Source organism: Pongo pygmaeus, chromosome 15 (assembly GCF_028885625.2).
Source record: "Pongo pygmaeus isolate AG05252 chromosome 15, NHGRI_mPonPyg2-v2.0_pri, whole genome shotgun sequence".
NCBI classification, from domain to species: domain Eukaryota; kingdom Metazoa; phylum Chordata; class Mammalia; order Primates; family Hominidae; genus Pongo; species Pongo pygmaeus.
Window position 1 is genome coordinate 48,589,033 of NC_072388.2, and position 72,089 is coordinate 48,661,121.

General features: G+C 43.4%; 1 protein-coding gene across 1 annotated transcript; it reads right to left on the reverse strand.

The window, feature by feature from the left end:
* Positions 1–18,342: 18,342 nt before the first annotated feature.
* LOC129012189 (uncharacterized) lies at positions 18,343–37,410 on the reverse strand. The gene is made up of 3 exons (XM_054447607.2): positions 36,849–37,410; positions 34,452–34,592; positions 18,343–18,590 (listed from the first exon to the last, which is right to left on the reverse strand). The coding sequence occupies exons 1-3, from the start codon at positions 37,189–37,191 to the stop codon at positions 18,472–18,474; spliced, it is 603 nt and encodes a 200-aa protein (XP_054303582.2). The 5' UTR covers positions 37,192–37,410; the 3' UTR covers positions 18,343–18,471.
* Between the last annotated feature and the right edge of the window lie 34,679 nt (positions 37,411–72,089).

The following is a 72,089-nucleotide window of genomic DNA, read 5'->3' on the forward strand; positions in this document are numbered from 1 at the left end:
AGGTAAACACAGATAGGTCTCTCAAGGTAAACACTGGCATATTATATAAAAAATTCTTGACCTTTTATGATTGATTGCTTATCTTTATGACTTGGACTCTTTTTATAAGATTGGATTGCATTTTTAATTCTCTCCAACTCATGAGTAATACTTGATTTATGACAGTAAATGCATTTTACACAAGAACATAATATTTAGAAACTTACTGAAGTATCTTAAATCCTATTTTTGTCATCAAGACAAACTTGAATTAAAGACTAAAACATTACATTTTTATTCTTTTTTTTGCTTAGTGTAATATGGTAGTGGTATCTTAGGGGAAATGTTTTAAATAAATACTAATATATATTTTTCTTTTATTATTTCTTGGGTATCTTGTTGAATACAGTATGGATTTTAGACTAGCATGACAACATTTCTAAATTGCCTTCTGGTCAAGAGTGGTGGTTCATACCTGTAATCCCAGTACTTTGGGAAGCCAAGATGGAAGGATTGCTTGAGGCCAAGAGTTTGAGACCCACCTGGGCAACATAGTGAGACCATGTCTGTTTTTTTTTTCTTTTTTTCAATAGAGATGAGGTTTTGCCATGTTGGCCAGGCTGGTCTCGAACTCCTGAGGCTCAAGTGAACCACCCACTTCGGCCTCCGAAAGCACTGGGATTATAGGTGTGAGCCACCACACCCAGCTAGACCACATCTCTTTTTAAACAATCAATCAATCAATCAATCAATATGGTTGGCAGGGCTATTGTTTCCATATGCTTAGACATCCTAGACATGTTAATTTTTCTCCTTTCAAACCTATGGTAATTTCTAGGTTCTTTTTCTTGCTGCATGTCCCAATCCAATAAAACCTGAAGTGTTACCTACTGATGTTACCTCAGAGTCCATGCTGCTTTGCTGAGCATCAAAATAGTGATTTAGGAAATTGTAATTTCTGGATTCTGGATTACAGTATTAGAAATACCCAAGAAATTAGGATCTGGAAACATCCTATGTATGATGCTATGAAGGCCATTCATTGAATGGAAAAAGGATTGAAGATGGAAGAGAACCTCCTTTCCTCATATGAGCCATGTATGATACTTATCTTTTTTTTTTGAGATGGAGTTTCACTCTGTCATCCAGGTTGGAGGGCAGTGGCAGGATCTTTGTGGCTCTCTGCAACTACTGCCTCCTGGGTTCAAGGGATTCTCCTGCCTTAGCCTCCTGAGTACCTTGGATTACGGGCGTGTGCCATCACACTTAGCTAAGTTTTGTATTTTTAGTAGAGACGGGGTTTTGCCATGTTCACCAGGCTGGTCTCGAACTCCTGACCTCAAGTGATCCACCTGCCTCGGCCTTCCAAAGCGCTGGGATTACAGGCATGAGCCATTGTGTCCAGCCCTTCCTACCTTTTTTTTTTTTTTTTTTTTTTTTTGCAAGTATTTTTAGTTTCGTTTCTGACAGGATTGATTTGGGGAAAGAACATTGAATTTTGAGTCAATAGTCTCAAATAGATAGACCTATGTTTGAATTCCAACCCTGACCTCAATAGCTAAGTGACACTGGAAAATCTATCTCTTTGTCTCAGTTTTCCTGCTAAAAATTGGGCTGGTAATGTTCACCCAGCAAGGTTTTATCACAAAAAGTGGTAACTTATGAGAAAGTCCCTACATGGCATGGTAAGCACTCAAGAGAAGTTAGTTCTATTTTCCTTCTTCCCTCTAGTTTAATAATTTAAAAAATTAAATCATGCAGCCATAAAAAAGAATGAAATTATGTCCTTTGCAGCAACAAGGATGCAGTTGGAGGCCATTATCCTAAGCGAATTAACACAGAAACAGAAAACCTAATACCACACATTCTCACTTATAAGTGGGAGCTAAACATTGGGTACACACAGACACAAAGATGGGAACAGTAGGCACTGGGGATTCAAAAAGGCAGAAGAGAGGAAGGGGGGCCAGGTTTGTTCACTACTTGGATGATGGGATAATTAGAGGCCTAAACCTCAGCATCATGCAATATACCCATGTAACAAACCTGTGCACGTACCCTCTGACTCTCGGATAAAAAAATAAAAGCAGGCCAGGAGCGGTGGCTCATCCCTGTAATCCCAGCACTTTGGGAGGCCGAGGCGGGCGGATCACTTGAGGTCAGGAGTTTGAGACCAGCCTGGCCAACATGATGAAACCCCATCTCTACTAAAAATACAAAAATTAGCTGGGCACAGTGGTGGGCGCTTGTACTCCCAGCTACTCGGGAGGCTGAGGCAGAAGAATCACCTGAACCTAGGAGGCCGATGTTGCAGTGAGCCAAGATTGCGCTGCTGCACTTCAGCCTGGGTGACAGAGTGAGACGCCATCTCTAAAAAAAAAAAAAAAAAAAAAAAATATATATATATATATATATATACACACACATACATATATTCAGTGAAAAAGATATTCTCAAGGTGATAAGAAACCAACTATTTGTTGTATTGTACCTTTTAATAGATAACAATTGAGAACAGGCATTATTGATTCAAGAATGGTGTTAGTTTTTTTCCTTTAACTACACAAAATGTGTAGTCATCAATTCTTTGACTAAGAGGAAGGAGTGTCAAGAGGGAAGCCTGAAAAAATCTTGAAGAAGTTTAAATGCTTTTGTCTAACTATCTGAGTCACTCCTCAGGGTGGAGTTTCTATGGCATGGCTCCCTGCCAGCATAATTTTGAGCTTTTAAGAGACGGCAGTTGGACCAACAAACACAGTAACCAAAATCACTACTCTGACACTGGAACCAGCTTTACATGCAAACATTTTCTCTATTATCTCAAATAATCATGGAAATATACAAGCATTTCCTCTTCTGAACCATATTAATTTTCTAAGAATGAATATATATTCAGCTACAAACATAACTGAAAATTCCAGAGAACAAACAAGTGTGGACCACTTACTCCTGGGGATGTGGCTGTTCTGCACAGCTTTGAGATGTAGGAGAAAAAAAGTATGACTCCCTTCTGTTTAATGATTGTTTAAGTGTGCTTTGATTACTGCAGAAAGCCTAAACCTACTTTTTAAAATTCCATGCAAATCTTGTTGAAATGAATTCCAGTGACTAATATATTTGAGAAATTTTCTTGGAAAAAAGAATTACCACTGATATATTTAAACAACTGGTATTCATAATATAGAAATATAATTAGACTAATGTGTTCAGTATTTCAATGAAGCTTGATGTTCTTGATCATTAAAGACTTACTTGTCGGCCGGGTGTGGTGGCTGGCGCCTGTAATCCCAGCACTTTGGGAGGTCGAGGAGGGCGGATCACGAGGTCGGGAGATAGAGATCATCCTGCCTAACACGGTGAAACCCCGTCTCTACTAAAAATACAAAAAATTAGCCGGGCGTGGTGGCGGGCGCCTGTAGTTCCAGCTACTCGGGAGGCTGAGGCAGGAGAATGGCGTGGACCCGGGAGGCGGAGCTCGCAGTGAGCTGAGATAGCGCTACGGAGTGAGACTCTGTCTCAAAAAAAAAAAAAAAAAAAAAAAGACAAAAAAAGACTTATTTTTCTTTGGGAGGCCGAGGCAAGCGGACTGCTTGAGCCCAAGAATTCAAGACCAGCTTGGGCAACATAGTGAAACCGCATTTCTACAAAAAAAAAACAAATTTGCCGGGTATGGTGGTGCACGCCTTGTAGTCCCAGCTACTCGGGAGGCTGAGACGGGAGCATCTCCCAAGCCGAGGTTAAGCCAAGATAGTGCCACTGCACTCCAGCCTGGGCAACAGGGTGAGACCGTATCTCAAAAAAAAAACAAACAAAAAACAAAATAGACTGGGCGCAGTGACTCACACCTGTAATTCCAGCATTTTGGGAGGCTGAGGCAGGCAGATCACTTGAGGTCAGGAGTTTGAGACCAGCCTGGCCAACATGGCGAAACCCCGTCTCTGCTAAAAGTATAAAAATTAGCCGGGCATGGTGGCGGAGCTGTAATCCCAGCTACTTGGGAGCCTGAGGCATGAGAATCGCTTGAACCTGGGAGGCGGATGTTGCAGTGAGCCGAGATCGCGCCACTGCACTCCAGTCTGGGCGACAGAGCAAGACTGTCTCCAAAAATAAATAAATAAATAATGAATAAAAATAAAAAATAGGCTGGGCGCAGTGGCTCACTCCTGTAATCCCAGCACTTTGGGAGGCCGAGGCAGGCAGATCACCTGAGGTCAGGAATTCAAGACCAGCCTGGCCAACATGGCAAATCCCCGTCTCTAGCTAAAAATGCAAAAATTAGCCTGGTGCGGTGGTGTGCGCCTGTAATCCCAGCTACTTGGGAGGCTGAGGCAGGCTAATTGCTTGGGCCACGGAGGCGGAGGTTGCAGTGAGCTGAGAGCCTGGGCGACATAGCAACACTCTGTCTCAAATAAATAAATAAATAAGACTTAATTTTATTTATTTATTTTTGAGACTGAGTTTCACTCTTGTTGCCCAGGCTGGAGTGCAATGGTGTGATCTCGGCTCACTGCAACCTCCACCTCCTGGGTTCAAGTGATTCTCCTGCCTCAGCCTCCTGAGTAGCTGGGATTACAGGCCCACGCCACCACGCCCGGCTAATTTTTTGTATTTTTTAATACAGACTGTAGAGACGGGGTTTCACCGTGTTAGCCAGGATGGTCTTGATCTCCTGACTTCGTGATCCACCTGCCTCGGCCTCCTAAAGTGCTGGGATTACAGGCGTGAGCTGAACCACTGTGCCCAGCCTATTTATTTATTTTTAAAATTTATTTTAATTTTTTACATCTGGGAAGCTGTGAAAAACTTTTTTTTTTTTTTTTTTTTTTCTGAGATGGAGTCTCACTCTGTCACCAGGCTGGAGTGTAGTGGCACCATCTCGGCTCACTGAAACCTCCGCTTCCCGGGTTTAAGGGATTCTCCTGCCTCAACCTCCCTAGCAGCTGGGACTACAGGCCTGCACCACCATGCCCAGCTAATTTTTTTTTGTATTTTTAGTAGAGACAGGGTTTCACCATTTTGGCCAGGATGGTCTCGATCTCTTGACTTCGTGATCTGCCCACCTGGTGATCCACCCGCATCGGCCTCCCAAATACTTTTTTTTTTTTTTTTTTTTGAGAGGGAGTTTTGCTCTTGTTGCCTAGGCTGGAGTGCAATGGGGCGATCTCAGCCCACTGCAACCTCCGCCTCCCAGGTTCAAGCGATTCTCCTGCCTCAGTCTCCTGAGTAGCTGGGATTACAGGCATGAGCCACCATGCCCAGCTGATTTTGTATTTTTAGTAGAGACGGGGTTTCGCCATGTTGGTCAGGCTGGTCTCGAAGTCCTGACCTCAGGTGATCCACCCGCCTCGGCCTCCCAAAGTGCTGGGATTACAGGCGTGAGCCACCGCGCCCGGCTAGAAAGATTTATTTTTAAAGAACACAATTAGGCCAGTTCAGTGGCTCATGTCTGTAATCCCTTCGGGAGGCTGAGGCAGGCGGATCACCTGAGGTTGAGGCCAGGAGTTTGAGATCAGCCTTGCCAACATGGTGAAACTTCATCTCTGCTAAAATAGTCCCAGCTACTCAGGAGGCTGAGGCATGAGAGTTGCTTGAACCCAGGAGGTAGGTGGAGGTTGCAGTGAGCCAAGATCCTGCCACTGCCCTCCAGCCTAGGTGACAGAGTAAGGCTCCATTTCAAAAAATAAATAAATAAATAAACAAACAAACAAAAAACAAACAAAAAACTTTGGGCAAAGATTGCATAGGATATAATTATACTAAAAGATTATTAGTTATTAAACCTGAAATTTAAATTTAATGAACTGTCCTGTATTTTATTTGATAATTCTACCACATGGATTAAATGAGAAAAGTCTTCATAAGTACTTAGAACAGTGGTGGTACAAGTAGTGCTCAATAAATGGTAGTCTTTATTTTTTCTTTTTCTTCTGCCCACATGATCTGCAGGAATTATTTTTGAAACTAAAAATGATAACTAATACTTTACAAATCATGGAAAACTCAGGTTAAATAATTTGCATTTGGTTCCATAGATAAAAAGTAGTTCATCTGGATTGTAAAATGCTGCAGCCACTTTAGAAAAACAGTTTAGCAGTTCTTCAGAATGATAAACATAGAGTTACCACATGACCTGGCAATTAAGTCCACCCACACTTCAGGGTAGGGGATTAAACAGAGAAGTAGATACCATGTGGAGATTATGGAGGGCTACCTTAGAAGCTGCCTCCCATAGCATGGGATGGTTATCTGTCCAAACTGGGACTGAGGGTACTTCTGTATGCCACTCTGATAGTTTGCTCAGCTTTTTTTAGATGGGAAAGCAAAAGGTTAATATATGTCAGTAAAGTCCAGTCTCTCCATACCTTGGAGGATGGAGGCCATTTTTTTTAAACCAGTGGAAGAACAGGGATTTGAGTATGAAAATGCTGTAGGAGAGTGACTTTAAAATTGCTTTATCTTCCTTATTAAGGTAAGGGACTTGCCTTCCTTATTCCATTTTAACTTCAAATTTTTTTCTTTTCTTTTTTTATACAAGTGTGGCACAGATTGTCTAGCAATTCACAGAATTCATTTCCTTTCCTTCTTTTGTGTACTAATAGACTACATTTCCCACCCTGCCTCGCAGTTAGATGCAGCCTCACAACTGAGTTCTAGCCAGTGGAATGTGAATGAAAGTGATATATATTGATTCCTGGTTTCATCCATAAAATCCTCTCAAGCTCTCTTCCATGGTACTTTCCTTTCTTCTGACTTTATACAGAATATCACAGCTTATTTGAGGATGGAGGAGCCCTAAGATATAAGGAACAGGTTTTCTAGACGGATCTTTGTAGAAGGGCTGATCAGGAACTCATTTTGGACTAACTATGGGCAAGAAATAAACTTTTCTGGTTAAAAAATTTAGAACTTGGCACTCCCTATTCTAGTTTCCGTAAAGGAGAATAACTTAACCATATCACTACTGAAGAATTGGAATTCTCCCTTTAACTAAGAGAAGTACTTTGTTATTGTTTGTTTTTGAGACAGGGTCTTGCTCTGTCGCCCAGACTAGAGTGCAGTGGCATGATCATAGCTCACTGTAACCTTGAAATCCCGGGCTCAAACAATCCTCCCACCTTGGCCTCCCAAAGTGCTGGGATTACAAGCATGAGCCACCACGCTTGGCCTATACTTTTTATTTTTCAATAAACTGTTACCTTAGACTCTGTGAACCTCAGAGAGAATAGCTGCTGCAAAAAGCCGTAATTGGTGGAATGTTTGTGTGCCTATACATTCTAGCTTGCTTCGAAAAACAGTTTGTCATTAGATACATGTTTGAATTATCAAGTGAGTTTTTTTTTCTGAGATGGAGTCTTGTTCTGTCACCTAGGCTGGAGTGCAGTGGCGTGATCTTGGCTCACTGCAACTTCTGTCTCTCGGGTTCAAGTGATTCTCCTGCCTTAGCCTCCCATTAGCTGAGATTACAGGCCCACACCACCATGCCCAGCTAATTTTGTGTGTGTGTATTTTTAGTAGAGAAGGGGTTTCACCATGTTGGCCAGGCTGGTCTCAAACTCCTACCTCAGGCGATCTGTCTGCCTTGGCCTCCCAAAGTGCTGGGATTACAGGCGTAAGCCACCAGGCCTGGCTCTTTTTTTTTTTTTTTTTTAAATAGAGACAAGGTCTCCCTATGTTGCCCAGGCTGGTCTCGAACTCCTGGGCTCAAGGGATCCTCCCGCTTCAGCCTCCCAAAGTGCTAGGATTATGGTAAGAGCCACATGCACAGCCACTATCAAGTGAATATTAATCTTTGTGTCATAAAGACTGTCATGAATCTGTTTGCTATAGGGTGTGCTATTCCTTGAAAAAAAAAATATATATACATATATAAATTTGGAATGTTTTCTGCAGCAAAACCAAAGAGAAAAAAAAGATAGGCAACTGTAGCCTAAACAATTAGGGACTTATTTCCTGACATAGTAAATCCAAGAAATAGGCAGTCCTGGCCTGGTGTGGCTCAGGGATTTGGTCAAGAACCCCAAAATTTGTGTTTTACCACTCTGTAATCCTTAGTGTGCTGGTTTGTGGATTTATGATTCCAAGATATCTGCTGCAGCTCTAAGTACTTGTGCCTGTTTTCAAGGCAGGAAGGAAAAGGAGGCAGAACCATTGGCTGGAATTCATCACATGGTCTTTCCTAACTACAAAGGAGTCTCAGAAAAGAAGCACTTACCTTCTATCCTCTCTAGTGGAAGAGGACAGGATGAAAGGGATTGATAATGGATTTTGAGTTAGCTTTATCAGAGAGAATCATGGTCAAAAAGCTGGTTGGGCATGGTGGCTCACGCCTGTAATCCCAGCACTTTGGGAGGCTGAGATGGGGGCCAATCACGAGGTCACAAGACCATCCTGGCCAACATGGTGAAACCCTGTCTCTACCAAGGATACAAAAATTAGCTGGGTGCGGTGTAGCACGCCTGTAGTCCCAGCTACTCGAGAGTCTGCGGCAGGGGAATCGCTTGAACCTGGGAGGCGGAGATCATGCCACTGCACTCCAGCCTGGCACAGAGCGAGACTCCGTCTCAAAAAAAAAAAAAAAAAAAAAAAGAAAAGCTGAGAGACAGTTGTAAAAGTTCTTTTAGACCGGATTTAGATAAACCAAGAGTAGGAAATTCCAGGTAATGGGTCAGCATGAGCTAAGAATGGAATGAACATTGTGGGTTGGTTCACAGGACATTGATGAGCCCAGCCCTATTAGGCGGAGAATAATGTTGAGAAGCAATGGAAAGTGAGGGTGGGGCTTAGCTTGACTGTAGTAATTAATAGGGCAACTCTAAAGGGTTTTGGACAGGGGAGTAAGATGTGAAGAAAGGGTTTGGAGAAACATTTGGCAATATGAATTATAAGAAGATGAGCTAGGAGGTAAGGAATCCAGGACACTGCTGTGATAATACAGATGTGAAATGCTAATTATTAATGTTGAAACATTGTATAATTCCAATATTCAACCATTTTTTACCTATAATATCATTAGATTCATTCATATTTGAGGTGATGGTAGGATGTCCAAATGGAAAATCTAATAAGTAGATGACAATACAGGACTCAGTTTTTGAGAGTAGAATATTGGAGGAAATTTTGAATTTCTTGATGAAAGTAGATACTTTCCATCCTATATTATCCAGATTTCATTTCCTTTCAACATTGAAGCTGTCACTTTGTGATGGCTTTAGCGCACACATTTCTTTCTTTCTTTTTTTTTTGAGACGGAGTCTTGCTGTCTCCCAGGCTGGAGTGCAGTGATGCAATCTCGGCTCAGTGCAACCTCTGCCTCCTGGGTTCAAGTGATTCTCGTGCCTCAGCCTCCTGAGTAGCTGGGATTACAGGCGCCGGCCACCACTCCCAGCTAATTTTTGTATTTTTAGTAGAGACGGGGTTTCACTGTGTTTGGCCAGGCTGGTCTTGATCTCCTGACCTCGTGATCCACCCACCTCGGCCTCTCAAAGTGCTGGGATTACAGGCGTGAGCCACCGTGCCCGGCCTTGACCCACACTTATTTCCAAGCTCCATACTCTTATATTCAACTGCTCACAAGGCATCTGCTCTTGGATATCTCAATGGACTCTTCAAACTCAACATATCTGAAAAAGATATTTTCTTCCTTCCCCTTGCCTCATCCCTCTCATTCTTGTCTCATATTCTTTTTTTTTTTTTATTTATTGGTATCAATGTCCAACTAGCTGACTATACTCAAAACTTTGGACTTTGATTGTTCCCTCTTTTTACCTCCTACATTCTTTTGCTCATAGATCTGATAAATTCTGCCTCTTGAATCTATCTTTCCTCTTCGTCTCCTACTGCCACTCTCTTAGTTTAGGCTCCTATCACTTCTCACCTGGATTATTGAAATGCATCTTACCTGCTTAAATCTTAGCGGGGAAATATCCACACGGTTACCAAAGGGGTCATTTTAAAATACAAACATGGGGCCGGGCGCGGTGGCTCACGCCTGTAATCCCAGCGCTTTGGGAGGCCAAGGCGGGCGGATTATGAGGTCAGGAGATCGGCCATCCTGGCTAACACTGTGAAACCCCGTCTCTACTAAAAATACAAAAAATTAGCTGGGCGTGGTGGCAGGCGCCTGTAGTCCCAGCTACTCGGGAGGCTGAGACAGGAGAATGGCGGGAACCCGGGAGGCGGAGCTTGCAGTGAGCTGAGATTGAGCTACTGCACTCCAGCCTGGGCGACAGAGCAGGACTCCTTCTCAGAAAAAAAAAAAAAAAAAAAAAATACAAATATGGGCCGGGCGTGGTGGCTCATGCCCGTAATCCCAGCACTTTGGGAGGCCGAGGCGGGCAGATCACGAGGTCAGGAGATTGAGACCGTTCTGGCCAACACGGTGAAACCCCGTTTCTACTAAAAATAGAAAAATTAGTTGGGCGTAGTGGTGCGTGCCTGTAACGCCAGCTACTAGGGAGCCTGAGGCAGGAGAATCCCTTCAACCAGGGAGTCGGAGGTTGCAGTGAGCGGAGATTGTGCCACTGCACTCCAGCCTGGTGACAGAGTGAGACTCCGCCTCAAAAAAAAAAAAAAAAAGAAAGAAAGAAAAACATAAATAAAATACAAATATGATCATGTCTCTTTCTTGCTTAACCCCTTTCAATGGCTTTCAATGCATAGTGAATAAAGTTGAAACTCATTAGCAGGGCTTAGAAGACTTTCCACAGCACCCACTTTATCTCCAGCTGTGTATCTTTGCATCTCCTTGCACTCCCCTAATTGCTCCACACCAAACTTCTTGTCCTTTTCTAGACATGCTATGCTGTGTCGTAATTACATGCCTTTGCATCAATTGTTCCCTTTGCCTGAAATTGTCATTTTCACCTTTGAACATTTTGGTCATCCTTTAGCAATGTACTTTTATGAAGACTTCTCAGATGTGTCATTCCCTTCTTTCTGCTTTCCTGGTAATTCACATTAATCTTTAGTAGAACACTTACCACAATATATTGTTGTTATGCAAGTGTTTCTTCTCTGCATCATGAACAATGTGTTCTTGGTGTGTCCTGGTGCCTGGTTCATAGTTGGTGCTCAACATATATTTCTTCAGTACATTGCCATGAATGTGGATAAGTTGTCCCCTGAAGAAAGAATAGGACAGGGTGACAAGGACTACTCAAAGGAATGCTTATAATTAGAGGATGGAGAAAAACCAACAACCAGAGGATCAGTCAGACAAGAATAATTCATTTCCCATGTTATGGAGCCCCATACTGGGTATAAGGAAGTATACTGGCATGCTAAGCTAATGGTAAGTTTGTTTGGGCTTTGCTTCGTCTCCAGGTTACAATCAGTACAGATATCTAAGGCAGAACTTTTCTGTTACCTTGATTTGTAATTTCAAAAACAACTCTTATAAGTAGTTTCTTTTCTTTTCTTTTTTCTTTTTCTTTTGAGACAGTCTTGCTCTGTCGCCCAGGCTGGAGCGCAGTGGCATGATCTCGGCTCACTGCAAGCTCTGCCTTCCGGGTTCATGCCATTTTCCTGCCTTAGCCTCCCGAGTAGCTGGCACTACAGGCGGCCACCACCACGCCTGGCTAATTTTTTGTATTTTTAGTAGAGACAGGGTTTCACCATGTTAGCCAGGATGGTCTCGATCTACTGACTTTGTGATCCACCCACCTTGGCCTCCCAAAGTGTTGGGATTACAGGCGTGAGCCACTGCACCCGGCCTCATTTCTTAAAGGTACTCAACCATTCAGTTTTTGTACTGAAGTACAAATTAATTTTAATTTGGTGAGGAGACACATGTTAAGGGAAAACACCTTAATCTAGAAAGCCCAGAGGGAAGGAAGTTCCCTTCTAGAGCCTCAGCAAGTTGACACAGCCCCTTTATTGTATTTTGAAATCACACATACTTGCTGGGGATGTTATTGGCCATGCTCACTGTTGGTCTCCTGACTACTCAGCTCCCAGAAAGTGAAAGTGAGTGCCAGACATGGCGTTCAGTCCCCTCTTACGCTTATGCTTACTGACCACAGAAGTGACATTATTATATTAATTCTAACCAGAGGCAAAAATGAACATTATGCTCCAATATTAATTTCCAATTATGTATAACCTAGTGCTTATATTCCATTCCATGTAAAAAAAAACACTCCTTGATTTTTTGTGGTTTCATGGTCTAGTGATTAACTCCAACATGTAACGTGTGTTATCCAATGCCTATATAGAGTATTTATACTAATCTTCCTATTCTAGCTGTTATTTAGGTGATCACTATGTACATATATTCTGTTGAATATTTTATTTTTTACTTCCCTTTGGTCTTGATTTCTAGGACTCTATAAACTCTATTCCTCTTGGGTTTGTGCCATATATGTTTGCTTATTTCCTAATCCAATTTTCCAAGTCATAGCCTCACCAACTGCCTCTCCTTTCACTAACCTATCTTACTGCCAACATCTTTTTCTGACCAACCCCCAAGATACCCTCCGTAGACTCTGGGCTTAGTTAGCCTACCTATAGTCATCCTCTTTAACTTTTTTCCTTAATTTTTTTTATTCTCTTGAATTTTCCTGTCTGAATTTTAACTTCTCTAACTAACCTCACATTAAGCCTTTACAATTATAAAAGTGAGCCATGGTCTTTATGAAAAATTGGAAAATATAAAAACAACTGGAGTGGAGAAGAAAATAATCTCTAGATTCACTACCCAATGAAAACTACTAGTATAGATATTTTTATTCTTTTTCAATTTTCTCTTAGCATGAAAATGTATTTCCCTATGTTATAAACTCTTTAGAAATGTAACTTGTAATGATACTATATGTTCCACCTTTAAGATTACAATACCATTCTTTTGTATTATGATATTGACTTTAAAAAGACTGTTGATAGCCGGGTGCAGTGGCTGATTCCTGTAATCCCAGCACTTTGGGAAGCTGAGGCAGGAGGATCACTTGAGCTCAGGAGTTTCAGACCAGCCTGGGCCACATAGTGAGACCCCATCTCAAGAAAGCATCAAAGAATTATCCTGACTGGGCACGGTGGCTCACGCCTGTAACCCCAGCACTTTGGGAGGCCGAAGCGGGTGGATCACTTGAGGTCAGGAGTTCAAGACCAGCTTGACCAACATAGTGAAACCTCATCTCTACTAAAAATACAAAATTAGCCAGGTGTGGTGGCACATGCCCATAATCCCAGCTACTTGAGAGGCTGAGGCAGGAGAATCGCTTGAACCCAGGAGGCGGAGGTCGCAGTGAGCCGAGATCATGCCATTGCACTCTAGCCTAGGCAACAAGAGCAAAACTCCATCTCAAAAAAAAAAAAATTATCTGGGTGGGGGGCATGTGTCTGTGCCTGTAGTCTCAGCTGTCCAGGAGGCTGAGGTGGCAGGCTTGCTTGAGCCTGGGAGGTCGAGGCTGCAGTGAGCCATGATTGTGCCACTGCACCCCAGCATGGACAACACAGTGACACCCTGTCTCAAAAAAAAAAAAAGAAAAAGAAAAAGAAAAAAGACTGTTGACATAATACCAAATTGCTTTCTGCGGGGATTAAATCAGTTTATGTTCCAACATCAGTGTGTGAGTGCCAGTCTCCTTGCATTTTTTCCAGTATTGAGTATTATTATGCTAATTTTATAGGCAAAATTTTCTCTTTAAACATTATCAAGAGCCCTGAAAAATAGCACCAATGATGTCATAGCTCTTAGGGTCAGAATTTAGGAGTTAAAGGGAGCTATAGAAATCATCTAGTCTAGTTCTCTCATCATTCAAATGAAAAAAAAAAAATGATCTGCAGCAAGTTGATTTGCCAAGTGTCACAGGCAAATAATGATAGAGCTAAGGCTAGAGTTTAGGTTTCATGAGATGTGATTTATTTTTTCCCATTCTGCTTCTTAACTTAGTATAGAAATTAAACCTCATTTTGTATTAGATATTGCCTTAGCTACAGTTTTTAAGATGGATCAAAAGACAGATTTTTTTTTTAAAGAACTCCTTTAGTCACATAAAATTTTTATAGCTTTTTTTTTTTTTTTTTTCCCCAAATTTCCAGAGTAGTTTATCAGTTAGGATTGTGTGGCTGCGAATAAAAAATTACCCAACACTGGTGTAAACTCATATAACAAAAATTCTGATATATTTATAATCTAATGCCCAAAATGTCATGGCTTAAATGATAATAATTTCTTCTCTCTCATGTTTTCTGCAGTTCAAGAATTCAGGAGCATCTTGGCTGGGTAATTCTGTCTTGGAGTCTTTGCTGAGCTTGCTATCAGCTGTCAGGGCTGTAGTCATCCAAAGGCTTCACTGGGGCTGGAGGATCCACTTCCACAATGGCTGACCTCCCCCGCTCCCTCCCTTCTTCCCTTCCTCCCTTCCTTCCTTTCTTTTTCTTTCTTTTTTCTTTCTGTCATCTAAAGGCCTGACTGTGGCTGGAGGATCCACTTCCACAGTGTGGCTTCTTTCTCTTCCTTCCCTTCCTTCCCTTCCTTCCCTTCCTCCCTTCCTCCCTTCCTTTTTCTTTTCTTTTCTTTTTTCTTTTTCTTTTTCTTTTCTTTTTTCTTTCTTCTTTCTTTTCTTTCTCTCTCTCTCTTTTTTTGAGGCAGGGTCTCACTCTGTAGCCCAGGCTGGAGTGCAGTGTTGCGATCACGGTTCACTGCAACCTCCACCTCCCAGGCTCAGGTGATCTGCCCACCTCAGCCTCCTGAGTAGATGGGACTACTGGTACATACCAGACAGTGGCTCACTTTCATGATTAGCAGGTTGCTGCTGACAGGATGCCTGTTTTTCTCCACATGGGCCTCTGTACAGAACTGCTTGACTGTCCTCACAGGATGGCTGCTAGCTTTCCTCAGAGTGAGCAAGCCAAGAGAGCGCAGCATTAGCTGCAATGCCTTTCATAATCCAGCATCAGAAGTCACACACCCTTGGCCAAGCATGGTAGCTCATGCCTGCAATCTCAGCACTTTGGAAGGCCGAGGCAGGAGGATTGCTTGAGCCCAGGAGTTCAAGACCTGGGCAACATAGGGAGACTCCGTCTCTCCAAAATTCAAAAATTAGCCAGTTGTGGTGGCACAAGCCTGTGGTCCTAGCTACTTGGGAGGCTAGGGTGGGAGGGTCACTTGGGCCTGAAAGGTCAAGGCTGCAGTGAGTTGAGATCATGCCACTGCACTCCAGCCTGGTCAACAGAGCAGCACCGTGTCTCAAAAAAAAAAAAAAAAAAAAAAAAGGCACATGCCCTCATTCCTGTTCTGTTCTGTTGATCATACAGACCAGCACTGATTTGTTTTGGGAGGGGGCTACTGAAAGGTGTGAAGGTGTGAATATCAGCAGTTGAGGGTCACAGGGGACCATCTAGATGCTGGCCACCGTAGTAGGAAATCCACAGCTTGTAATGACTCAGGTATGCTATCATGGACCCAGGCTCTTTCTAATCTTGCTATTCTCCCATCCCTAGTTATAAGCCTTTGTCCTACCTATGGTTGCAATATGGCTGTGGCATCTTCAGGTTTTTTTTGTTTTTTTTTTTTTTTTTTTTTTTAGATACAGTCTTGCTCTGTCACCCAGACTGGAGTGTAATGGTGTGATCACAGCTCACTGCAGCCTCAACCTCCAGGGCTCAAGCAATTCTCCTGAGCAGCTGGGACTACAGTTGTGTGCCACCACATCCTGCTCATTTTAAAATATTTTTGTAGAGACAAGGTCTTGCAATATTGCCCAGGCTGGTCTAGAACTCTTGGACTCAAGTGACCCTCCTACCTTGGTCTCCCAAAGTAATGGGATTACAGGCATGAGCCACTGTGCCCAGCAGGTGTCTTGCATTTAGGTGTCAGGCTGGAAGATGGGGGAAGTGAAATAAGGGGTACTAGTCAACTTCCACTTGTAGCCCATTGGCCAAGACTGTCAAGTGACCTCCCTAAGCCATACAGGCATCTAGGAGATTGAGTTTCTAACTTTGATAACTTCTTCAGTAGAGTCAGCCAAGGGAGAAGGGTGTTAGAAATGTAGACTGGTCAGTTAGCACACAGTGTCTGCCACAACCACAGGTAGCTTTTGTTACCCTAGTGAGGTGCTGGTAATATAATACTTAATAATGAATGGGTACCCATTCAATATTATACTTTTTTTTTTTTAAGCAAAGTCTCGCTCTGTCGCCCAGGCTGGAGTGCAGTGGCACCATCTCGGCTCACTGCAACCTCCGCTACCCAGTTCCAGTTATTCTCCTGCCTCAGCCTCCCAAGTAGCTGGATTACAGGCTCCTACCACCACACCCAGCTAATTTTTGTATTTTTAGTAGAGACAGGGTTTCACCATGTTGGCCAGGCTGGTCTTGAACTCCTGACCTCAGGCTATCCACCCGCATCAGCCTCCCAAAGTGCTAGGATTACAGTTGTGAGCCACCACGCTGGCCTCAATATTATACATTCTTGTAGGTAATTATGGAAGAATTTTTAAAATAATAAAACAGACTTTCCCTCTTAGAATTTTTAAGAGAAAGAAGTGATTAAAGACCCAATTTAAGAAGAACCAAAAAGATAATTGGATATGCAAAATAATGATTTATAGATGGTTTTATGTGTACGTGTCTGCTATAACAGATTTAGGGTGTTCTACATGTATTTAAGTGGTATCCTAAGGCTGGTGTGGTGGCGCACACCTGTAGTACCAGCTACTGAGAGGCTAAGAAGACTGCTTGAGCCAAGGAGTTTAAGGCAGCAATGAGCTTTGATCGAGCCACTGTACTCCAGCCTGGGTGACAGAGTGAGACACCGTTCTCTTAAAGAAAAAAAAAGTGGTACCTTAGCATCATAAAAACGTGAGTTCTATTTTTCTTTTTTCTTGAGGCAGAGTCTTGCTCTGTCGCCCAGGCTGGAGTGCAGTGGCGCAATCTCGGCTCACTGCAAGCTCCGCCTCCCGGGTTCACGCCATTCTCCTGCCTCAGCCGCCTGAGTAGCTGGAACTACAGGCGCCCGCCACCGCGCCCGCCACCGCGCCCGCCACCGCGCCCGCCACCACGCCCGGCTAGTTTTTTGTATTTTGTAGTAGAGACAGGGTTTCACCGTGTTAGCCAAGATGGTCTTGATCTCCTGACCTCGTGATCCGCCCTCCTCGGCCTCCCAAAGTGCTGGGATTACAGGCTTGAGCCACCACACCCGGCCCTATTTTTCTATTTTAATGTGAATGTTATGCTACCCATGATAGTATCACAGCGCTTATGTTTATGTCATATTTTCTTCTCTACCATCAATTTCTTAGTTAACATTTATTATTGACTGAAATATATAAATTGTCATTGCCCTTGAGGAGTTTATAGTTAGGGAGGTAATATATACAGAAAGTTTGCGATCGCTTGTAAGAACACGTAACAAAAGAAATGCTATACAATTTGGGGGGAGAAAGTAGAAAATAATGTTTCAATAAATATAAACAATTTGAATTTAATACAACTAAATTCTTCAAATTAAAGGGATCAACTCGGATAAGGCAGAGATTCAGGCAGAGAAAAAACTAGAAAAGGTGATTTGTATGCTCTTAGCTCCATTATGCGAGGTGATGTTTGTATTTCCTGCCGTACTTCATCCCTTGGGGTTGTTCTGGAGTCATAAGGCCTTATATACCTTTGGATTGTATTGAGGGATGTTATATTTAAAAAGGTAATTTGATACTCAGTGTTGTATTTATCATGGTATTATGAGAGTTCGGGCTACAGTATTACTCAGTGTCTTCTATAGGAGAACCAACAGTCCCAGTGTCAGAGTCCTTAAGGTAAAAACATATTAGCTGTTGTCCTGACACGGATTATTGGTTCTCCTACAGAAGACACTGAGTAATACTGTAGCCCAACAACAGCTGTACCTTAAGGACAGCATACATCCTGTAACTAGTCATGTTTCCCTCTTTGTTTAGGGCACTAAGAAGCTCAGAGTCTAATTAAGTGAAGCACCTTTAATAATCATGAACCCCTTATCTCATGCATTCATTTCTCTCTACTAATGCTTCCTGGCTTCATCATACTTATGGGCCCTTGTTCTTTCTTCACTTCGATTTTCATGGTCTTTTTGTTTTTTTCATCTTATGTGAATTTTTTCTTTTTTTTTTTTGAGATGGAGTCTCACTCTGTCACCCAGGCTGGAATGCAATGGCGTGGTCTTGGCTCACTGCAACCTCAGCCTCCTGAGTAGCTGGGACTACAGGCACCTGCCACCATGCCCGGCTAATTTTTATATTTTTAGTAGAGATGGGCCTTGTGATCCACCCGCCTCGGCCTCCCAAAGTGCTGGGATTACAGGCGTAAGCCACCATGCCTGGCCATCTTGTGTGAATTTTTATAATCTGCAAACACTTTTTAGAATTAGGAAAAAAAATTTTTTCTTTTTTTGGCTGAGCATAGGGGACTTTATTGATGGTAGATGACAAGGTGGGGCTTCCAAGGCTCTTCCCTTTTCAGGGGGTCTGCATGGAAATTGCAGGGAGGGGAGATTCTCAGTGTGGTAGGGAACTGGACGCGTCAGGGACTCCCCAGCAGCCGAGGGCCTCTCTCTTCCTCTAGTGTTTTTGCTGGGGCTGGTGGTCCGGGGGTCTTATTCCTTAGAGGCCGTGGGGGCCATGAGGTCCACCATCCTGTTGCTGTAGCCAAGAATAAGGAAGAATATTTTAACTGAAAAATAAAACTGCTTATACACCTACCAAAGTGGCTAAAACTAAAAAGACAACACCAAACATTGGCAGTGAGGTAGGGCAATTGGAACCCTCAAATATTGTGGTGGGAATGTGAAATGTATGACTTTTTTGGGAAAAGGTCTGGCAGTTTCTTATAAAATTAAATATACCTACTCGTGACCCAGAAAAATGACCACATGTTAATAAAAAGACTTACACAAAATGTTCACAGCAGCTTTATTCATAATAGCCCCAAACTGGAAATAGTCAATGTGTCCATCAGTATGAGAATGGTATATTTATACATGTGGTGTATTTATACAGCAGACCACAACTCAGCAGTAAAAAGTGACTACTGACACATAAAACAACATGAATCTCAAAAACATTACGCTGGCAAAATAAACCATACACAAAAGAGTATGTATTCTATGATTCCATTTATATGGCATTCTTGAACAAACAAAGCTAATCTATGGTAGAAAAAAATCAGATGGTGACAGTGTGCATGTGAGGGCATGAAGTGTGGACTAACTGGGAAGAGGGATGGGGGAACTTTTGGGGTAATGATAATGTTCTATATTTTGCCAGTGGTTGGGTTATACATGTGTATGCATTTGTCCAAACTCAGCAAATATACATTTAGAGTGTACATTTCATTGTATATAAATCTTACATAAAACTATAAACAAATATTAAATTCTGTTTAATAATATGCATCCCAAAGTACTTAAGGAAAAATGTAGTGATGTCTAATTTTCTTTGAAATGCATCAAAAAATAAGATGAATTAATGGTGAATAGAGGGATGATAGAATGATATGGGAAGCAAAACAAAATGGTAATGCTTGAATCTAGGGAGTGGGTACATAGGTATTTACTATAAACTTATTTCAGCTGCTCTTTAAGATTTTTCATAATAAAATATTGGGGGAAAATGCCCTTAACCTTCCTTTAGTGTGCTCTGGCTGGATATAACTTTTTCTATTAATATCTCACATAAGTGTTAAAGCCTTTCTCCTCAGGGGGAATTTATGTCACACTTTTCAGAATTTACATAATATCTAATTTAAGCTGTTTTAAAGTAATCAATTAATGGCCTTTAATCTAGATATAACTTTATTTATTTGTTTTTTTTGAGACGGAGTTTTGCTCTGTTGCCCAGGTTGGAGTACAGTGGCATCATCTCAGCTCACTGCAACCTCCGCCTTGTGGGTTCAAGTGATTCTCCTGCCTCAGCCTTCGAAGTAGCTGGGACTACAGGCGTGTGCCACCACACCCGGCTAATTTTTGTACTTTTAGTAGAGTTTGGGTTTCACCATGTTGACCAGGCTGGTCTCGAACTCCTGGGTTCAAGTGATCCTACCACTTTGGCCTCCCAAAGTGCTGGGATTATAGGCATGAGCCACTGCGCCCAGCTCTTTTTAACTTTTAAAATATTTAATTGACAAATATTGTATATATTCAAAGTGTACAACATGGTGATTTGGTTTGCATATACATTGTGTAATGATTTTATTTTTTCTTTTTCATTCACTTCTTCCTGAACTCCGGCAGCTTATGTTTTACATCCTTTGGTCATCTCACCTTCTCTTCTTCGAGATATTACTTCTGTTGTATGCTTGTTTTGTGGAAACAATTGCTTCATTACATTTTTAAAAAAATTTACAGCAAGAGACCGGGTGTGGTGGCTCATGCCTGTAATCCCAGCACTTTGGGAGGCTGAGGAGGGCGGATCACCTGAGGTCAGGAGTTCGAGACCAGCCTCACCAACATGATGAAATCCCATTGCTACTAAAAATACAAAAATTAGCTGTGGCGCATGCCTGTAATCCCAGCTACTTGGGAGGCTGAGGCAGGAGAATTGCTTGGACCTGAGAGGCAGAGGTTGCAGTGAGCCGAAATTGTGCCATTGCACCTCAGCCTGGGGAACATGAGCGAAACTCCATCTCCAAAAAAAAAAAAAAAAAAAAAATTGCAGCAAAATGTTCAAAATTGTAATCTGCTCTGAGGTAATGTTTTCTTTTCTTTTTTCTTTTTTCTTTTTTTTTTTTGAGACGCAGTCTCATTCTGTCACCCAGGCTGGTGTGTCGTGGTGTGATCTCAGGTTACTGCAACCTCTGCCTCCTGGGCTCAAGTGATTCTCGTGCCTTAGCTTCCCAAGTACCTGGGATTACAGGTGTGTGCCACCACACCTGCTAATTTTTGTATTTTTAGTAGAGACAGGGTTTCATCATGTTGCCCAGGCTGGTCTCGAATTCCTAACCTCAGGTGATCCCCCTTCCTCAGCCTCCCAAAGTGCTGGGATTACAGGCGTGAGCCACTGCGCCTGGCCTGAGGTAATGTTTTCATGGTGATTATTCATCAGCATTTGTTTTTCTGTTTCTTTTTCATTTCCTTTTTTTTTTTTTTTTTGAAGCAGAGTCTCGCTCTGTCACCCAGGTTGGAGTGCAGTGGCGCCATCTCAGCTCACTGCAATCTCCACCTCCCAGGTTCAAGTGATTCTCCTGCCTCAGCCTTCCAAGCAGCTGGGATTACTGGCACGCACCACCATGCCCAGCTACTTTTTGTATTTTTAGTAGAGACAGGATTTCGCCATGTTGGTCAGGCTGGTCTTGAACTCCTGACCTCAGGTGATCTGCCCACCTTGGCCTCTCAATGTGCTGGGATTACAGGCGTGAGCCACTGCGCCCGGCCTAATTTTTGTTTTTTTAGTAGAGACAAGGTTTCACCATGTTGACCAGACTGGTCTCAAACTCCTCACCTCAAGTGATCTGCCTGCCTCGGCCTCCCAAAGTGCTGGGATTACAGGCGTAAGCCACAGCGCCCAGCCTCTTTTTCGTTTTCTTCCTTAAATCTTTGTTGGTTCTTTTTTGATTGTTCATCTTTGAATGAAGTGAATTTTCTTAGCTCAACTATTTACAGGAGATTTGTGTTGTGAAGGGGTCAGGGACATCTTCTGTATCAGTGGGAATTTTCCTTTTGATCCAGGGTTTTGCATATGAGATACTTTAGCCTTTTCTTCTTCACAGGCAATGAAGACAGGCAGCTGCACAGCTGTGCACAGTAGGATCTCTTCTCACTTCTCATGAACATATGGCTTCCTGTGAATATGACTTGTGTATGGAGTTCTAGTTTAGTCCCAATTTCTCTGCTACTCAAAATCAAAATGGGTCCGGAGAAACTGGTGCTATCAGCCTACCCACCTGTGTTAGTCAGTTGGAACTGCCGTAACAAAATACAACAAACTCAGTGGCTTAAAACATCAGAAATTTATTTTCTCACAGTTCTGAAGGCTGGAAGTGTGAAATCAAGGGGTCCGAGGGTTGGTCCTTCTTGAGACTCTGAAGGAGAGTGAGCTCCATGCCTCTCTCCTCGCGTCTGGTGGTTGCCCTGGTATTCCTTGGTTTGTAGACGCATCACTACAATCTCTGTCTCCGTCTTTGCATGCTGGTCTCCTTTCTATGTCTGTGTGTACATTTTCCTCTTTTTTTTTTTTTTTTTTTTGAGACAGTGTCTTACTCTGTCACCCAGGCTGGAGTGCAGTGGCACAATCTCGGCTCACTGCAACCTCCACCTCCTGGGTTCAAGTGATTCTCCAGCCTCCGCCTCCCAAGTAGCTGAGATTACAGGTGTGTACCACCAGGCCAGGCTAATTTTTTTGTATTTTTAGTAGAGATGGGGTTTCACAATGTTGGCCAGGCTGGTCTTGAACTCCTGACCTCAAACAATCTGCCTGCCTCGGCCTCCCAAAGTGCTGGGATTGCAGGTGTGAGCCACTGAACCCTGCCATTCTCCTCTTCTTATAAGGACACCAATCGTTGTATTAGGACCCATCCTAATCTAGTATAACCTCACCCTAAGAATTACATCTACAGAGACCCTATTTCCAAATATGGTCACATTCACAGGTACCAGGGGTTAGGACTTTCACATATCTTCTGGGTGGGGGGTCACAAATCCATAACACTGCCTTCTTCCCATTGTTGCACAAATGGGGCTATTACTTTTTTTTTTAACTTTAGTGTACGCATCTCACTGGGTGAGCTATTAAGCTCTTACTGAGCTCTTCTGGTGCCCACTCTCAGCCTCCTGTTGTGCTTTTCCTCACAAGCCTTTGCTTTGGGTACCCCTTACACTTATTTTGTAGTTATTTTGTTTTACCTGTCTTAATTTTTTTTTAAATTGAGATAGGATTTTCATTCTGGTCTCTTGTGTCCTTTGTTTTGGGAGATGATTTCTGAGAGATGATGGAATTACCAACTTTATGTGACATCTTCAAGCAGGAAATGCCTTGGGTCTTTCTCATTCTTTAGGGGTCACTAACACACTGAACTGAATAAGAAAGGAAGATACTACCGGGGCGCGATGGCTCACGCCTATAATCCCAGCACTTTGGGAGGCCGAGGCAGGCGGATCACGAGGTCGGGAGTTCGAGAACAGCCTGGCCAACATGATGAAACCCTGTCTCTACTAAAAATACAAAAATTAGCTGGGCATGGTGGTAGGCACCTGTAATCCCAGTTACTCAGGAGGCTGAGGCAGGAGAATTGCTTGAACCAGGAGGCAGAGGTTGTGGTGAGCCGAGATTGTGCCATTGCTCTCCAGCAGTCGAGCAACAAAGGCAAAACTCCATCTCAAAAAAAAAAAAAAAAGATAAAGAAAAAAAGGAAGATATTATTTTTAGTGCTTATTTCAGTAAGATGGTCTTCTAGTTTCTTAGTCTCAGCCTACCATGCCAGTTCTACCAACACTGTGTCATAGGTAGGAATTAATAGAATTTGCTTATATGGAGACTTAAAAAAAAATCTTGCATATCGATTATATTGAGCTAGAATGCAATTTGAATTATTTTAAACTTTTCTATTATGGTAACAAAAACATAAAATTTAGCTTCTTTTTTTTTTTTTTTTTTGAGACACAGTTTTGCTCTGTTGCCCAGGCTGAAGTGCAGGGGTCTGATCTCAGCTCACTGCAACCTCTGCCTCCCAGGTTCAAGTGATTCTCCTGCCTCAGCCTCCCAAGTAGCTGGGACTACAGGCATGCACCACCATGCCTGGCTCATTTTTTTGTATTTTTAGTAGAGACTGGGTTTCACCATGTTGGCCAGACTGGTCTCAAACTCCTGACCTCAAGTGATCCACCCGCCTCAGCCTCCCAAAGTGCTGGGATTACAGGTGTGAGCCACCATGCCTGGCCAGAATTTACCATCTTAACTATTTTTAGGTTTATAGTTTGTTAGTGTTAAGGATATTTACATCGTTGTAAAACAGATCTCCAGAACATTTTCACCTTGCAAATATGGAATTTTATGCCCATTAAACAGCAACTCCCCTTTAATCCCTTCCCACAGTCCCTGGTAACCAATATTCTATGTTTGTTTCTATAAATTTTATGACTTTAGACACTTCATGTAAGTGGAACCATACAGTGTTTATCTTTTGTGACTGGCCGATTTCACTTAGGATAATGTCCTCAAGGTTTGTTCATGTTATAGTATGTGACAGAATGTCCTTCCTTTTTAAGGCTGTATAATACTCCATTGTATACATATAACACGTTTAAAAAATTCATTCATCCATTGATGGAGATTTGGGTTGCTTTCACCTCTTGGCTGTTGTGAAAAGTATTGCTAAGAACATGGGTGCATTAGTTATGGTTCTCCAGAGAAATGGAACCAATAAAATATATAGAAAGAGATATAAAAAGACATTTCTTATAAGGAATTGACTTATGTGTTTATGGAGGCTGAGAAGTCCCATGATCTGCTGTCTGCAAGCTGAAGGCCCAGGAAAACCGGTGATGTCATTCTAGACCTGAGAACCAGGGGAGGCAATGGTATAATTCCTAGTCCAAGTCTGAAGGCCTGAGAACCAGGAGCTCTGATTGAGGGCAGGAGAAGATGGATGTCCCAGCTCAAACAGAGGGCAAATTCACCCTTTCTCTCTTTTTGTTTGCTTCAGGCCCTCAAAAGATTGGATAATACTGTTTTACCAGCTATCTGGACGTCCTTTAGCCCAGTCATTTTTTTTTTGAGACAGAGTCTCACTGTTGCCCAGGCTAAAGTGCAGTGGTGCAATCTTGGCTCACTGCCTCCTCCACCTCCCAGACTCAAATGATCCTCCTGTCTCAGCCTCCCAAGTAGCTAGGACTACAGGCGCGTGCCTGATTTTTGTATTTTTTTGTGTTGATGGGGTTTCACCATGTTACCCATGCTGGTCTCAAACTCCTAGGCTCAAGTGATCCTCCTGCCTCAGCCTCCCAAAGTGCTGGCATTACAGGGGTGAGCCACTGCGTCCAGCCCTAGCCCAGTCATTTGACACATAAACTACTGGATCATATGGTAATTCTATTTTTAATTCTTTGAGGAATCTCCATACTGTTTTCCATAGCAGCTGTTCCATTTTACATTCCCATCAACAGTGCACAGGGGTTCCAGTTTCTCTACATCCTCGTCAACAATTGTGATTTTTCAGTTTTTGATAGTAGCCATCCTAACGGGTATGAGGCATATTCTTTACTTTTATATAACAACCATTGTCATACTGCTTTAATGTATGACAATTATAAATTTAATATTTATTTTTCTCAGTACATAGCAAGTCTGTTCGGGTTGTGTCTTTATCACTATCATGTATTGAGAAAAGTTTTTGATAGCCCTGGGTGTACATTTTTAAAAAACAGACATTAAAAAAACTTTAAACCTATTTTGTCAACTTAAGGGACTCATTTCCAGGCATAGCCATTACTTCTTATATAGAATACAGTATTTTAAAAATTCTCAGTCCTAAAATGTTCCTGGAATCTGCTGATTTATTGAGATTTATTCTTGCAATACTTACTACTATGGTCTACTAAATACTTGACTCCACTGAATGCTAGTAACAGGTCTGGCTTTTCAAGTCTCTCCAACCTTGTGAATTTTCAATTACTACCACTTCAACTTCAATGTGATTCTTCTGAACTGCAGAGTCAGCAGTTACAATTCTGCTGAGTAATGAATGCAAACTGCTCAGAATTACAGAACACTTAAAGCATCTCATTTTAACTATGTTTTTTTTTCACTGAAGATTGTGAGAGGTAACTGTAGCTACATAAATGATTTTTGGCAGGGTTGGCATTTAGAGGGAACCATTTATTTGCTTTTTGAACAACATTCCTGGGCCACTATTAACCTAAACATGTGAGAGACAATATAGCACAGTGTTTAAGAACATGAGCTTTAAAGCCCAACTGCCGGGGTTCAATTCTTCACTCTAAAAGCAGTGCTGGGGACAGGCAGGCGTGGTAGCTCAGGCTTGTAATCCCAGCACTTCGGGAGGTCAAAGCGGGAGGATCACTTGAGGTCAGGAGTTCAAGACCAGTCTGGCCAACATGGTGAAACCCCATCTCTACTAAAAATACAAAAATTAGCTGGGCATGGTGGCAGGCATCTGTAGTCCCAGCTACTCAGGAGGCTGAAGCAGGAGAATCTCTTGAACCTGGGAGGTGGAGGTTGCTGTGAGCCAAGATTGCGCCACTGCACTCCAGCCTGGGTAACACGGCAAGACTCCATCTCACACACACACACACAAAAAGAAAAAGAAAAAGACAGTTTGAGGTTAGGCAAGTTTCTTAACCTCTCTGTGCCTCAGTTTCTCCATCTGTAAAATGAGGATGGCTGTTAGATTTTTTTTTTCTTATTTTTTTAGATAGAGATGGAATCTCACTACGTTGCAGGCTGGTCTCAAATTCATGGCCTCAAGTGATCCTCCCGCCTCAGCCTCCCAAAATTTTGGGATTACAAGTGTGAGCCACCGTGCCCGGCTGGGCTGTTAGATTAAATGAGTCACTGTATGTAAAGCACTTTGAACTGGGTCTGGCCTACAGTAGGCACTCTGTGAGGTTAGCTATCATGACAAGCATTATTGATTATCTTCATTGATTTCCTGGACCTAGCCAAACCAGCAAAGTGGCTGTTGACCAACTATGCTGATAATTATTAGTCTAGTTGGTGTTCAAAACTACTGCTATAGGCTGGGTGTGGTGGCACACACCTGTAATCCCAGCACTTTGGGAGGCTGAGGTGGGTGGATCATCTGAGGTCAGGAGTTCATGACTAGCCTGATTAACATGATGAAACACCCCTCTACTAAAAAAAAAAAAAAGTCAGGCGTGGTGGTGCATGCCTATAATCTGAACTACTTGGGAGGCTGAGACAAGAGAATTGCTTGTACCTGGGAGGCAGAGGTTGCAGTGAGCCAAGATGGCGCCATTGTACTCCAGCCTGGGCAACAAGTGCGAAAACTCCGTCTCGAAAAACAAAACAAAACAAAAAACAACTACTCCTGGGGCCAGGTACAATGGCTCATGCCTATAATCCCAGCAGCACTTTGGGAGGCCTAGGTGGGCAGATCACTTGAGGTCAGGAGTTTGAGACCAGTCTGGCTAACATGGTGATATGGTTTGGCTGTGTCCCCACCCATATCTCATCTTGAATTCCCACAACTTGTGGGAGGGACCCGGTGGGAGATAATTGAATCATAGGGGAAAGTCTTTCCTGTGCTGTTCTCATGATAATGAGTAAGTCTCATGAGATCTGATGGTTTTTTAAAAAAGAGGAGTTCCCCTGCACAAGTTCTCTCTTTGCCTGCCACCATCCATGTAAGATGTGACTCCCTCTTCCTTGCCTTCCGCCATGATTGTGAGGCTTTCCCGGCCACATGGAACTGTGAGTCCAGTTAAACCTCTTTCTTTTGTAAATTGCACAGTCTCAGGTATGTCTTTATCAGCAGCATGAAAATGGACTAATATAGTAAATTGGTAACAGTAGAGTGGGGCACTGCTGAAAAGTTACCTGAAAATGTGGAAGCAACTTTGGAACTGGGTAATAGGCAGAAGTTGGTACCGTTTGGAGAGCTCAGAAGAAGACCGGAAAATGTGGGAAAGTTTGGAACTTCCTAGAGAGATGTTGAATGGCTTTGACAAAAATGCTGATAGTGATATGAACAATAAGGTCCAGGCTGAAATGGTCTCAGATGGAGATGAAGAACTGGTTGGGAATTGGAGCAAAGGTGACTCTTGTTATGTTTTAGCAAAGAGACTGGCAGCATTTTGTCCCTGCCCTAGAGATTTGTGGAACTTTGAACTTGAGAGAGCTGACTTAGTGTATCTGATGGAAGAAATTTCTAAACAGCAAAGGATTCAAGAGGTGACTTGGGTGCTGTTAAAGGCATTCAGTTTTAGAAGGGAAGCAGAGCATAAACGTTTGGAAAATTTGCGACCTGACAATGCGATAGAAAAGAAAATCCCATTTTTCTGAGGAGAAATTCAATCCAGCTGCAGAAATTTGCATAAGTAACAAGAAGATTAACAATGTTAATCCCCAAGACAATGGGGAAAATGTCTCCAGGGCATGTCAGAGGCCTTCACAGCAACCCTCCCATCACAGGCCTGGAGGCCTAAGAGGAAAAAATGATTTCGTGGGCCAGCCCCAGGGTCCCCATGCTGTGTGCAGCCTACGGACCTGGTGTCCTGCATCCCAGCCATTCCAGCCATGGCTGAAAGGGGCCAATGTAGAGCCCAGACATGGCTTCAGAGGGTGCAAGCCTCAAACCTAGGCAGCTTCCACTTGGTGTTGAAAAGTCAAGAATTGAGGTTTGGGAACCGCTGCCTAGATTTCAGAAGATATACGGAAACACCTGGCTGTCCAGGCAGAAGTTTGCTGCAGGGGCGGGGCTCTCATGGAGAACCTCTGCTAGGGCAGTGCAGAAGGGAAATGTGGGGTCAGAGCCCCCACACAGAGTTTGTACTGGGGCACCATGTAGTGGAGCTGTGAAAAGAGGGCCACCATCCTCCAAACACCAGAATGGTAGATCCACTGACAGCTTGCACCGTGCATCTGGAAAATCCACGTATGCTCAATGCCAGTCCATGAAAGCAGCCAGGAGGGAGGCTGTACCCTGCAAAGCCACAGAGGTGGAGCTTTCCAAGACCATGGAACTCACCTCTTGCATCAGCATGACCTGGATGTGAGCCATGAAGTCAAAGGAGATCATTTTGGAACTTTAAGATTTGACTGCCCTGCTGGATTTTGGACTTGCATAGGGCCTGTAGCCCCTTTGTTTTGGAAAATTTCTCCCATTTGGAATGGCTGTATTTACCTAATGCCCATACCCCCATTGTACCTAGGAAGTAACTAACCTGGTTTTGATTTTACAGGCTCATAGGTGGAAGGGATTTGCCTTGTCTCAGATGAGACTTTGGACGGTGGACTTTTTTTTGAGACAGTGTCTTGCTCTGTCACCCAGGCTGGAGTGCAATGGCCTATTCTCAGCTCACTGCAACCTCTGCCTCCTAGGTCCAAGCTGTTCTGCTGCCTCAGCCTCCTGATTAGCTGGGATTACAGGCATGTGCCACCATGCTTAGCTAATTTTTGTATTTTTAGTAGAGATGGGGTTTCACCATGTTGGCCAGGATGGTCTCGACCTCCTGACCTCAGGTGATCCACATGCCTCAGCCTCCCAAAGTGCTGGGATTACACATGTGAGCCACCATGCCTGGCCTGGACTGTGGACTTTTGAGTCAATGCTGAAGTAAGACTTTGGGGGACTGTTGAAAATGCATGATTGGTTTTGAAATGTAAGGACATAAGATCTGGGAGGGGCCAGGGGCAGAATGATATGGTTTGGCTATGTCCCCACCCAAATGTCATCTTGAATTCCCATGTGTTGGGGAAGGGACCCAGTGGGAGTTAATTGAATCATGGGGCAAATCTTTCCTGTGCTGTTCTGATGACAGTGAATAAGTCTTATGAGATCTGATAGTTTGTTTGTTTGTTTGTTTGTCTGTTTTTTGAGACGGAGTCTCACTCTGTCACCCAGGCTGAAGTGCAGTGGCGCCGTCTTGGCTCACTGCAAGCTCCGCCTCCTGGGTTCAAGCCATTCTCTTCCCTCAGCCTCCCAAGTAGCTGGGACTACAGGTGCCTGCCACCATGCCTGGCTAATTCTAGTAGAGACAGGGTTTCACCATGTTAGCCAGGATGATCTCGATCTCCTGACCTCGTGATCTGTCCACCTTGGCCTCCCAAAGTGCTGGGATTACAGGCGTGAGCCACCACGCCTGGCCAAGATCTGATAGTTTTAAAAAGACGAGTTCCATGGCTGGGCTTGGTGGCTCAGGCCTGTAATCCCAATAGTTTGGGAGGCCGAGGTGGGCAGATCACTTGAGGTCAGGAGTTTGAGACCAGCCTGGCCAACATGACGAAACCCCGTCTCTACTAAAAATACAAAAATTAGCCAGGCATGGTGGCAGTTGCCTGTAATCCCAGCTACTTTGGGGGGCTGAGGCATGAGAATCGCTTGAACCTGGGAGGTGGAGGTTGCAGTGAGCTGAGATCACACCACTGTACTCCAGCTTGGGCGACAAGAGTAAAACTCTGTCTCGAAGGAAAAAAAAAAAAAAGAGGCGTTCCCCCACACAAGTTTTCTCTCTTTGCCTGCTGCCATCCATGTAAGACATGACTTGCTCCTCCTTGCCTTCTGCCATGATTGTGAGGCTTCACCAGCCACATGGAACTCTAAGTCCAATTAAACCTCTTTCTTTTGTAAATTGCCCAGTCTCGGGTATGTCTTTATCAGTAGTTTGAAAGACTAATACATGTGATGATACCCCATCTCTACTAAAAATACAAAAATTAGCCAGACATGGTGGCGTGCTCCTGTAATCCCAGCTACTCAGGAGGCTGAAGCATGAGAATTGCTTGAACCTGGGAGGCGGAAGCTGCAGTGAGCCGAGATGGCACCATTAGACTCCAGCCTGGGCAATACAGTGAGATTATATCTCAAAAAAAAAAAAAAGAGAGAAAAGAAAAAACCGTTAAAATAAATCACTGACTGGATAACTTGGGTGTAAAGGAGGAACTCCAAGCTTGAACTTCAGTATCTACCAAACAGGAGCTTCCATTCAAGAGATAAGGTACCTGAAGTCTCCAAGCATTGTGTCTGATACATGGGTGCTCTGTGACCACCAGTTGAATCTGAACAGCTAATGATACCCTTTCAGAGTAAGAATGTTTAAACCCCCCATTCCAGCTATGGAGAAGGAAGGGTAACGTACTGAGCACCAAGAAGCAAAAAGGTTTTGTTAGGAATAAGTTGACTGGTGACTCTGTAAGTGAATAAAAATTGCTGGCCCAGGAAATAAGCCTTCAGAAGGAAATGAACAAGATTAAATAATAGGATAAAGTTACTCTATCTGGTGTGGTACGTTCCATGAATATTTTAGCTCTTGTGAATGAGTAAAACTTTTCACTAGGAAGAAGATATGACTTCTAACAAAAGTTCTGGGCAAAGTGCTTGGTTTCTACCTCTGCCTGTAACACAGAGGCTGAGGTCCAGCAGCCATGTCAGTCATTCCCTTCGTATTCCCAACCCCTTCCCACACACCTCAGCCAGTCACCTGTGAAGAGATATTTCCATTTCCTTGTGAGAGAACAAAGATATGTAAAGCTATTTTTGTGTGGGTAAGAGGAGGCCTGGGAAATCAAATGGAAAGTAAGAGCCCTGTTTAATAAATAGGATGGTGCTGTGAGAAGAAAAAAGGCTTTGGAGTTATAGACCGAGCTTCCAATCCAGGTTCTAAGACTTAGGAGGTAGGTGATCGTAGAAAAGTGACTTAACCTCTCTGAAGCTCATTTTCTCCATTTGTAAAATGGGGATAATATTACCTTCAAGGCTGTTGTGAGGATTAAATCTATGTAAAATCTTAGATACAAAGTAGACCCTCAACTAATCTTAGTTTTTCTCATGATTAGCTGAAGACAGGGATCTGACCTAATTCTATTTTAGCTAGCTTGGTATTTCCTGCCTCCAGCAATGAGGTGAAAACTAGAAATACTGAGATTTTAAAAAATGAATATAGATTCTGTTCAGGGGCTCTAGGGATCACAGAATAATGGAGGATTTAAGTTTTTAGAAAATCATCAATTATATCAAATTATTTTTAAAATGGCCACTTACAATAAAACAAATGAGTTTTGATGTTAGCTGAGTAGCAGTATAAAATATGATTTACATTTTAAGGGTGGAAACTATCTTCTTTAGGATTCCCGGAAACAGCTGCTCTGGTGTGGTGAACACAGGAAGTACTGAAAAATGCTTGTTAAGTATTTTACAAAAGCTCAATTAATACATATTTATATGTACATGCATTTTTATAGCTGTTGTTTCTGTATCTTTGAGAATGAATCTTTAGAGAAAAAATGTAGTCAAGGAACTTTTGCTAGGATTGCCAAGGCTAGGTTTGACCACTGATTCATTCTTCAACATTGTCAAGAACTCCTAGTACTTACAAAACAAGTGTGCCTGGGGAGGCAAAAAGATGAGAAGGAAGTAAATAACAATGTGAACTGAAGTTCTGTTAGTTTTTTGCTTTTTATAACTTATGCTTTTGGAAAAGGGTTTTATTTTATTTTTTCCTACTTCTGTTTTAATTTTCCTTAATAAACATATTAGCTTTATACTTTTAAACCCTAATCTCTTCCCTCCAATGCATGGACATACAAGCATGTATGTATACCGTCAACACACATATAACCTTTACAAGATGCATTCTGGGCTAGGCTGAAGCAAACCTAAAACATTACATATAGGACTGACAGACTGAATGAGAAAGTCCTCATTTCATTGTCCTCTTTGGACTTAAGCAACTGTGTGTTAGAACAAGATCTGAAGAAGTTTGGTTCTTGCATCCTATTGTTATACAAACTAGTCTTATGACTCATCATCTTGTCCATAGTCTTGAATTTTGATATTGGTTAAAGATTCCAGAAACTATGTGAAAATATTTTTATATATATATATATATATATTTTTTTTTTTTTTTTGGAGACAGGGTCTCACTCTGTCACCCAGGCTGAAGTGCAGTGGCGCTATCTCAGCTCACTGCAAGCTCTACCTCCTGGGTTCAAGCGATTCTCCCACCTCAGCCTCCCAAGTAGCTGGTATTACACGTTTGGCACCATATCTGGCTTTTTTTTTTTTTTTTTGTATTTTTTGTAGAGAAAGGGTTTCACCACATTGGCCAGGCTGGTTTCGAACTCCTGGCCTCAAGTGATTCACCCACCTTGGCCTCCCAAAGTGCTGGGATTGCAGGTGTAAGCCACCATGTCCAGCCAATGATGAATATTTGTTATCTCATAGTTTGTGGGTCAGGAATTTGGGGCAATCTTAGGTGGTTTGGGGCTCCCTCAGGGTCTTTCATGAAGTTGCAGTCAAGATGTTGGCCAGGGTTGCAGACATCTGAAGGCTTGACTGGAACTGAAGGATCCAGTTCCTAAGTGGTTCACTCTCACTGTTGGTAAGTTGCTGCTGGATGTTGGCAGGAGGCCTCAGTTCCTCACCATGTGGGCCTCTTCATGGGGTTGCTTGTGTGTCTTCATGACATACCAACTGGCTTCCCTCAGATCAAATGATCCAAGATAGATCCAAGGGCAGAAACTGCAATGTCTTTTATGAACTAGCCTTGGAAGTCACACTTCATCATTTCCACAATATCCTATCAGTTACACAGGTCAGGCCTATTTCCTGTGGGAGGGGTCTACACAAGAGCATGAAGGCCACCAGACAAGAGTCATCTTAGGGGCCCTCCTGGAGGCTGGCTGCAACACTTCTACAAAGTTTGATCCAAAAATATCACCCTTTCACTCCTGTGGAGTAGAAATGGAGGGGGGCAATATGGGGAGATTTCCTTCTCTTCTGAGAAATGTTTTCAACTTTCACCTGCTTCTTTTGGTATGCCTACTTTTGATATAGATTTTTCTCTCTCCTTCACTTTTTCTCACCTCTTGCCCAAGTCAGTGTGCCTGTTTCAAAAATGCTGTCCCTATTCTTATTCAAATTCTAACCTGCTTGGATTTGTGCATAAATAAAAGTATCAGATTCTGATGAAGAGTCTGTGATACCCTTCTACAAATAAAATATTTTCATTTCAGGGAATGATTTCTCTGGTGTAATACCTAAAACAAAACATTTACAAACTAGACAGTGTTTAAAATAAGGATATGCAATTGGTTCATCACAGAAAGAGCTAAAATGTATTATTTATGTAATAAAAACATTTGCGCATCAGCTGGTTAAATGGTTTGGCTGTGTCCTCACCCAAATCTCATCTTGAATTCCCATGTGTTGTGGGGGGACCAAGTGGGAGATAACTGAATCATGGGGGCAAGCCTTTCCTGTGCTGTTCCTGTGATAGTGAATACGTCTCATGAGATCTCATAGTTTTATAAAGAGGAGTTCCCGAGCACAAGTTCTCTTTCTTTGCCTGCTGCCATCCATGTAAGATGTGACTTGCTCCTCCTTGTCTTCCTCCATGATTATGAGGCCTCCCCAGCCACGTGGAACTGTAAGTCCAATAAACCTCTTTCTTTTGTAAATTTCCCAGTCTCAGGTATGTCTTTATCAGCAGTGTGAAAATAGACTAACACAGCTGGGCGCAGTGGCTAGTGCCTGTAATCCCATCTACTTGGGAGGCTGAGGTGGGAGGATCACTTGAGCCCAGGCATTCAAGGGTACAGTGAGCTATGGTCGACCCCCGCATTCCAGCTCAGCCTGGGTGACAGAGTGAAGACACTGTCTCTTAACAACAACAACAACAACAACAACAAACCCAAAAAAACAGGACATTTGCATTTGAGCATCAAGTGCTACTTAACACATTATGAAGTCCTATTTATTAGACATGATTTACTAGTCAGATTTATTAGCTACCACCTGGGGAAGAGCCAGAATGAATGTAGATATTTGTAAAGACAGTTTGATGATGGAATATTAATAAAAAGAATACCTACTTGATCTCCATGTCAATCTTCTAGTAGATTCACGTTTGCCAACTCTATCGGGCTGCATGCTGCTCCCAGTACTCTGAAGGACCCGCCTGGTGATGATGCTGCCCAGAATCCACAGAAGCAGGGCTGCTTGCTCTGAGGGCTCTTTGTGAATCAGGCAGTGAAGGAAGGGTCATGAGATGGGTGAACTTGGGCATGTCTCGAGTTCCCACATCTTGCTTTAACAGATTTTCAGGCTCCTTCTAACTCTACTAGTCATTTATTACTGTTTTCTAGGGACAGCCCCCATCTCACTGTCACTTCTAAGTTTTTATTACCTTAGAATTGCTGTGAACCAGGCAACAAAATAACCAAGCACATTTCATTTATGTCTAAAATGGATATTAGTCCAGGCACGGTGGCTCAGGCCTGTTATTCCAGCACTTTGGGAGGTCGAGGCAAGTGGATCACCTGAGGTCCGGAGTTCAAGACCAGCCTGGCCAACATGGTGAAACCCTGTCTCTACTAAAAATACAAAAATTAGCCAGGTGTGGTGGCACCCGACTGAGGCACAGGAATCCTTTGAACCCGGGAGGCGGAGGTTGCCGTGAGCCAAGATTGAGCCACTGCACTCTAGCCTGGGCGACAAAGTGAGACTCTATCTCAATAAATAAATAAATAAATAAATAAAAAGGATATTAATACTATTAATAAAATGACTAATTTAATACTGAAATGGCAGTGTTCAATGAATGCAGACACTGGGACCACCTGGGATCCATCCAGCTGCTGGGTAGAGGGAGTCCTATGCTGGGTGGGTCATGGTAGACAAGTGATAGTTAACCCAGTTAAAACGCTGACCTGCTAGTACTGAGTTTCATATGCAGGGGTAACTCCAAGGAAAGCCTCACTGGGTGTTCCAAGGCCACTGCCTGGTCTGTGGGTGGGAGTGGGGGATGGTAAGAGTGGCCTCTGGACTCAGTCCAGCTCCTGCATTTACCAGCTGTGTGACCTTGAGCAGATTCCATAAACATTGAAAGCCTTAGTATTTGTTTTTTTTGTTGTTGCTGTTTTTTAATTTAGAATAATGGTACCTAGCACAGAGGTTGGAAAGATTAATGAAAAAATGTGGCTGGGTGCAGTGGCTCACGCCTGTAATCCCAGCACTTTGGGCGGATCACTTGAGGTCAGGAGTTCGAGGCCAGCCTGGCCAACATGGTGAAACCCCGTTTCTATTAAAATACGAAAATTAGCCGAGCGTTGTGGTGGGTGCCTGTAATCCCAGCTACTTGAGAGGCTGAAGCAGAAGAATCGCTGGAACCCAGGAGGCAGAAATTGCAGTGAGCCAAGATCGTGCCACTGCACTCCAGCCTGGGCGACAGAACAAGACTTGTCTCAAAAAAAAAAATGTGCATAAGGTGCTTAGCACACTGCCTGGCACACAATAAGCATCCAAATGCATACTGCCATTTGTTAAAAAAACACATACACACATCTTGGATCTTTGCTGTATCTCACATTGAGTGCACCCCTTTTTCTTTTTTAAGTCAGTAAGACACTTTAAAATGAGAATTCTCACTTCTTTCAGCAACGATTTTTTTCTTTCTTTTTTTTTTTTTTTTTTTGCCTTTTGGTTACAGAACAGCAGGAATGAGACTAGACTAAGGAATAGCGCTTAGCATATGATTATGAGAATGTATTCGTATGTACACACATTGAAGACTCTAGGACTTTGGAAGCTGTGGGTTAATATGAGAAGTGTCCCTTTAAGAGTTAAACTTTGACCTGAGTTTAAAGGGCTGGAGGGGTCAGGAATGACTGGGAGGACATGGAGAATTTTAGGCAAAAACCACACAAGGAAGGAAGATAATCATCTAAATAACTTGGATAACAACTAGGGAGGGGATGAGGTTAGGTGTTTATTAGTGGGGGGAAACTTTCAGAGAAAGAACCACATCCTCTGTAGCTTAAGCAAAAATGGGACTTGCTTAGCTCACGTAAGTGAAATTCAGGCTAATCTTGGCTCCGGGTAAGGCTGGATTCAGGACTCAGATGGTGTGGTCAGGGAAGCCCTCCTTTCCCTGCCCCCTTTCTCCTGGTACGTTCTCTCAAGTAGTGAGCAAGACTCAGTGACCAGGGAGAAAGCTTTTTCTGAGAACCCCAGTAGCTTTCAGAGAGGTGTCTGGCCTAATCTGGGTCACGGTCCAACCATCTCCCAGTAACTGTGGCCTTGGTGGGATTGGGGTGCACTGGGCAGGATCAGCTAGCTAAATCACATGGGATTGGCTCGCCACCACCCAGAGGAGTTCTGCTCCCAAAGACAGGGCAGAGGGTGCTGAGCAGGAGCAAGGACATATCCACAGCAGGTAATGCTCTGCCTAACTTCCCAACCATCTCCCAACACCCCATGGGCAAACGTACCTTCTGCTTGGGCTTGACACCAGCCCCCCTGAGCCAGCCAACAAGACCCCTTGAAGTGACTGCAGAGTCTCATGATCACATGAGTTCCTGGAAACTTCATCTTATAGTAGGTAGTTGTCAAGAGAACTAAACGTAGAGAGTTCCTTTGTACCAAGAGGTTTGGAGCTAGGGCAGAATTCACAGCATACAGGGTCAGCAGAGTGAAGAGTGGAGCGGGAGTATTGCTCAGGCTGTATTCAATGAATGCAGCCACTGGGACCACCTGGGATCCGGCTGCAGGTTGATGAGAGTCTCGTGCTAGGTAGTTGGTGGTAGGATGGTTGTGAATTAACCTAGTTAACATGCTGATTTACTGGTACTGAGTTATGTATGGAGCTTTATTTCCAGCGTCCTTCCCCTGTATCATATGTGGTCTTCAGTTCAGTGGAATATTATTCTTTTTCCCTAGTACAAAAATCTCATGAATATTTTTAGAGACTTGCTTGTTTACAGTAGGAAGAAGCACACATCCTGTGCTTGACATGCGTCCTTCAAAGACTTCTGAGTGAGGAGGCCTGTGGGGCTGGGGCATGAAACAGTGGAGAGAAATAGCACAGATTACTAGAATGCTTTAGAAATCCTTTTCTGCTTCAGATAAGTGGCTAATTAAATTTGGGGTTGGTTATTGGAAAAGTGCCAATTATGGAAACGAGCATCTGTTGATCACACTTTGCTTCAGATGCTCGGCTCCTTGCTAGAGCCGTGTTGCAAAGAAAGCGGGGAACTGCTGCTAGCACCAAGACAAGCAGGCGTGGTGGGAAGAGTGATTCATTATGTTTACTTTCAGGTTTCCGTCTTGTAAAAAGATTAATTCAGTAGAACTCAAATTCCAGAGAAAAATGGACCATTTATTGTGTTCGATTCAGGCTTAGGCACAGCAGGTGGATTTTCCAAATTGCCTCATCTGACATTTCCTAGAAATGTAAGCTAACATTATTCCAATTTTTGGCAACTGGAAAATTGTATTTGAATATTCTACAAGTCAGTTGGCAGGACTGGAGATTTCAAACATTTAGCCATCTCTCTTGAGCTTGATTTTGTCAAGTGATTTTTAACTGTGAGACAGTCCTTTTTTAGACCTGGAAATAGTCTCAGAAAACTTAAGTCATTTGCCAAAGATCAGTGAATAATACATACATTAGAGCCAGGAACTGCAGAATACTGATTAGAATTCAGTTATCTTCTATCTTGGAGTCATTTGTAGAAAATGACCATTATTTGTGATGTGTGTGATTTTGTTTAGCACATGAAATGAGTGAAGGTTCTTTTTAAAAAAAATAATTTACCTTTTTTTTGTGGAATAGAGATCAGGTCTTGCTATGTTGCCCAGGCTGATCTCAAACTCCTGGGCTCAAGCAATCCTCTTGCCTTGACCTCCCAAAGTGTTGGGATTACAGGTGTGAGCCACCGTGCCCGGCCACGTGAAGCTTCTTAACAAACGTCTTGTCCTGGCTTTTTTTGCTGGTACCTCTAGCGCTTGCTTACTGTGGTGTCTGCCTTTGGTAAGGCCCTTTCCGTAAGTGAGCATGGAAAGCTGCAAATCACATGTTCTCTTCTGGATGTACACTTTCCTGCTATGTTGGGCAGATCCAACAGGCAAATCCACTTTTCAACAATAATACCATATTCAAGGTAATGACATCCTTTGATCTTTTCAATTGGAAATGGTAAACCTAAGCAAATTAAATCCAAGCAAATACCATCAGTTAATTATTTCTTAATTGTTAGGCATGTCTGGTCTTCACCAGTTGTCTCTAAGATACCATTTTACTTCCCTATTATAACATGTTTTTCTCTACTTCTTTGGAGTTTCTCTAGTAAATAATCTTTAGGTTATTCTTGAGTGTTTTTGCTTGTTTGCTTTCATGGGTATCATAGATTTTCCCTGTATTACTCTGTATCTGTGGGGTTATTTACTGTAACTGCAGTCTTTTTGTGATTATAGAATTTCTGATATTTGAAAATAACTTTTAGGTAGATAAAATGCAGGCATTTTCTAGGGATGGGGAGTGAGGGGTTAGAGATGAGACAAGACAGTGGATGAGTCTGGATTTAGACTTCTTTATTTAGGGGGCCTCTGGGACACCCAGGTGGATATGACCAAAATGCACTTGGAGATGGTCCGGGACTCAGAAGACAGTTCAGGGCTAGAGATAAATATTTGGAATTACCAGCTTATAAGTAATATGTGAAACTGTGAGAATAGATGTAACATCCAAAGGAGGAAGCATAAGTTGAAAAAGGTTGATATTAAGGGCTGGGTAGAGAAAGATGATGTGAGTGCTCATAGAATCAGGAGATCTGGGGAAGAGTGCTGTTTTGGAAGTCAAGGCCAAGGTTGAGTTAAGAGTCTGGCCATCAAGCAGTCACTGGCCTCAAAAAAGCAATTTTGCGAGGCTGGGTGTGGTGGCTCACGCCTGTAATTCCAGCACTTTGATAGTCTGAGGCAGGCAGATCATTTGAAGTCAGGAGTTCGAGACCAGCCGAGCCAACATGGTAAAACAACATCTTTATTAAAAATATAAAAATTATTGGGGCAAGGTGATGGGCGCTTGTAATCCTAGCTACTCGGGAGGCTGAGGCGGGAGAATCACTTGAACCTGGGAGGTGGAGGTTTCAGTGAGCCGAGATCGCGTCACTGCACTCCAGCTTGGGTGACCCAGCGAGACTCCATCTCAAAAAAAAAAAAAAAAAAACAATTTTGTGGAGTGGAGCAACTGAAAGCCACATTCCAGTGGGTTGAGGCACGAATAGCTGCTCAGGGAGATTGACATGAGAAGGTGAGTAGACTGAGCAGTTTTTCATGATGGAGTGTTGACCATGTTTCTTAGGGAGAAAAGGAAGAGGGAGATTTGTAACAAGGGAAAGAGCAAAGAAAGAAGAGAGTGGGGCCTATTGATGGCTTGAGGTTTCAGGGACGTGGGGATAGCATCAGGAGAGCAGTGGTGAGTCTAGGAGGAGGGTACACATTCCTTCAGCTGGAACAAAGAATGCAAGCGAAAATATAAGCTGTGCTGGGCGCGGTGGCTCACGCCTGTAATCCCAGCACTTTGGGAGGCCTGGGCGGGTGGATCAACCTGAGGTCAGGAGTTTGAGACCAGCCTGACCAAGATGGTGAAACCCTGTCTCTACTAAAAATACAACAATTAGCTGTGCGGGGTGGCAGGCGCCTGTAATCCCAGTTACTTGGGAGGCTGAGGCAGGAGAATTGCTTGAACTCGGGAGGCAGAGGTTGCAGTGAGCTGAGATCGTGCCATTGCACTCCAGCCTGGGCGACAGAGCGAGACTCCATCTCAAAAAAAAAAAAATTAGCTGGGTGTGGTGGCGCATGCCTGTAGTCCCAGCTATCTGGGAAGCTGACATGGGAGGGTCGCTTGAGCCCAGGAGGTTGAGGCTGCAGTGAGCCAAGATTGCGCCACTGAACTCCAGAGTGATGAGACTCTGTCTCATAAAAAAAAAATAAATAAATAAAAAATGGAAAAAGAAAAAATGTAAGTTGGGAGGTAGAAAAAGGGTGAGAGAGTTATCCTGATGCCCTCTTCTTTCTCAATGAAGCAAAAGGCTGGGTCACTGCCTGAGTGTGAAAGGAGTTTGCGAGCATCTTTAGAAATTAAAATATATGATACCCCTAGCTTTTGTGGACCCCATATATTACATTTCTTTCTTTTTTTTTTTTTTTTTAGAGTCTTGCTCTGTTACCCAGGCTGGAGTGCAGTGACACAATCTCGGCTCACTGCAACCTTGCCTCCCGGGTTCAAGCAATTCTAGTGTTTCAGCCTCCTGAGTAGCTGGGGTAACAGGCACCCACCACCATGCCCAGCTAATTTTTGTATTTTTTAGTAGAGACGGGGTTTCACCATGTTGGCCAGGCTGGTCTTGAATCTTGACCTCAGGTGATCCGCCGGCCTCGGCCTCCCAAAATGTTGGGATACATTTCCATTTTGGAATCTAAGTCATTTTTCACTTTCTTCTGAACCCAAAAAACATCACGTGTAAGAACCAACAGCTTATACCAAAAGTCATGCAAATGCTAAGGTCTCAGTCCTGCTTGGAAAACTCACCCTGGGAATTTCTGACCAGCTGAGGGTTTGCCTTCAGATGTGCCTCTTGGTCTAATATAGTAAATCTACACCAACCTATGCAGGTTTTATTGGTGTGAAGATTGATGGCTGAGTAATTTATACCTTAACTAACCTGATAAGTTGACTCACTCTTTGAGAATGTTGTATCTTCTATGGAGAGAGAGTGAGAACTCCTTGGGGTAGGGAGGTCCCCTGAGAACTGTTAGTGTTCCTGATGTAATAATACGTCTGAAAGCCTTTTATTATGGAGTGAGTGTAACAGTTAAGAAACGGAAAGAAAGAAATGTGAGTCACACAAAATCCCCATTCCAAGTTCTGTAGCCATTGTCAATCATATTCAGGAAAATGTTGTAAGGAACTTAAATATTATATACTTTATTTATATTTTATATAATATTTATAAATGCTATATACTTTAGCTTCACCTCTGATGGAAAAAGAGACATATATGTAGTTTCACTTTCCTCTTCTATTTTATTATGCTTGCACTAAATGAGGCAGAAACACCTTAGCAGAGTGATTGGCCATGAGGGAGGGGACAGGGGAGGGGATGTCGGCTTCTGCGGTGCAGAGGAGCCCTCAGAATTTAAAATTTTGCTCTATTTTCCTTTGAGATGTCTTACCTTTGCCCCAGGTTTCCCATTTCAGAGCATAACGTGGAGCAGGCTCAGAGCAGGCTCATCCCACATAGGTACAGAATTCTGCAGGAGCTTGCCTGTTCTTGTCCTGGCTCCATACCACTCCTCAGGGTTGGGTACAAAGTATCTTTCCAAACCTCAGGTATGACTAGCCAGAACCTGTTTATTGCTGGCCACTGGCCAACTTTGAGGGCACTGGTACTGTGGCTCCCAAGATCCTGCTAATGGGCATGTTCAGTTACACACAGGCTGGGGATAGCCAACAGTAGTACAGCCTGGAGGATTTTGCACTTCCTTTGGCTGAACTAACAACACAAGACCCTTAAATACAGATCAAGCTAAGTGAAAAAGTTAAGGAAAATTAAAACAAGAAGCATTGGAAAGATTTTGCCCTTACTTAAAATTCCCCAACATTTTCCTTTTAAAAGAAAATTAGCTAATCAGCTTTTAGTGATCATTTATGGCTTATAAATACTTTCTAAGACTTTGTGGCACTTCCTGTTGCACAAATGGCAGGTTGGAATGTGCCCTTAGCTCTCATCTACTATTTCCCTTTCCAGAGCATCTGTCTTCTCTATCATTCCTGGATCCTGATAAACCCCTAGAAAAAAGGAGACGCTTTCGTGAGACACAGATCCCAAGGCTCCCCCTACTCCAGTGCTACCAGATGTAAGAGAAGATCCCTTTCCTGCCTGGACCTATGCCACAGGCTGTATCTGTTCACCACACTCATCACCTAAAGCTGGAGAAGCAGCAAGGAGCAATCACAGATGTGGGGTGATGTGTCCCCACAATTGTCATGATCCTTTGGACGTATCTTCCTCCTGTACACTTGAGCAGATTTGGAGACAGTCTATGAACATCTTTTTTTCCCCTGTTTTTATCAAGTGTTCTCTGTTTTCTACTGAATCTTCAAACACAGCTTGTGTCTTATTTTCTGTTGGATGTATCGAGAATAGTATTTTCCCACTTCTGAAGAGCTTAAAAAATAGGCCATACTTCTGTTTTTCTGAGAATGTAGTTCTGCCTATAAGTAGAGAGATGAAAATAGCCTTCTAAATCTGTGGTCCTTAAGTTTATCTTCCCTCTTAACTTCACCAGGAAGCCAACAGCACCCATGTGCCTCAGGGTGGAGGTAAGAGTGAGAGATGAAGTACAAAAGGTTGTTCAAACTTAGGTGCCTGGCGAGTCTTTTGGTCCCTGAGCCTGGGGAATTGCTATAGAAATCTAATCAGAGAAAGCAATCCAGGGCCAATGGGCAGGGCCAAGTACTGGGCAGGAATCAGGGTCATGGGTTACAAATTCATTTGAGAGTGAAATTATGAGCTTGCATAAAACTTTTATAGGGCTCGATCCTGGGAAATAGGTGAGTACTTTTACAAGGTAGTTAACTGAAAGCTGGAGTTTTCAAGACTTTAACGCTTTTTTCTTCTCCTTAAGTGGTTGGGAATGTGGTGGACATTTGTTAAGTGTGTTTATTTTTTGTTCAGCTTCCCTTCTTCCAATCATAGTTTTGGGGTGACACAGTATTCTACATTGTGTTCACGGCCAACACCCTCCCTCTATTCAGGGACCTCCAGGGAATGGTGCAGGACTCAAGCTCAGCCAGTCAGAGCCTCCTTTCTGGACCTTGAATATCAAGGGAAGAAGCAGAGGGTGAAAAATAGTTCAGAGGCCGCTAGTGGTGGCAGTGTTATCTGTGGGCAGCAGTGAGGTGCTGGCAGGGGCAGACTGTCCTGTGGAATTACCTGGGCCATGCTCCTCTGTGCCCATTCTCTCTTGGTTTCCAGCCCTTTTCCTGATCCTTGTTCTCTAGCCTTCCCATCCATCTTGTGAACTATTCAGTATCCTTCTAATACATTCCAGCTTAAATCAGATTAGCCAGGGCTGGCTTCTGCGGCTTGCAACCAAGAATTATATTGGGCCATCTGATGTTCCTGTCCTCAAATCTAAAGAGATGTTTCCAGTGTTGCTAGTTGGAGTCTACTTAGAATGGTCCGGCAGCAAGCATGGTATGTCCCTCTATGTGAAAGGAGCTGTACTTGGAGATTTTAAGACCAATCTAGAGTCCAGGGTCTCCAGCATTTTTCCCAAGTGGACCCAACTAATTTGATGTAGAGAGAAATTCCACAGAGTATGGACTCCAAATAGTCAATGTTTGTAGGTATGAAGCCCAAGCCACAAACCTAGGTGGCAAGAGATAGTGAGTTTCTTCATGTATTTAAATCAACTTAATTTCAACTTTACTTTTTCCTACCTAGCAAGAAGGAAATATATTCCCAGGCACACTTGACGTCCCCCAGAGCCTCCTCATCCCAAAAGTTGTTTGGAAACCCAGTGTCTCTAGTGCCAGCATGTGGGGAGGCCCTCTGGGCATCAGTCACCAGACTGGATTGGTGGCTGCTGAAACATCCATTGTCCTGGCCAGTGTGGTGCCTTCAAACCTAGTGGCCCTGTTTCTCCCCCTGCAGTGTTTGAAGCATGGGAATCTCTAGCAAGGCTGTTCCCTAGAGCTCTGTCTCCCTAGGTGTGCCACAAAACAAAGCCTTTGAAGATCTGATCGCCTCCTTAAGGCATGATTAGTCCACTTAGTGGGGAGGGCTCTAGTCCCAGATACTTGAGGAATCTATAGATTTCTGTCCCTCCTTGTTTCCAGGAATCTTTTAGCCTGATGAACATCTCATTTTCTTCATAGTTCCCTTACAGGATTCCCTATAACTACCTAATAAGTTAATTAATAGCTTAAGCTTGTGAAAACAAAATTCAAGAAGGAAAATGTCCTGCAGGCAGCTTTTGCTTTCTGCCTTGCTACAAACCTCCTTTGAGGCAAGGATGCACAGAGCCTGTTCCTTGTTCAAATGGGAGAAGGGAGATGGCTCACTACATAGGATGGGAGGAAACTTTAAAAAAAATAAGCAATTTTTTAAAAGTCTTGTCAACAACAGCTAAAATTAATGAGGGGAAAAATAAAACAGAAGTTCTGAAAGGCTATCTGCTGCCAAAGAGAAGGATTAGTAGAATTTGTATTTGGTGTCACCATCATCTGTGATTCCTTAAAGTTTCTTTCTTTCTTTTTTTTTTCTTTTTTCTTTTTTTTTTTTTTGAGATGGAGTCTTGCTCTGTCATCCAGGCTGGAGTGCAGTGGCACAATCTTGGCTCACTGCAACCTCCACCTCCCAGGTTCAAGTGATTCTCTGCCTCAGTCTCCCGATTAGTTGGGATTACAGGTGCCCACCACCACACCCGGCTAATTTTTGTATTTTTAGTAGAGATGGTGTTTCGCCATGTTGGCCAGGCTGGTCTCCAGCTCTTGGTCTCAAGTGATCCACCCGCCTTGGCCTGCTGCGATTATAGGCGTAAGCCACCGCGCCCAACCTCCTTAAAGTTTCATTAAGAGACGTGATCTCATTTCTAAGCTACTCTGGTATGAATGTCACTCCCTCTTTTCTCACCCTAACTTTTTCAAGTCAGGAATGAGGAGTATTTCTTGTTTGCATTCTGGAAATCAAGTCAGCAGTTCCATCTCTAATTAATATGAAACTTCTACTCCACTGAAAACAAATATTTGTGTTACAAATGAAAGAGAATATCATCTACAATCTAGCTTCTTACTCAGTCCCATGTTGCAGCTGTTGCTTTAAATAGAATCCACTTGCTATAGACTTGGATAGCAAGACCGCTTTGGTGAGGTATCTCTGTTGGCATGTGAGCCTAATAATTCACTGATATATTTAAAATAAGGATATGCTAAAAATTTTTTCTTCATTATAAATGCTGATTCCAAGCAGCAAAGAATTCACATTTTGGGAATTTACAAGCCTAATTCATTCCACACATATGAGGCCAGATCCTGGTAGAATTGATATCTCACTAGAAGAGGCAGTTGGAAGGGAGAGTTGGGTGTGCACAAACTCATAACCATTGTTGATTTTGAATCACAGAAACCCTGGCTCAAATGGGCTTAGATGAGAGAGGGCCTTATCATCCCATTTAACAAGGCCAGAGGTAGGTTGGCTCCAGGATTGGCCAATTCAGGAGCTTAGGGACATCGTGGAGGACCTCCCACGCCCACAGATATTGCCCATCTTTCCTCTCTGCAACCTTCTCTGTGGCTTCTCACGACCAAGGCATTTCCAGGCATCAAATCATAGCAAGATTTTGAGCCAGGGGAAAAGAGAGGTTTCTTCTTACCTGTCTCTTCTTAATAGCAAGACAATTTCTCCCAAACTATGCTCCCTGCCCCAGCAAATTTCTTTTCATGCCTCATTGGCCAGAATTGAATCAACACCATACACTCAGGGCTTGACTCAGGGAGGCCTTCCAGAGCACATGGCCTCCTGGGGACGAAGCTGGGCTTTCCCAAGGAAGGGAAATTCAGGCAGGCAGTCAGCAATGTATATCATGCCACCTTATCCCTTAGGAGCTTATAAACAACATGTAAATATTCTTTATATATTTCCTGCTCCTGTTTTACTTGAGCCCCTCTTCATATTCCCTGGGCTCCATAGTTGCTTCAACAGCCTCTATCCCTCCCCTAACAGCCTTAGGTATCTTCTCTTTCCAATCCACACCCCATCAAATACCCTGCCCCAACTGCATGTCCCTAGCAGCCTTCTTTTTTTTTGAGACTGAGTCTTGCTCTGTCGCCTAGGCTGTAGCACAAATTTTTGTATTTTTAGTTTCACCTTGTTGGCCAGGTTGGTCTCAAACTCCTGACCTCAGGTGATCTGCCCACCTCGGCCTCCCAAAGTGCTAGGATTACAGGCGTGAGCCACTGCGCTCTGTCTCCATTCATTCATTTATTCATTCACTTAATATATATTTATTGAGTATCTACCATATGTCAGCTTGTCAGGTGCTGAGGATACAAAGGTAAATAAAGCACAGGTTTTTCTGTGTGTGTGTTTTTTGTTTTTGGTCTCTTTTTTTTTGAGATGGAGTTTTGCTCTTGTTGCCCAGGCTGGAGTGCAATGGTGCAATCTTAGCTCACCGCAACCTCTGCCTCCTGGGTTCAAGTGATTCTCCTGCCTCAGCCTCCAAAGTAGCTGGGATTACAGGCATGTACCACCACGCCCGGCTAATTTTGTATTTTTAGTAGAGACGGGGTTTCTCCATGTTGGTCAGGCTGGTGGCAATCTCCTCACCTCAGGTGATCTGCCTGCCTTGGCCTTTCAAAGTGCTGGGATTACAGGCACGAGCCACCGCCCCTGGCCTCCATTCATTCATTTATTCATTCACTTAATATATATTTATTGAGTATCTACCATATGTCAGCTTGTCAGGTGCTGAGGATACAAAGGTAAATAAAGCGCAGCTTTTGACCCCAAGGAGCTCATAGACGAAACAAGTAAACAGGCAAACCATCTAATGTGATGGTTGTTATAGAAACCAAGTTATAAGTAGAGGAATAAAGAAGTATTGATAATGGTGTTCATTGGCACTGTGGGAAAGTTAAGCATTTGCAAGGTAGACTGGGAACCAAGCCACATTTCTGATGTTTCCAAATTACTGGCTTAAAAAATTAATTGTTGAAGAATAATCAATGTATGAGTTAGGAGTGATGTGAAGTATTCCATATTAAAAGGAAAGCATGGGTGGGAACTTGGATTTGCTATCTTTTCAAAGAAGTTGGTGACTTTGTCATTTGTTAACATTATTAGAAACATTTCTTTTCTGGAGTTTAGTTAGAAGAAAATACATGATGTTAAAACATACTCTACTAACTGCTGAGGGCCAGGCACGGTGGCTTACACCTATAACCCCAGCACTTTGGGAGACCGAGGCAGGCGGATCACTTGAGGTCAGGAGTTTGAAGCCAGCCTGGCCAACATGGCGAAACCCTGTCTCTACTAAAAATAGAAACAATTAGCTGGGCGTGGCAGCATGCGTCTGTAGTCCCAGCTGCTTGGGAGGCTGAGGCAGGAGAATCATTTGAACCTGGGAGGTGGGGGTTGCAATGAGACGAGATCGTGCCACTGCACTCCTGAGACGAGATTGTGCCACTGCACTCCAGCCTGGGCAACAGAATGAGACTCTCTCTCTCAAAAAAAAAAAAAAAAAAAAAAAAAAAAAAAAATATATATATATATATATATATACTAACTGCTGAATGTTTCATTTGAACCTTCATCAAGTTTCAAAATAAAATAAAATATTTCAGGATGAACACGTGAATGCTCTGGGTCTCTCTTACTCGAGATTGTTTTTACTTATTCAGAGAATTGTTTTAGGAGTCAGGGAGATGTTGCATGATTTGGAGGCTCCGAATTCCTGAGGATCCTCCTGAATTCCCAGATGTCTTCCCTAGTTCCTCTCCAGACTCATCCAGCCTTGTCCTTTGTTCTTTCCAATTCTCTGAGCACACCCTCTGCCTGGGAGAGGGCATCTGCCTATGTGATGTTCCTATCACAAGCATGTGAATTATGCCCATGTTTACAATTTCATTCCATCTCTCTTCGAAGTGCTAATCTCACATTTTCAAATGACTAATGAATATCTCCACTAGCTGTGTTGCTAGGAACTCAAATGCCCTCCCTCATCATACCCTTTCCACCTTCCCAATTTTTTCCCTAATATTTATTAAAGGCCAACTCAAACACCATCTTCTCCAGAAAGCACTTTCTGATTGTCTTTCACTTAATAGGTAAATATTTATTGAGTGCCAGTTAAGGGACTTGACCTATTACAGACCAAAGTATACAGTGGTGAGCACACGTCCCTGTGGGGTGAAATATCAGAGAGTAGGTGACAACATCTAGGAAGGACCTCATCTTGGTTGGAAGTGATCTCCTGCATCTCTGATCTCCTAAAACTTCATTGTCTATATAATAAAGACACAATAACAATAGCTTAACTTGAAGAGGATTTGCTGTGCACTGGGTGCTGTCCTAATACATACTGATCTTCACAACAATCCTGTGAGATAGCACTGTTCTTCCACCCCCACTACCTTTTTTACAGAAGGGGAAACCAAGGCACAGAGAGATTAAGAAACTCATCCAGGATTACAAAGCTAGTAAGTGATAAGTGTGCTTTCATTAAAGCCAAGAAAGTAAAATTAGTAACAAGTTCTGTTTGGGGTAAAAATATTTAAACTTAATGGCATGAGTTTTAATATACCCACTTTTCAGTTTCAGTATTTTCTCAATGACATTAATGTCCTGGAGAAATATTAATGATTAAAAAATATACTGAGACATATTTATAGGGGTGCACACTTTTCCTTTTGCCTCAGGCTCCAATATGGCTTGGCACAGCATTGTCGGAGCTTGTTTCTTTTTCTTTTTTTTTTTTTTTGAGACAGGATCTTGCTTTGTCACCCAGGCTGCTGGAGTGCAGTGGCATGATCTCAGTTCTCTGCAACCTCTGTCCACTGAGCTCAAGCTATCCTCCCTCCTCAGCCTCCCAAGTAGCTGAGACCACAGATGCGCACCACCATGCCTGGCTAAGTTTTTGTATTTTTAGTTGAAATGGGATTTCGCCATGTTGGCCAGGCTGGTCTCAAACTCCTGGCCTCAAGTGCTCCAGCCACTTTGGCCTCCCAAAGTGCTGAGATTGCAGAGGTGTGAGCCACTGCACCCAGGTGGAGCTTGTTTCATTTAAACTTTTGCTATTTTGTATATCATAGATTTTATGCATGAACTTTTATTTTTTAAAAATAATGCAGGCCAGGGGTGGTGGCTCACGCCTTTAAATCCTAGCACTCTTGGAGGCTGAAGCAGGAGGATCCCTTGAGGCCAGAAGTTTGAGAACAACCTGAACAACATAGCAAGACTCTGTCTCTACAAAAAATTAAAAATTAGTTGGGCATGACGGTACATGCCGGTAGTCCCAGTTACTTGGGAGGCTGAGAATGGAGGATGACTTGAGCCCAGGAGGTGGAGGCTGCAGTGAGCCTTGATTGTGCCACTACACTCCTGCCTGGGCAACAGAGTGAGATGCTGTCTCAAATAATAATGATAATAATAAAAGCACATCTTATTTAATAATATTAAAATATTATTTATCTTGATTGCTGAGTTTTTGGAACCCACTTCAATTCTGGCCTTGAGTGGTGGAGGCAATTTGGCTCCAGGTCTGTACTTCTGTACTCGTATTGTTGTTTTTTGTTTTTTTTTTTGAGACGGAGTTTTGCTCTTGTTGCCCAGGGTGGAGTGCAATGGCGCGATCTCAGCTCACCACAACCTCCACCTCCCAGGTTCAAGTGATTCTCCTGCCTCAGCCTCTGGAGTAGCTGGGATTACAGGCATGCACCACCACGCCCTGGTAATTTTGTTATTTTTAGTAGAGACGGAGTTTCTTCACGTTGGTGAGGCTGGTCTTAAACTCCCAACCTCAGGTGATCCGCCCACCTCAGCCTCCCAAAGTGCTGGGATTACAGGCATGAGCCACCACGCCCTGCCTGTTGATTTTTATATCTACATCTATTTATCACTGTTCTTTCCAATTAAACTATAAATGCTTTGAGGGCAAACACCATTCATCATACTGCCTTCTTAGATTCCCAAAGACATCTAGCATTTTGTTTGGCACATAAGGGTGCTTGGTAAAGGATGGCTGAAAGGGAATCAGAATAGCCTCTTTTAATGTACTGAAATTTACCATCCTCACCAGCTACTTTTACCACAATTTGTAGTTTTGCTTTCTTGATGGCAGTTTCCCTCTTATATGCATGCTTCATTTTAATTTTATAAAAATTATTGGCCAGGTACCATGGCTCATGCCTGTAATCCTAGCACTTTGAGAGGCTGAGGCAGGAGGATTGCTTGAGGTCAGAAGTTTGAGACCAGCGTGGTTAATATAGTAAGACTCCATATCTACAATTTTTTTTTTTTTTTTAATTATGGCCAGGTGTGGTGGTTCACGCCTGTAATCCCAGCAATTTGGAGGGCCGAGGCGGGCTGATCGGCTGAGGTCAGGAGTTTGCAACCAGCCTGACTAACATGGCGAAACCCTGTCTCTATTCAAATTACAAAAATCAGCCGGCAGCGGTGGTGTGCACCTGTAATCTCAGCTACTCCAGAGGCTGAGGCAGGAGAATCATTTGAACCCGGGAGGCAGAGGTTGCAGTGAGCTGCACCACTGCACTCCAGCCCAAGTGACAGCGTAAGACTGTCCTGAAAAAACAAAAATTAGCTGGGTGTGGTGGCATGTGCCCATAGTCCTAGCTACTCAGGAGGCTGAGGCAGGAGGATCACTTGAGCCCAGGAGTTGGAGGCTGCAGTGAGCTATGATCACACCACTGCACTCCAGTTTGGGTGACAGAGTAAGATACTGTCTTTAAAAAAAAAAAAAAAAGAAAGATTAGTGAACATATATTAATAAAAGGCTGGGTGTGGTGGCTTACACCTGTAATCCCAGCACTTTGGGAGGCTGATGCAGGAAGGTCACTTGAGCCCAGGAGTTCAAGACCAGTTTGGGCAACACAGCAAGACCTTGTCTCATTAATTTAAAACTTTTTTAAAAATTAAAAATAAAAACATTGTGAAAATAAAATGCTTTCTTAAACCCAGTATTTTCTTCTTTTCTTTTCTTTAGACAGGGTCTTGCTCTGTCACCCAGGGTGGAATGCAGTGGTGTGATTATAGCTCACTGCAGCCTCAACGTCTGGAGCACAAGTGATCCTCCCACCTCAGCCCCCCAAGTAGTTGGGACTATAGGCACATGCTGCCATGCCCGCCTAATTTTGTATTTTTGGTAGAGATGGGGTTTTGCCATGTTGCCTAGGCTGGTCTTAAACTCCTGAGCTAAGCAATCCTCCCACCTTGGCCTCCCAAAGTGCTGGAATTACCGGCATGAACCACTGCACCTGGCCCAGTGTTTTCTTTGTTTTTGTTTTGTTTTGTTTGAGACAGAGTCTTGCTCTGCCACCCAGGCTGGAGTGCAATGGGGTGATCTCCGCTCACTGCAACCTCCACCTCCCTGGTTCAAGCAATTTTCCTGCCTCAGCCTCCTGAGTAGCTGGGATCACAGGCGTATGCCACCACACCCGGCTAATTTTTGTATTTTGAGTAGAGATGGGGTTTCACCATGTTGGTCAGGCTGGTCTTGAACTCCTGACCTCAACTGATCCACCTGCCTAGGCCTCCTAAAGTGCTGGGATTACAGGCGTGAGCCACTGCACCCAGCTGCCCAGTGTTTTCTTTTTAGTGAAACTTCACATTTTTCAGAGATACATTGCCTTTGGGAAGAAAACCTAGAATTTTAGTTCTGTAAGTGGACAGATCAGTGTAGTAAAGAGAAGGCAGAATGTTCACAGACATAATTATCAGGTCTTTGGTAACAACACGGGAGTTTTTGAAGCACAACGGTTCTGTGATTTATGCCTCCCTGCACCTGGAGCTCGGCTCCACTCCTCCCACACCCTGCTGCAAAATCCTCTTCACCTGGGGCTGTGCTAGCTCTGTGTAGTAACTTCACGCCTAGTTGGTTATATTTTCTCCAGCACTGCTTCCGGGAATGACAAGAGGGGATGAGTATTTTCTCTCCTGTCACTGAACTACTAGAAATGTGGCTGTTTAGGAGGGGAGGATTCATGATGAATGCAGCCATTTCTTCGGGATGCATCTAGTAATCTAGTAAAACCTTTTGAGAGCCCTCCTCAGGGTGGGAGCCCTTTTTTTTTTTTTTTTTTTTTACTGGAGAGACACAGCCTCCAGTGCAAAATGAAGACACATTCCCTGGATGGGAGTTTTGAAGACAAAGTAAAAGAAATGCATAGCGCCAGGAAACATCCATACCTGGTGACTTCTGGAGGGCTCCTCCTGTGAGCATTGTCATTGGCTTAGGTCCTGCACTCTTCCTGCCAATCTACTCTTGGACTGGATTGAAAAATACAGAAATCACTTTGGGTTGTTTGGCTGTATGTTGAAATCCTCTGAGCAGGTTTAGTTTCTTTTGAGTTTTATTTCTTCTTCTTTTTTTTTTTTTTGAGACAGAGTCTCGCTCTGTTGCCCAGGTTGGAGTGCAGTGGTGCGATCTCAGCTCACTGCAACCTCCACCTCCCAGGTTCAAGTGATTTTCCTGCCTCAGCCTCTTGAATAGCTGGGATTACAGGGGCACACCACCATGCCTGTGTAATTTTTGTAGAGATGGGGTTTCACCATGGACTATAGGCCAGACTCTTAAAAATGAGGTGGCAGAAAATTTGAAGTTTAACCAAGACTCAAATCCATTTTAATTTCTATTTTAATAATCTGAGCACAGAAAATAGATTAGTACGTTATCTGAGATTAGAGTGAACTGGTGAGAGACTCAGTGTCCAAATATATGAAGAAGAGTAGCAAGAATTGGTACAAAGTGAGAAAAGAAGTTGAGAGTGGTAGACAGGGTCCAGGCCCAGTGCCCAGGTCCTGGTGCTGTATGTTCCCTTACTGTATTTTCAGGGAAGGCGGGGATGTGTTCAGCAGCCAGAACTCCATTTAAGGTAAGCCAGACTCAGATGGGGGTAAAGTAGAAGTCAAAAATCATCCTTTCTATCCTTCTGTATCAAGACTAAGTATAACAGCAGGGAGCTTGAAATGTAGAGACATGAGAGTTAAAGTTGACACCTAGTCTCAGATTTAGATATCAAAAGGTTAAGACTGTAAAAATCGGGGTGATCTGGAAGGATGTGATTCAGAAGTCAAACTGAGGGCCCATTGTGGGGCCAGGTGCTGGCCCTGGGTCTGGAGATACAGACATGACCAGACATAGTGCTGCCCTCTGGGAGCTGTGATCTGTCTGGAATCATGTATCTTACATTCCAGCCCACTACAGGTTTCCAGGATTAAGTGGTGTTAGATAAATTGCAAGTACACTTTCAGAACTACATGATAATACGTATGGAAATTTTAACTAGAAAGGTGCACAGTGACAGAACTCCCTCCCCCCGACTTTAGTGGGGTGTCCACACTTCAACATACCTCTGTATTACTCATCTTGCAGTGTTTCCCCAGGACCTGCCTTGACTTTTCTCTTATTGAGCTCTGTTCTACCGCACACTTGCCTCCCCAGATAGCTAATTATAAGCTTCTATTTTAGTGCCTGCTTACAACAAAAGCTGTGTCAAAAGCAGCGCATACCCATATAGAAATTTAAAAGGGTACAATTCCTGAATGGTGATGAAGCAGCTCTCTGCGATGTGCTTCATCATCGAAGCGATGGTTCAGGGAAGCGGAAATAGATCTGGTCAGATCAGTGCAGGCCAAGCGGGTGCCTAATATGTGTTTACCGACAATGACCTAGTACACGTTTATTAGGAACATTTTCTATTTATATAAAGAGGCAGAGACAGCTCCAGTGTTCCTCAGGATCAGAACTTGGGCTACTGCAGCCTTGCACATAAGTTCACAGCTTTGCAGGCCCAGAAGCGTTTTCACTAGCCCTTCTCAATCTTGAGAAATAATGCTTCTGATGTCACAGTAGTGTAGGCTATTTGAGCACTAGGTTTACGTATAGTAGTTTTAAGTTTTGGATTTTTAGTCACAGGCTTTCTTGCTAATGCGATCATCTCTTTTAGGCCTTTGGTATCTGAGCCAGTTCTGATTTGCTGGGATGCTATTATTGCCTCTCCTTATCCATTTCAGGAGTAAGGGGTAGAAGGGAGGAAAAAAGAGAAATAGGAACAGCATGAATGTTTATCTACATCTTGGATTTTGAAGAGGAAACTCATCATCTCTTGCAAATAGTCATCTATTCAAGGCCTGGAGCTCTAAAGAAATGCCCATCCTCTTAATATAAAACAAACACAAACTATGTGTTCAGAGCTTCCATGTGCATTTGTGTTTACAGACGGAAATACCTGTGAGACTAAAAATCTTCAAGCCTTATTACAGATCCCTGGTTTCTGTGGGATTATGTAAAACCTGTATTTCTGAAACCCCGCCTCCCGTCTTCCTTCCATCTTAAAGCAGGGTTGAACCTTTTATTAAATTGACAGCCAGGAAATGTTTTACCTGCTTGACTTGTTCTCACTATTTTATACAGGTTTCAGTCAAATGTTTCTACACCCTGCTGGGCGTGGGAGGCCGTGACTCACCAAGAGAGAAGATATTCGGTTTGCATATCCAGGGTGTTGCAGGATGATAGAGGACTTCACAATTCAGGCTTGGTGCCATTTTGTCCCTTCCCTTGTTCTCTCTTGGATATTTACGTGGCTACTTGCTCCTACGGAGAACCAGTCAGCTGAGTATTCAAATATTAAATTAATTCCTCTTTCTACACAAGTGGCCAAGCAAGTTTTTCTAGAAACATAGACTGGTGCCTGAGGAAGACTGGGGGTAGGGAGAAAAGAGGCTGAGTTTATTTATTTATTTATTTTTAAATTTTTTTTTTTTTAATAGAAATGGGGTCTTGCTGTGTTGCTCAGGCTGCTTTCAAACTCCTGGCTTCGAGGAATCCTTCTGCCTTGGCCTCCCAAAGTGTTGGGATTACAGGGATGAGACACCATGCCCAGCTAGAGACTGAGTTTAAAGGGCAAAGGAAACTGTGGAAAGTAGTTTCTCTAAATATAAGTTTTGTGATACTTTTCCATTGTCCAAGATCTTTGTGCCTTTGTATACGAATAGGCCAAGAAAATGTTTTAGAATAACTTCGAATTAATCAATTTGTGTCAAGAAACCTCCTTTTTCCTGCTGCAGCAGGGTCTGCTTGGCCTATGAAAGCTCAAAGAGGGGTCTTTTATGACTCAGAGATATTTCCTTAATTTAAAAAAAAGTTGGGAGGCCGAGGCAGGCAGATCACGAGGTCAAGAAATCGATTGATACCATCCTGGCCAATATGGTGAAACCCCATCTCTACAAAAAATACAAAAATTAGCTGGGCGTGGTGGCGGGCGCCTGTAGTCCCAGCTACTTGGGAGGCTGAGGCAGAAGAATCACTTGAACCTGGGAGGCGGAGGTTGCAGTGAGCCGAGATTGCGCCACTGCACTCCAGTCTGGTGACAGAGCGAGACCCCATCTCAAAAAAAAAAAAAAAGAGGGAGAGGGGCCTTTGACTCCTGGCCGCTCTTGTGAATCACATTTTGCACATAACACCTCCTCTCTTCATCCTTTTTCAGACTAAGGACTTGCCCAGAACTCTGGTGGTTACAGACCAAGTACTATGGTTGGAGGAGCTAGCCCAACAGAGGCAGCTGTGATCAGGTGAAGGGTGGAAGCTGCACACCAGAGCACCCTTGCTGCTCCAGGGCTGTCAACGATCTTCTCATACTCAGAGACTCGCTCACCCCTGTGTCCTTTAATTCCTTCCTGCAGGCACTTCTGGAGCAGGTAGCTTGGTGAGATTTCTCACACAAAGCTACAGCAGACCACATAGTGTGGTAGTAATATAAGAACAGACGTATAGATCAATGGAATAAAATAGAGAGCCTGGAAACAAACCCTTGTCTTCAACAGTGCTGGGAAAACTGGATATCCACTTACAAAAGAATGAAGTTGGACCCTTACCTTATACCATGTGCAAAAATTAACTCAAGATAGATCAAGGACCTAAACTAAATCTTCATAATCTTTGATTTGGCAAGATTTCTTGGATGTGACTCTAAAAGCACAGGTAGCCAAAGAAAAAAATAGACAAATTTGGCTTCATCAAAATAAAAAACTTCAGTGTATCAAAGGTCACTATGAAGGGAATGAAAAGATGGTCTACAGAATGGGAGAAAATACCTGCAAATCACACATCTGATAAGGGACTACTATCCAGAATATGTTAAAAGCCCCTACAACTCAACAACAACAAACCAAACAACTTAATGTTAAAATAGGCAAAGTAATTCAATAGACATTTCTCCAAAGAAGATATACAGATGGCCAACAGGCACAGGAAAAGATGTTTAAAATCATTAATCATTAGGGAAATACAAATCGAAATCACAATGAGATACCACTTCACATCTATGAGGATGGCTGGTAATAAAAACAAAAACAGAAAACAACAAATGTCGGTGAGGATGTGGTGAACTTGGGACACTTGCACATTGCTGGAGGGAGTATAAAATGGTGCGGCCACTGTGGAAAACAGCCTGGTTGTTCCTTGGTGGTAATACAGAATTTCCATATGATCCAGCATATTCCACTCCTAGGTATATACTCAAAGTAATAGAAAATAGGAACTCAAACAGATGCGTGTACAACAACCTTCATAGCAGCACCATTCATAATAGCCAAAAGGTAGAAACAACAGAACCGTCCACCAGCAGATGAATAGATAAACAAAATGTGGCAAATGCATGCAATGGAGAAGGATTCAGCCACAAAAAGGAGTGGGATTCTGATACCTGCTATGACACGGATGAGCACCAAAGACATTATGCTAAGTGAAATAACCCAGACACAAAAGGAAAAATATTGTGTGATTCTACTTCTTTGAGGGACCTAGAATAGGCAAATTCACAGAGACAGAAAGTAGAATAGAGGTTTGGCAGGAGCTGGGGGAAGGGGAAATGTGGAGTGATTGCTCAACAGGTACAGAGTTTCTGTTTGGGATGATGAAAAGTTACATACAACATTGTAAATGTCCTTAATGCCACTGAATTGTACACTTAAAATGGTTAAAGTAGTAAATTTTATATTATGTATATTTCACCATAGTAAAAAAAAGTTTTAAATACACATTCCAGGGCCCCACCCTTAGAAAGCCTCAGAGGCGGCCGGGCGAGGTGGCTCACGCCTGTAATCCCGGCACTTTGGGAGGCCGAGGCAGGTGGATCACCTGAGGTCAGGAGTTCAAGACCAGCCTGGCCAACATGGTGAAACCCCTTCTCTACAAAAATACAAAAATTAGCCCTGCATGATGGTGGGTGCCTGTAATCCCAGCTACTCTGGAGGCTGAGGCAGAAGAATCACTTGAACCTGGGTGGCAGAGGTTGCAGTGAGCCGAGATTGTGCCATTGCACTCCAGTCTGGGTGACGGAGCAAAACTCCGTCTCAAGAAATCCTCAGAAGGTGATACAGTAAATATGGATGGGGTGGGAATCTGGAATCTGTATTATTATTATTATTTTTAATGCCTTCCTATCTTTCTCAGGCATAGCCAGGTTTGGAAACTTATGATTTAGTCTCTGCCAGTTCTTTCCAAGGGGCTGGTGCGTCTGTAAGGAAATGTTCACCAGTCTACATGAAATATATGTGTATTTTTCATGAATCTGAGTGTATTAAATTTGAAGTCCTGTTTTAAAATCTGAGATTGTCATGATCACATTGTTTTGGGGTTAAGGTGTCCAATCATCTCCCACCATAAAATGATGGTGATAACAATTCAGGTTGTTTTTTCAAGTGTCTGTGCTTGGCAAAATAGAAGTGAGCAGTCCTATGTTGGTCTCTCAAAAGGTTTTCAAAATTTTAATGGTTTGTTAAATTCCAAAGATTGGGAACCACTGCTCCAGACACCATCCATTTGAAAATATTGAAATAGAAACTGCTTCTGCTGTTTATTTTATTTGTGCCAGAAAGAAAAAAAAAAAATGGAAAGGACCTATACATTTTTCTGTGGTTCATAGGACCTGGAGCAACAAAGGGCAGCATTGAAACTGACAGCATTGACATGTAATTTGTCCTGCTGCCTGTTGGAACGTTCTTTTTCAGATAGGGGAGGAGCATGACAGAGGAGAGGTGGAGGTAGGTGAGAGTAATATAATTTCTCCAGGAGAACATCTGAGAGGGGAAGTTGCTTTCCTGCCCTGGCCCTTTCACCCTCCTGAGTTTGGGGGCTGTGGTGGGGCAGGGATTGACCAACAGCCATTCCTGGGGGATGCCTTTGCATTCCAGAGGGCAGCTGGCTGAAGGGAGTGCTGAGTCTGTGGGAGCCATAGCCCGCCCCACCCTTTAGGCGGATTAGTTAATTATTGAAAAGTGCCTCAGAAGCACAAAGGTCTGGAGAGACTCCATGTGCTATTGCTCAGGACTGTGTGGGAGCTGGCATTTCTGAGGAGACACTGAGACTCTTCTAGGAGGCTGTGGAACAAGAAACAGTTCCTTCCCATTGTGGTGCAGTCCTTTCAGGTTTGGTGTAGAGAGACAGTTCCAGAGAGTTCTTATACAGTGCATATAACTTCTCAAGAGAGAAGTTAAATTTATTTGTCTTAGGATTTGTGAAGTATTTAGATAAATGAACCACATCAGATATTTTCCGTTGTTTTAACTTTGTGTGTGTGTGGTTTTAATGTTTTAAGGACATTCAGGTCTTTTTTTTTTTTTTTAAACGGAGTCTTGCTCTGTCACCCAGGCTGGAGTGCAGTGGCACAATCTCGGCTCACTGCAACCTCTGCCTCCTGGATTCAAGCAATTCTCCTGCCTCAGCTTCCCGAGTAGCTGGGACTACAGGTGCGCGCCACCACGCTGAGCTAATTTTTGTGTTTTTAGTAGAGACGGGGTTTCACCATGTTGGCCAGGATGGACTTGATCTCGTTATCTGCTCACCTCGGCCTCCCAAAGTGCTGGGATTACAGGTGTAAGCCACCACACCTGGCCCATTCAGGTCATTTATGCAGAAACAATCACACGTCATGATCTGTTCTCTGACTTACTTTTTTCTTTTACTTAACAACATTCCCTGTAGCTCTTTCTGTGTTAGTGCATATAGGCATCCCCCATTTTAACTGTTGCATTCCTTCCAGATGTATCATAGTTTCTTTACCCACTATTTTAGCAAAGGATCACATAGGTGGTTTTCCATTTTTCACCATTACAAACAATGCCGCAACAAATGTTCTTATATACAAATAGGTGTGTGTATGTATGAGTGTTTCTGAAGGATATTATTTCTAGAAGTGGAATTTCTGGATCAAAGGGCATGCACATTTAAAATTTTTATAAATAATATTGAGTTTCTCCCCCAAAATTCTGTGGTTTTTATAGCCACCATTATACTCATCAGCATTGGACATTATCATTTTTTAAAAACTGCCAGCGTCATGTGCAGAAAAAACAGTGTCATTTTAAATTGCATTTCCTGGATTTACCAGTTAGATTGTTCATTTTATCATATGCCTATTGACCATTTCAATTTTTGGAACTTTTAAAAATAAAAATACAGAAAAGGTGTATAGGCCGGGTGCAGTGGCTCAGGCCTGTAATCCCAGCACTTTGGGAGGCTAAGGCGGGTGGATTGCCTGAGGTCAGGAGTTTGAGAGCAGTCTGACCAACAGGGCGAAACACTGTCTCTACTGAAAATACAAAAATTAGCTGGGCATGGTGGCAGGTGCCTGTAATCCCAACTGCTCGGGAAGCAGAGGCAGGAGAATCGCTGGAACCCGGGAGGCGGAAGTTGCGGTGAGCTGAGATCTCGCCACTGCACTCCAGCCTCGGCGACAGAGCGAGACTCCATCTCAAAAAAAAAAAAAGGAAAGAAAAAGGAAACGTGTATACATTAAAGGTGTACTGATCAATGCATTAACACAAAGTGAACTCTTCCTTGTAATCATGTCCCAAGTCAATAAATAGAATATTATAAGACCTTCTCCCCAAAAGAAGACTCTCCCCTGAAAAAGATCGACCTCCTCCAAAGTAATTCCTACCCTAACATCTAAGTCCTGTAGATTAGTTGTGCCTGTTTCCTACTGTCATATGAACAGACTCATACAAACATGCACTCTTCTGCATCTGGCTTCCTTCATTCACATTACGTTTAAGAGTCTTTCACGTACTCGTGTGTAGCTGTAGTATGCTCATTTACATTGCTTAATATATTGCATTATGTGAATATATCACAATTTATTGATTGATGGACATCTGGGTTACATCTGTTGCCAACTTTCAGTTACTAATGAATAATGTTGCTAAGAGCATTATCGTGCATGCTCTTTAGTATACCTGTGCATCATCTCTGTTGGGTATATATCTAGGAATGAGATTTTGGGGTCATCAGCATTGTTTTGTTCAACTCCACCAATTGCATTTGTGAATTTCTTATGAATATTCTTTGCACACTTATTATTGGGTGGTTTGTGTTTTATTATTGACTTGTATCTGTCCTATTTACTCTGGATGTTAATTCTGTTGTAGATATTATCTCTTCGTCTGTATACAGGCCCTTTTATTTTACAAAGTTTAAAGTTTTTATGCAGTCAAATCTGTAATTCTTTTTCTTTATGGTTTCTGGTTTTATATCTTGCTTAGAAAGTCCTTCTCTATCTCAATCTTCTCTATCTCCTTTTTTTTTTTTTTTTAGACAGGATCTCACTCTGTTTCCAGGCTGGAGTACAGGATGTGATCATGGCTAACTGTAGCCTCAACCTCCTAAGCCCAAGCAATCCTCCCCTCTCAGCCTCCTGAGTAGGTGGGACTACAGGTATGCACCACCATACCTGGCTGATTGTTTTATTTTTTGTAGGGACAGGGTCTTGCTATGATGCCCAGACGGTCTCGAACTCCTGTGCTCAAGCGATCCTCCCACCTCAGCCTCCCAAAGTGCTGGGATTACAGGTGTGAGCCACTGCATGGGGCCACATTTCCATTTCCTTCTAATACTCGTTTTGATTTTTTACTTTAGGCTTTTTAGTCAGTATAGAATTTATTTGTGAAGGTGAGAAATACAGGCTAATTTATTATCTAAATTAGGGGATGAGTAAAATGATACCATTTGCTGCCTAGGTTTTAAAAATATTTATTTTATTTTATTTTTATTTTTGAGATGGAGTCTGGCTCTGTCACCCAGGCTAGAGTGCAGGGGCGCTATCACGGCTCACTGCAACCTCCACCTCCCGGGTTCAAGCAATTCTCCCGCCTTAGCCTCCCGGATATCTGGGATTACAGGCGTGCACGACCACGCCTGGCTAATTTTCGTATTTTTAGTAGAGGCAGGGTTTCCCCATGTTGGCCAGGCTGGTCTGGAACTCCTGACCTCAGGTAATCCACCCGCCTCGGCCTCCCAAAGTGCTGGGATTACAGATGTGAGCCACCACACCTGGCCTAAAATATTTATTTTTAAAATCTCAAAATAAGTTCTAACATCAAGGAACTAAAAAGCTATCAACAAAAAAATTTTTTACTTCAGAATAGTCTCCTCTAAGTTAAGCCTGAGTTAGATTCTAAATAGGGCAAATGTTCTAAGTCAGCGGTTGCCACCCAAAATGCTATGCATATAAATGGTCAATGACTTGTTTATTCACTTACTATGTATTTATGGAATTTAAAGTGCAGTTCCCTTGGACTTGTGTGTCTAACGAGGAAGAAAGGCTTCATTCTGGGACCTTCAGGGTAGCCTGACTTGCACACTGGATCTAGGTTCACGGGTCATGAAAACTACAGTGGCTTTCTTCCCTCCCAAGTCTCCAGCTCCTCCCAATCTGAGCAAATGGCCCCCAAATGGATTCTATGTTCTGAGTCCATCCCCAGGACAGAGAGAGGTCCAGTTTGAGCTTTATTACAAATCCTGTAGGTCGGCTTTTGGTTATAGACATGGCTTCCTCAGGCAAGACTGCCCACTTGAGGGAAACAATTTTGTTGGCTGGCCGGGTGGTTGGTATAGGGCTCACATTTGGGAGTTCACTCCTTTCTCTCCCTTTGTCTGAAACGATCAGCACCTTGTTGTGCCTGTTCACTAGCAGTACTCTGCACACAATCGTTTGTTGTGCTGACTCTCCAGTTGCTCCCAATGTGAGGTGGTTTTGTTCTACTTCTTCCTTGTGTATTCTTGGTGAAGGCCGATAACTTGCTACTTAGTTAACAGACATGTTAGAGGGCTGGAGCCTGAGATAAGGTCAGTAGAAGAAACATCCCGCTTAGCTTGACAAAGAGCTTGGTTTAAGGCTGGAGAGCTGACTGTGCAATTGTCTGAGCTGCTTTTCTTGGAAATGGTTCTCTTGGCTGAGCTCCAGAAATATAATCAAAAGTGGCCTGAAATCACAAGTTTTGCTGCTTGCATTCTTAGTTTCACAGTTTAAGGATTTGGCTGGTGCCTGTCCTGAAAGCATGGAATTGTCTACTGTTTGCTACACATGACGTTGAGTGAGTGTGTGTGTATGTGTGTGCACACACGTGCATGTGCAGGACACAGGGATTGTCTGCGTGGGCATGTTTTACAGTCCAACTGTTTGTACCTTCAGGGAGGCAGTGATTAAAGCGCAGTGTATGGCAGATTTTCTTTGATTTCAAGAATCACATATTTGGTTTTGTAGGTTAGTGTCTTTGGAGAAGAGTGATGGAGATTCTTGCACAGAAGTGCAACTGATTGCTTAGGTGCAGTGGTTTTGCCTTTCTTAAGAACTCCGCCTCAAAAATATGGAGATAATTTACTTAGAAGAAGGCAATGTGCTGCTTTTTGGAGAAGCAGGTGTACCTGACCATGCCCTGGGGGAAGTGAAGACCTGAGTTTGAGGAAGTCAAGCTTGAGGCTGTCAGAAGCAGTTATTTATATCTGAGTGATGTGTATGAAAGCCAAAGCCTTTCATTCCACCACCGTCACGGAACTAGTTTAGAGAAGAGGAAGGGCGTGCATTTTGCCTTGTTAAATATCTACTGTACTAAGAACTTCTGGTGTGGTTCAGATTTCTGGTAATCTGTACCCAGGCTCTATTGTCTAAAAAGGAGTGCTTAGACACTCTTCTTTCAACCTACTTTGTGGATAAAACAGCTCACTTCCAGTTGATTGATAGACTGTCAACTGATTGTTGCTTCTTTTCCCCAGATGCCCCTCGTGTGGGCAGCCTCGTGTGTGTGTGGTGGTGGGGGTTGTGGTAGGGACCTTGCAATATCTGTAAGCTCAAAATAAGGATATTGGACTCTAAAAACTACCAAAAACCATACATCGGAAACTCTTGGGTTCATGATGATAATAAATGAAGTCTCACATAACTAGCTTTCATTTTTATACCTCTTGAGTTCTCAAGTTTCCCTGCCCCCCCGCCAGGCTCTTTTGATTATGGGAAATGAGTGTGTTTTGGGACAAACATGTCAGGATTATGAGGGAGAAACTTGGCAGGGGAGCAAACTGTGCAATATGTTTGACGAGACTTGAGAAACAATACGTCTCAGATTTTTTCAGATAGTCCTCAATTTCTGGTTCAGAAATATGGCCCAGAAGCTACAGAAAGGGAAGCACCACTGCAGCTCCACGGAGGGTCACTGCCACTTAGACTTTACTAAGGAGCCAGCAGAGGCTATTTCTGCCCAGAAAGCTGAGGTGTCTGCAGGAGGGGAACTTACTTCTGCTTCCACCAGGAGTACATGGAAATTGAAAAGAGAGAATTTATGGTTTTTTTCCCTTAAATGAGAAGAACAGGAGGTAGATCTCCCAAGGCAGAACATCTGTAATGATAGAGCAGTAAGGAGTATGAGGAGGGAAACATGAGCATGTTTGCATAAACATTTAGATTTTTCTGGGCTTGCCCAATCCCAGTCTTTTGGAGTTTGTCTTTTACGAGGGCAACCACGGTTTAAGAGTGAGCAAATATTAGTTCACGTAATTAAAACCTGTTGAATCGAACAGGAAACATTCACAGGAAATCTGCAGGTGTCTGCAAGCAAGAGTGACGCTAGAAGGATCTTGGTATGCCGGCTCCCTCTTCCTCAAGGGAGTGTCCCTGGAATGAAGCCACCAGCAACAGGAGAGGAAACAGACGGGGTTGTAGAAAGCAGGAGCAGCAAAAGCTTCTGAACTTAGTAATAAGCTGCTTGCCCCGGGGTGAGTGTAAAAGGCATCTAGGGTATTTGCTGTTTTGTTTATTGGAGGAAGGAGGGTGTCTCACAACACTTTCTCTCTCCCCTTCCTCTCTCTCTCAAATTCATTCAAGACATGAAATTTCTAAGGCTACTGCCATCTTAGGGCTTGAAACTCTTTTCAGCTTCATTCACGCATATTAAAGAAAGACAGTTCCAGTATGACTTAAGAAAGAAAAGCCAGGCTGATTTCCAAGATGCAGTGTTGTGCCACGGATGAGTTTTCTTCCTGGAGTGAGCTATTTGAGTTTCATCTTTCTTACCATCTTTTAGTCTCCTCATTCCAAGGCCTGGACACTTCAGGCAGAGAAGCCCTCATCCTGGGTGTCGGGGTGGGGGGTGTTCTCATCATGAATGGGAGGCGTACCCAGATCCAACTCTGCCTTTTTTTAACCAAACGAGAGTGTAAACAAATGGGTGTGTGACTCACCATAATCGACATAGCAAGATATGATACATGCCAGGAGAGAAAAAGAAAGTGCTGATGGAAAAATAATCTCATTAGGGAGATTTGTTTGTGGTGAGTTTTCTTTTTTTTTTTTTTTTTGAGATGGAGTATCCCTCTGTCACCCAGGCTGGAGTGCAGTGGCGTGATCTCCACCTCCTAGATTCAAGTGATTCTCCAGCCTCTGCCTCCCAGGTAGCTGGGATTCTTGGAGCCCACCAACACCCCCGGCCAAGTTTTGTATTTTTAGTGGAGATGAGGGTCTCATCATGTTGGCCAGGCTGGTCTCAAACTTCTGACCTCAAATGATCTGCCTGCCTTGACCTCCCAAAGTGCTGGGATTACAGGAGTGAGCCACCACGCGTGGCCTGTGGTGACATTTGAAATGAATCCGAAAAATGAGTAGAACATTAACAGATGGAAAAGACCGTCACTGTATTATTACGGTATTAATGCTCAGTAATATCTGTATCTAACAATACCATGGAGCTTTTGTGGGGCCTGGTCTTAGAATACGCTTTTGCTGGCAGGAGCACCTCGACTATCCTTTGGAGAACCACCTTACTCTCTGTTTTTGTTTTTGTTTTTGTTTTTGAGATGAAGCCTCACTCTTGTTGCCCAGGCTGGAGTGCAATGGCGTGATCTCGGCTCATGGCAACCTCCGCCTCTCGGGTTCAAGCGATTCTCCTGCCTCGGCTTCCCGAGTAGCTGGGATTACAGGCGCCCGCCACCATGCCCAGCTAATATTGTGTATTTTTAGTAGAGACGGGGTTTCACTATGTTGGCCAGGCTGGAACCTTACTCCTACCCTCCACCTAGGAAGTGTGAGTGAGGCTGGCTCTGCCCCAGGCTCCTGGTAAGGCATGCGACCCAGACTGGTCAATAAAAGAACCACATGTCCTTAGCGTGGTGAATTGGCTCAGGGTGGGAGAGTGACCCAAGTTGGGCTAGTCCTGGGGGAGCTTTTGCTGGAACAATTAGGGAAAAGAATTCCTCTTTTTTTTTTTTTTTGAGACAGAGTCTTGCTTTGTCGCCCAGGCTGGAGTGCAGTGGCGCAATCTCGGCTCACTGCAAGCTCCGCCTCCCAGGTTCACGCCATTCTCCTGCCTCAGCCTCCTCAGTAGCTGGGACTACAGGCGCCCGCCACCACGCCCGGCTACTTTTTGTATTTTTAGTAGAGACGGGGTTTCACCATGTTAGCTAGGATGGTCTCGATCTCCTGACCTCATGATCCGCCCGCCTCGGCCTCCCAAAGGAAAAAGGATTCCTTTTTCTGCTGGGGTTCCTAAGCTGGTGGGTTCCTGTTTGGGAGCTTTAAGGGGCCACTTTTGTTACCATGGAGGGAGAAACTGAGACATGAAAGGAAGATTCCTGATCCTTCGTTTGAGCACCTGGAGCCAGTTATGCCTGAAACTCTATGCCTGGACATTTTAGTCACTCAAACCAATAAGTTTATTTTTTTCTTTTCTTTTCTTTTTTTAAGAGACAGTATCTTACTGTGTTGCCCAGGCTGGAATGCAGTGGTGCAATCATAGCCCACTGTAACCTTGAACTTCTGGGCTCAAGCAATCCTCTCGCCTGGCTAATTGTTTTCCTTTTTCTTTTTTTCGAGACGGCGTCTCCCTCTGTCACCCAGGCTGGAGCACAATGGAGCGATCTTGGCTCACTGCAGTCTCTGCCTCCCGGGTTCAAGCGATTCTCCTGCCTCAGCCTCCTGAGTAGCTGGGATTACAGGTGTGCGCCACCACACCCAGCTACTTTTTGTATTTTTAGTAGAGAGTGGGTTTCACCATGTTGGCCAGGCTGGTCTTGAACTCCTGACCTCAGGTGATCTGCCTGCCTCAGCCTCCCAAAGTGCTGGGATTACAGGTGTGAGCCACAGCGCCTGGCCTCACCTGGCTAATTTTTTAAGTTTTTGGTAGAGATTGGTTCTCACTATGTTGCCCAGGCTGTTCTTGAACTCCTGGCCTCAAGAGCTCCTGCTGCCTTGGCCGTCCCAAGGCACTGGGATTATATAAATTTACTTTTTAAATATGTCATCTTGTGCTGTATTTGTGCTTTTCCCCTTGCAAACAAATAAACAAAAATGTTCTAGTCAATACAGAAATCTTTAGTGATCTGCTTAAACAAAGCTGTGGGAGCAAGAGGGTAGCAGATTCACAGAGCAGGTTCCTAGCAAAACAAAAGTCTTTCTGCTGCTAACATCTTCCGGGTCAGCTTCCTAGGCCCCAGTGACTAAGACATTGGGACTTTATTCTTAACCTCCCTGGTCCAAGGCCTTTCACAGAGCTAGCTGACTTCTATGTGCTGGATATTTTTCCATGAATCAGAAATGAAATATGCAACATTGTAGCCACAAAGCAATGAAAACAGCACATTTGTCTTTTGTGTCCCTCCAAGCTTTGTTTTTTCTGGGTCACACGTTATAAGTGAAGAGTCATAATGCTAATCCAGTTTGGATTTATTAACAGTTGAATAGACTATTGAGAAAAAACTTGTTAATCATCAGAAGCAAATTCATTGCAGAAGAATTACAGACAGAGTGGGACAAATGCCTTAAGCCAACTAATTTTCTGCGCCTTCAGGGAAAACTCTTGGATATTGGAATTAAGTGTCACATCTGGAAATGCAAGAATATAATTGCTTTTATTGAATACTTACTATGTCCTTGATACTAAGGACAGTATTTGCCTACATTCTCTCTTAATTTCATCAACTCTGTGAAATAGGTCCTAAACCCCGTTTTATAGGTGGTGAATGACGCAGACATTACCAGTTGCTACCCAGTGTCCATTCTTTCCTTGTTCCTTACAGAGAGACAACCCCAGGCAGTGACTGCTTCTAGCTCTAAGTTCAGGCTCTCTGGTGATTTCTGTGGCTGCTACTGCAGCTGTGGACATCCATGTGATCTGGTTCTGGCCAGTGAGACCTGAGTGGAAGTCTTCTGCAGATTTCTGGAAAAGTATTTCTTCTGGGATATGGGCACTGCCCCTTCTTCCTTGTTCCTTCCTCCTCCCTTTCTGGAATGTGGGTGTGAGGCTTGTGGCAGAGTAGCCATGCTGTGACCTTGAGGCAACTATGAGGAGGAAATCCACATTCTGAGGGTGGAGGAGCAGGAAGGTGGCAGGAACCTGGGATATTGCTGACATTGTAAAGCCACTATTCCTCCCTGGAAGGCCTACCTTCAAGACTTGTTATGTGAAAGAAATAAACCATTGTTTGGTTAACCTGGTGAGGTTGGGTTTCTGTTGCAGACAACTGAATGCAATCCCTAACTGATACAGGGAAACTGAGCTGAAAGAGTTTAAGGGACTTGCTTGCATTTCCATATAAAATGATATCTCAAAGCTGGGTAAGACATGATTCCTACGCTTAAGGTGTTTACAGCCTAGTTTGGGAGTCCACTGCGTGAAGAAACAATTATAATATAACATATTTAGTATAATGGTAGTGATTTGCATAGGGTATCATGGGTGCCTAGTAGAAAAAAAAAGGAAACAAGACGAGCAGAATAAAAGTTAGCCAGGCAAAGAAGAAAGGTCAAAAAAAGAGATTATAGCTTGAAATAAAGGATGAAAGTGAGAAACAGCATGGCATACACAGAGGGCCACAAGCTGGTCTGAGCTGCTGGAGCATAAAGTATAAAGCAGGCATTGGTGAGAAACACAGCTGGAGAGTTGTTTCATTTAATTATTGCTGAATAATAAGCCACTTCCAAAACTTAGTGGCTTAGAACTATATTTTACCATTTCTCATAGTTCTGTAATCTGAGCTGAACTCAGCTGAGTGGTTCTTCTGTTCATGGAGTATCTGTTAGGGTTGGAATACCCAAGAAAACTTCTTCATTCCCATGTTTGATGCCTCCAGCTGGGATAACTGAAATAGCTGGCTGGCTGGCATCTCTCTCTGTCTCTTTTCATATAGCCTCTACATATGAATAGCTTGGGCTTCTTCATAGCATGGTGATCTTAGGGTAGCTGGACTTCTTACATGGTAGATGGCTTCCAATTAAAAGGAAGAGGAAGTTACTAGTGCATTTAAGCTCTGGGCTCAGAGCTATCAGAACAGCACTTCCACTGCACTCTGTTGATTAAAGCAAGTCACAAAGCCTGCCCTGAGTCAAGGGAGAGGAAATAGCTTCTATTTCTCTAAAGGAGGAACAATATGCACACATAGGGAGAGATGAATCAACAGTGGCCATCTTTGGAGACTATCTACCACAGATTTTATAAGGGCGCAGATGAAGGACGCTCTTTTCTGCTTCAGGTAGGTTGACATGAACACCAGACCTAGGGCATTTACCTTGCTTCATATTTCGAATCTGAAAGGAGAAGGCGTCTCAGGCTGCCCTGACTCATCAGAGTAAAACAGAGTAGTGTGATTAGGCAGAGGTAGGGCTGCGGTGTGGTTTCTCGGCTGAACCCCTTCCAGTTTTCATGTGGCACGGACTGGACTCAGAGGCTCCCATATGTCATGAGAGATGGTTGAGATAAGAATTAGAGAGGCTACCTGGGGCCCTCAGTGGTGAAGGGAAGGCAAGCTCACAGTAAAGACTGGGGGGACCTGTCAGGCCAGATGCTGGATGGGAGATTGGCAGAAACCCTTCAGAGCCAGGGCCAAGGGAAGTTGAGCTATGGCTGAGTCTACCTGGGGAGATCACTGAACCCTGGCAAAGCTGAGAGATCAGACAAGAAGTTCCCAGCCACCCTGCAGCAGAGATTAGTGAGGATCTAGAGAACATAGTAGGGACTCCAGTGCCTCATGGGGGACTCCAGTGCACTGGCGGACTCCGGTGCTGCCTTTTGTCTCCCATAAGGTGACAAAAGACAATACCCATCCTAATCAAGGAATTACCCCGCCAACATCTTGGAGCACAGCAAGAGGAAGATGCAACGCCTTGAGAGACTGGGAATGCACCTGAAGTGATGGCTGCTTTTACTCTCTTCATAGCATTTCGTGGACTGCAGGAAAATTTACCCAGCAAGAGAGGCTCATAAGGAAGAATAGATACATTATAATGAAATAAAGAAGCCATGTTACATACAATTACGAAGAACGAATAGGAGTAATGACAAATTCAGGACTACAGTTACCTCTATGGTAGAGGAGGGGGTGGGGGAGTCCACAGGGAGCTTCAACCGTCTTGCTAAGGCTTTATTTATAAAGTTAGGGAATGGGTACACGTGTGTTGTTATATTCTGTATGCCTTTTTATGAGTTTTAAGTAGTTCATAATGTAACTTTTTAAAAGGCTACACTTCTGAATAGATCTGTAAGCCCCAATGCCAAGTTTAGGTCTTGAACAGATTGTATGGGAGTGGGGACATAGAAAGAAGCTTGAAACAGGACTCAGACCTACTTGTTAGAAAAATCAACCTGGCTGGACTTGAGGAGGACAAGATAGAGTCAAGGGAGGCAGTGAGGGGGCTGCCACACCAATGCAGTGAGAGGGGATGGTGGCCTGATCTCCCCAGAGGTGGCTGGGGTGGCTTAGAAAGTCAAATTGGTGGACTTAGTGATTAATAAAATGTGGGGTGGTGTGGGCAAGGTTTGTGGTTGACTGGATGGATGAGTCCCCTACCTCCAATTGACTAAGGTAAGAGAATACACCCAAGTGGAGAGTGTATTTTGGTGCAGACGTGAAGAGGTCAGTTAAGACAGGTTGATTTGGAGGTATCTGTGGGACATGCTGGTAGAGATGCCTGGATGGAGGGTGGATGCATGGGTCTGAACTCCAGGGAAGAGATCTTGGAGACCCCAGCACTGATGCAAATTGAAGTTGTAGAAGTGGGTGAGGTGCTCCAAGGGAGAGCAAGTAGGGGGCCAGAAATGAAGATTCAGGGAAGTCTGGGGCACGGCACACCCTTGGCCTGAGCAAGGGGAGCCTACAGCCATTCCGGCTCTGCAGACACCCCTTTGCCATCCTCTCTGGAGCCCCAACCTTAGTAAGCAGAAGAACTACCATCCATCATCACTCCCTCTGGCCTGCCTCTGTGGGGAGCAATGCATTCACTGGGCTCCTCCCTCCCTGCCCTTGTGCATTCTGTTCTCTATTTGCTGTCAAGTTTTGCCTGCCTGTGGGCTTGCTTTCCTTTCTCTCCAGAAACACTAAAAGGGGCAGAGAGACCACCCACCATCCCCCACCACCCACCATAGGAGCATGAAACGATAGGAGCTGCTGAGGTGCAGCCTGGAGACCCCTTGGGTGCCTTGGCGTCTGTCCGCTTCCTCAGCCGCTGGGTGCTCAGCCCCCTGCTAGCCCCAGGCCTTTCAGAGCTGATGGCCTTGTTCCGCTTGTTCTCCAGACACGGTTTAGGTAATGCACATTCTTGTGACCCTGCCACACTGCCTTAGACTTGAACTTCTGAACACTGGGCTCTGTGGAAACCTCTCAGACCTGAGTAGCTGGCACTTTATTGGTGTTTCTCTCCCCTCTTTTGAAGAAGGAATATAATGCTTTTCTTTTTTCAGGATGGGTTTGTTGCCAATAACAGGAACATGCAGAAGCTGCTCAGAGAAGTTTTGGTTGGTAGTGAGGGTGGAGGATGTGGAGTTGAGGGGGGAGTGCAGCCTGGCCAGCCCATTTGCATGGGTCCTCACCTCCTTTTTGTTGTTATTGTTGTTGTAATAAATGCAAGACAGTGTTAGTCTTTGTCCCTGTTGACAACTTGGGTATCCTCTCTTCCACCCAGACCCTGTCTCCTTGAACTGGAAATCTCTCTTTTTCTTAAAATTTGAATTCTCATGTGAAGTTTAGAATCTGAATTAGAGAGAGGCTGCTCCAAGGTCTAGGACACAAAAAAAAGGGGGAGGTTTCCTGCCCTAATTTGGAATTAAGGGAATTTGGGAAAAGCCAAAGCAACAATGTTGTTTCAGAAATATCAATCTCTCAAAGCATTTCTCCAAAATTGAAATATATTTCAATTATGGAATGAAAATGTATCCATGGGAATGATAGAGGGTTTGGTTTGCCTAAAAATAACTCTGTAGTCAAGGGTAATACAGCTATGTAATAAGTTAATCAAGAAAGGAAAGTTTTCATATAGAAAGCACTTTAAGGAATTACTCCAGACTGTCATAGTGTCTACTCTGAGATTTTCCAGTTGCTTTCAGGGTGATTTACTTACCAGCACTTTGGAACTTACTAGTATAAACTGTAGCCTTCTGGTATAAAATTTATACCAAAAAGAACAGCTGTGTACAAAGAGGCAATCTGCATTCTCATGATGTATCATTCCACCTGATAACTGGGCTTTCATAAAACTGTGCAGGAGATACAAACAGGTCCATTGGTTCATTCCTCTGCCTCCAGTCCTTGAGCATGAGCCAACTCAGACAGCAGGGCAGCCATTCCCTTCCCAGGACTCCTCTGGAAACCTTCTCACTGCTTCGGTTTTGGTTGCC

Bases quoted from the DNA above. Each gene is read 5' to 3' on its own strand.
- LOC129012189 (XM_054447607.2), bottom strand. From the start codon at position 37,191: ATGTTAACTAGGTTAATTCACAACCATCCTACCACCAACTACCTAGCA. The intron at 34,593-36,848 runs GTACGTTTGCCC...TGATTCACAAAG, and splicing joins GTGTCAAGCCCAAGCAGAAG to AGCCCTCAGAGCAAGCAGCC. The intron at 18,591-34,451 runs GTAGGTATTCTT...TCTTGGCTACAG, and splicing joins AAGATTGACATGGAGATCAA to CAACAGGATGGTGGACCTCA.